Source organism: Patagioenas fasciata, chromosome 11, assembly GCF_037038585.1.
Source record: "Patagioenas fasciata isolate bPatFas1 chromosome 11, bPatFas1.hap1, whole genome shotgun sequence".
Classification (NCBI taxonomy): Eukaryota; Metazoa; Chordata; class Aves; order Columbiformes; family Columbidae; genus Patagioenas; species Patagioenas fasciata.
Genome location: NC_092530.1, coordinates 7,398,682 through 7,468,623, shown reverse-complemented (window position 1 = coordinate 7,468,623; position 69,942 = coordinate 7,398,682). Strand labels below are relative to the sequence as shown.

The 69,942-nt window shown below is 52.0% G+C and overlaps 2 protein-coding genes across 10 annotated transcripts; one reads left to right on the top strand and one right to left on the bottom strand.

The window, feature by feature from the left end:
- The first annotated feature begins 3,690 nt into the window (after window positions 1–3,690).
- On the top strand, window positions 3,691–9,798 carry LOC136106543 (tumor necrosis factor ligand superfamily member 10-like). Of its 2 annotated transcripts, none has more exons than XM_071813380.1 (5): window positions 3,691–3,977; window positions 7,435–7,581; window positions 7,891–7,927; window positions 8,372–8,501; window positions 8,772–9,798. In XM_071813380.1, exons 1-5 carry the CDS (start codon window positions 3,750–3,752, stop codon window positions 9,109–9,111), a joined length of 882 nt encoding a protein of 293 aa, XP_071669481.1. In that variant the 5' UTR covers window positions 3,691–3,749; the 3' UTR covers window positions 9,112–9,798. The 2 variants fall into 2 exon arrangements, with proteins under 2 accessions (XP_071669481.1, XP_065702978.1); XM_065846906.2 differs by having other exon boundaries at window positions 3,692–3,977; window positions 8,394–8,501.
- An 8,896-nt stretch (window positions 9,799–18,694) lies between these two features.
- LOC136106327 (H(+)/Cl(-) exchange transporter 5) lies at window positions 18,695–69,033 on the bottom strand. 8 transcript variants are annotated; one of them, XM_065846626.2, is made up of 14 exons: window positions 68,944–69,033; window positions 68,023–68,099; window positions 49,317–49,466; window positions 34,128–34,279; window positions 31,784–31,883; window positions 30,612–30,796; window positions 29,270–29,392; window positions 28,712–28,918; window positions 27,531–27,611; window positions 26,114–26,656; window positions 24,841–25,027; window positions 22,788–23,186; window positions 20,711–20,927; window positions 18,695–19,932 (listed from the first exon to the last, which is right to left on the bottom strand). In XM_065846626.2, the coding sequence occupies exons 2-14, from the start codon at window positions 68,024–68,026 to the stop codon at window positions 19,842–19,844; spliced, it is 2,439 nt and encodes an 812-aa protein (XP_065702698.1). In that variant the 5' UTR covers window positions 68,027–68,099; window positions 68,944–69,033; the 3' UTR covers window positions 18,695–19,841. The 8 variants fall into 8 exon arrangements, with proteins under 8 accessions (XP_065702698.1, XP_065702700.1, XP_065702699.1 ...); XM_065846628.2 differs by having other exon boundaries at window positions 68,047–68,099; XM_065846627.2 differs by having other exon boundaries at window positions 68,023–68,096.
- Window positions 69,034–69,942: the final 909 nt, after the last annotated feature.

Genomic DNA, 69,942 nt, shown 5'->3' with positions numbered 1-69,942 from the left:
CTCACACAAAAGCACTTCACCTGGGCCAACAGCTACTTGTCAGGGCAGGGATGGCGCCCACACCAGGGCTGAGCCGCACAGCTCCTGCCTCTGGCGGGCTCTGGGCACCAGGTCATGCACTGAGCAGGCAGAGAACAGAAGAAACAGCTCGTGGGCTTGGCAGATGCTTTTGACAGGAAGATCCCCTTGTCTCAGGAGCATCCTGATGGACAGACACAGCACGGAGGTGGAAGGGGCAGCATTTTCCCCACGCAGGTCTCTGCAATACAAGTCACCAGGAGTTCAGCAGCCCCTTCCCACAGAAAGAGCAAAGGACAGCAAAGGGTGGTGGAAACGAGAGTGGGCACCAATGAGCAGCCCAAGCTGAAAGGTTTTGGCTGGGAGAGTTGGTAATAAATCAGTCCTCAGCATCCCACTCTACATCTCTTGTCTGCATCGGGTCCCACCTCCTTTGCCTTGCTCCTGCAGCTTTTGTTCTGGTCAGGTCAGGTCAACAGGACGTGGGAAACAGGGGGAACCATAGCCCCCAAACAGCATCAGTGCTGCCTTTCTGCTAAAAGAGTAAGAGGAAAAATACTTTGCTGCCCAGCAGATGCCAAGGCAACTGCCAGCATCGTCCAGAGCATTCCCCAAATCCTCCCCTTCGCACACCACAGCCCACTGGAGACACTCGTGCAGTGAGTAAGTGATTAGATCAGTGATCTAAAGACACTTATATGGAGCTTGCATTATTCAAGGCTGAGCAAAGTCTTTTATAAAAGCAATAAAAGCAGATAAGGTGACTAGTTACCCACTTTCGGATGTTTGGGAGGTGGTGATAGCTGGGTCACACGCCCTGCTGCGTGCTGGGCAGAGCAGCAGCCTGGAGGAGCCCAACACATCCGGCTGGTGCTGCAGGGACTGCTGCACATTTGTGCATGCCTAAGGATAACACTGGGCTTGGGGGTACCACAGTGCTGAGATTCGGTGTCCCCAAATTCACCTCTTGGCAAAGAAAGTAAGGATGGAGGGAGGCTGGTGGAAGAGACCCACTCAAAACTGCTCCTGTGCTCCGGTTAATGCCAAGGCTGCAGTGAGAGGTCCAGAGAGTGAGGATGGGGAGGAATGACACGTGCACAGTCCTGGCTGGACAACTTCTCCTGTGCAAAAGCCACCTTCGAGCCCCAGGTCCCCTATCTGGATGCTCAGCAGCCCTGTGCCAGGGTGCAGCACCTTTGTGATGGGTGTGAGCTGCTGCAAAGACAACACCCGCTGCCAGGAATGGCCACCAGCACAGGCTGGGGACACCCCCAGGCCACCAAGAGTTGCTGATGTCACAACCTGCGTGAGCCTTTGCCGTGCTCTGCCTCACCAGCTCACTCAACAGGGCCACCCACTCACCTCCCCACGCCCAAGGGATGGCTGCGTTTGGGGACCTGTTCTCAGCCCCGAACATCTTCTGACAAGGGTCATCTCCTCCACCTCCTGGGGAGGGAACCCCAAACAGCCTCACGCTGCCTCATCATCATCCTCACGACCCACAGGAGAGTGGGTGCTTCCTTGGTCTCCAAAGGGGGCAAAGAGTCTGGCAGCACTACATGGACAACAACACCGTCTGCAAGGGGGGACAAGAACATGTAAGCAGAAAAGTAGGACTGGAAAGATGCTTGAGAAGCTTTTCAAGCTCCTGCCTTGGCAGCTAAGGAAAAGGACAATTTCTGTCCTCCAGCCGAGTCCGAGGCAATTAGGGACCTGAGAGCGAGTTGCTGCTTCCCTCCCTGCCAGCTCCGCAAATAATAACGAGACAAGAAAGCGGACCTGCTCTTTCCCTTTTAATTAGGTGGTACCTGTGAAGAGCTGCCTTCTCCTGCATCCCCTCTGTCTGCTGGGGGTCTCATGCGAAACTGGTCTGCATGAAGCAAGGGGGAGGCAAGCGCATTCAGTGGAAGAGACACAGCCATTCCTGGCAGGCAGGATTTGAAGTGGGAAAAGTTCCTTTTTTAAAGGAAAAAAAATGCCCTTCATTGTGTGATAGCGCTGGAGAAGCTGCTAGTGAGCCACCTCCTCCTCCTTCCATCTCTCCCCACTCCCCAGGTGGGGAAGCAGCCCTTGGATGACACACGATCTGCAAGACCCAGTCCAGAAAGTCCAGGCTTATGGGTCAAATCCTGAACCAATGTTATGATTGAAATATCAGAGACAGTTTTAAACCCCTCAAGGATCAAAGCTCAGCCTGGCAGGGCTTGGCTTCACAGCTCTCAGCGAAGGAGAGCAGCACTACCTGAGGAGCCCTGTAGCATGCAGAGGTGTCAGGCCTGGTTGACTCAGAGCAGCTCTGGCTTCACGGCCATGTCTCTGTGGCATGTCCCTGTGAATAACTGCTGTGGCACTGGTTGGTGTCCCAGCCCAGGGACAGCTGCAGGGTGCGAAGTCCTGGGAACAGGGTGGGGACATGGCTGCTACCTCCACCTTGACTCTCACCTGAGTCCAAATATCCCGCTCACAGTCAGGTCCTTATTTCACCATAAATCCTGAACTGTCCCTGTCACATGGCCCAAGGTTACCAGAGCTGTCTGAGGGTTTGTGCTGAGGTCAGCCCACGTTTCCCACACCCATCCTTACCAAAAAGGGAGTGTTTCTGGGAAGATCAAAGTGCCTCATCAAGATCTCACTTTCATTTCACAGGTAGAAGCACTAAAAGCCACAGACTCACCTGACCACAGACTGGCTATTGCAGTTGTCAGGTAACAGTCATTTTTCCAGACTTTCTGTTTGCTTTCCACACAACTCAACTTTTCTGTTTCAAAGTGAGTGGGAACTCTACCCACCTGCAGGACAGAGCGCTGGGGTCAGTGACCAAACACCAGTGTGCTCGGAGAACCTGCCCAGGGTGGGCTCTCGCTGTGGGCAGAGTGGGCAGGTTCCATCCCCTCGGGCAAGGTCTCTGGGAGATGCTCAAGAGCAAGTGACCCCCTTTCTGCAAACCTTCACCTGTTTGACCTTCTTGGGGTGGCCAGCTGAGCCCTGGCCAGACCAGCTGGTCCAGTGTCCCATAGGGACATGGCCCATCACCTAAACCCCTGTCACATCGTGTCCCCCCCAACCCTGAGACATTCTGTTCTCAGCCCAGGCAGCACAGGGTGTTTCTTGCTGCCTGGAGCTGGGTGTCCTCAGCTCTGTGGGGCCACCCCACCAGCGCTCACACTGCCCTGTGGGTCACACAGGAGGTTCCTGAGGACACGCAGCCCCTGTCCCCACAGTCCCACTGCCTGTCCCGTGCCACTGATGGGGCATCTACAGCTGTAGCCTGTCCCCAGCACCACGCTGCGTCCTCAAGCCGGTGTCCCCCCTCAGTCCCCATGTACCACTTCAGTCCCTGTGTCCACCCTCGGTCCCCATGTCCACCCTCGGTCCCCATGTCCCCCCTTGGTCCCCATGTCCACCCTCTGGCCCTGTGTCCCGCTTCGGTCCCTGTGTCCCACTTCGGTCCCTGTGTCATGCTTGGTCCCCATGTCCACGCTCGGTCCCTGTGTCACCCCTCAGTCCCCGTGTCCCGCTTCGGTCCCCATGTCCGCCCTCCGTCTTCGTGTCCCCCCTCCGTCCCCACGTCCCCGCTTTGTCGCCGTGTCCCCCCTCGCCACCCCCGCGGCGGGAGGTGGCGAGGCAGCCCCCGCCCCTCGCCCCGCCCCTCGCCCCCCCGCTCCCCGCCCGTCTCTCCCGCCGCCGCGGCCGCTCGGAGCGCGGGGCAGCGCAGCGGGGCGGGCCGGGCCATGGCCCCGCACCAGCCCAGCGCCGGGCAGTACCTGCGCTCTGACAGCGGCGGCTCGGAGCTCCGAATGCTGCCGGACGGCCCCGACCCCGTTCCCGCCCGCGGCGAGGCGCGGGGCCGGCGGCGGTGCGGGCCGTTGTGGGGCAGCGTGGCCGTCATGGCCATCCTCGCCCTGCAGATCGCTTCCACCACCGGCCTCTTCGTCTACTTCACCATGGCCATCTCCAAGGTGAGCCCGCCGGCGGGGACTTTGTCCTGAGCCCCCCGCGCACCTTCCCCCTCCCTCCGAGCCGTTCCGGTGCGGGCGGGGCCCCGGGAGGGCCGGGACCGGCGCGGGGGCTGCGCCCCCAGGAGCCCTGACGGCTGCGGTGGGCTCTGCCCGCTCCGCCCTCGGCCGCTCTGCTGGCGGGGACGGCAGCTGCCCCGCCGCGGATCCAGATGTGGAGGTGGGGGGGTACTGCCCCAGACCCGCCCAGAGCCGCGAGTCCAGATGTGGGGTGGGGGGTGGACACTGCCCCCGACTCCCCCGGGAGCCGCGGATCCAGATGTGGAGTGGGGGTGGACACTGCCCCCAGCTCCGCCCAGAGCCACCGATCCAGATGTGGAGAGAAGGAGCCTTTGTCCTGGGCTCTGTCTAGAGCTGAGGGTCTGCTCTGGGCTGGGGGGCCCTGCCCTGGGGTCCCATCAGAGACTGCAGCTTCAGATGGGGATGGGGGGACAGCCCTGAGCTCCACATCCCATTTGCCCCTTGTTCCTGCTTCATCCACCCCCAGCTTCCCACCCACCCACCGCTGAATCCTCCTCACCCCCTTTGTGAGAGGCCTTGCTGGGAAACTCCCCCCACACCAGCAGCTCTTGGGCGCTTGCTCCAGCTGAATCACACCAAACAACTCTGCTGGGATCCAGCCATTCCCACCTACCCACAGCATTCCCAAACTCAGACATGACAGACCCCCCACCAGCAGCTGATTCAGGCCCACAGCAATTCCTGAGCAGTGGGAGGGCCAGGGAGGGGAAAACGCTAAACTGGAGAGATCTTTGGTGTGGGGAGAAAGAAATGCAGGACTTCCAAGCAGCTTCTCTGAAGGTCCCAGCAGAAACAGGACCCCACAGCACCAAGCATTGCACAAAACCACAATGGGGTTGGGGGAGAGATGGGAAAGACCTGCCCATGGATGCAGGAGGGGCAGCCTGCCTGGTGCCCAGCGGAGCATCCTTTGGAGCAGACCACTGCCCTCACTTTGGGCTTTGTTTCCATCCTCGGATGCCATGTGGCACCCGCTGGAGGGATTTACATGAAAGGCATTGGAGAGAGGAGGGGAATGCGAGTAAACAGAGCCACGGGGAAGGGCTGAAGGGAGGAGAAAGCCACTTGACCTCTTTGGACTAATTTCATAGGGCTGTCACTGAATCCCTGCAGGGGATCTGTGCTGGGATAGGTAGTCGCAGCTCAGCATCTCTGGGGACACTGAATCACTCAGCACAGCCAGCCTGCCCTCGCCCCCTCGCACGAGGTACTGCCACTGCCTCCACTTTATAAAACCTTCCCACTTTTTCCCTAATTTAAACACCCCACCCAACACAAGGTCCCTGGGAGGGGAGACAGGGGAGACAGGCAGAGGGGTTACCCACGGAGAGCAAGGTGCTGGTGGCACATGCAGCCTATCGCAGCAGCTTTAATCAAGGCAATTAGCGTGATCCGTCGGTGCCAGGACCCAGAGTGACACAAGGCACATCACTGCAGTCCCCATGCTGCTGCTGGGAATGCACCACCACCTTACTGGGAGTGGTCAGATGAGGGCTGATCCTAGTTATTAGTATACGAGCACGTGCCATAATTAATGCACCTGAGAGCGCAGGGGAGCTGCACACAGTGGTCACACCCAGGCACGTGCTTGCTTTGTGGAGCTTCCCATGAACAGCCTCGCACCACTCAGGGCTTTACTGCCTGGGTGGGCACCGAAGTCTTTGCAAGGTCTTTGCACACAAGTCTTTGCACACAAATCTTTGCAAGGTCTTTGCACGCAGGTCTTTGCACGCAGGTCTTTGCAAGACTGCAGCCCGGCCAGCCTGGAGAAAACGGTACTAGGGCTGCACTCGCCTTTCTCCAGCCATCCAGCTGTGCGATCCACCACATCAGTCCCTCCGAGCTTGCCCCTGTGGCCCTTCTGGAGCCACGGTGCTTCTGGCAGGTCCAGCCAGCCCATGCTAGGACAGGCTGCTGACCAAATAGTGGAAAAAAAACCCACACCAGCCCTTTTTATCTGACCTCACACCATCTTTCTGTTTATACGAGAGTCTGTATTGATCCCAAACACAAACACATCCTGGTACTAGACAGAGAGTAACCAAAACAGCGACTGAAGGACATGGGCGGGCAGGAGTCTGGACACCTTCCTGTGGAACCTCAGCTGGGTGTTCCTGCTCCATGGGGGGATTGCACTGGATGAGCTTTCCAGGTCCCTTCCAACCCCTGACATTCTGGGACTCTGTGATTCTGGTGTGGGCTCAGAGCAAGCAGGGACGTGGGCAAGCGCAGGGTACTGGAGGTAGCCAAGCCCCAGGTGATGATGTGGCCAAGCCTGAGGACTCCTGGGTTCTGTCCTGGGATCTGGGAATGACTCAAGTGATAGAGGTAGGATGGTCAAGGTGCTGGTGTTCATTCCCAGCACCTGACACACTGATTTTGGGGCAGCCATCCCATCTGTGCCTCAGTGTCCCCACACCCTAGACAGCAGCACTGTGTGGTGAGACCCTATAGCCAGCCGTGCCTGTCCTGCACTGCGACGTCACGGCCCAGGTCAGCCCGGGACAGCATGGGAAGGGGCAGCTCAGCACGCAGCAGCCCGTGTCACGTGGAGGGAAGGCTTCCCAGCCCAAACCACAAGCCAGCACAGGCTAGAAAGCGTCTGAGATGTGCCTGGGCTGACGCAGCACGGCGAGTGCTCGGGGTCCCATCTCCACCCAGCACGGCTCGGCAGCTGGAAGGGCAGAGCTGCGTGAGAGCTTGTTTTGCAAGCCTGGTTGAGCTCAGCAGCGGGAGAGCACGAAGAGCATGGACCCAGCTGCCTGGGCACGTCCAGCCCGCAGCTGCAGCTCCGCATGGAGCCAAGCAGGGCACTGCTTCCCTGGGAGCCGTGAACGTCTTCAAAGCTAAGGCTGGGTTTTACTGCTCCAGAAGCCTCAGGGCAGGAGGGGAAGAGGTGAAGGAGGTGGAGAATGGGAAATTTGGGTTCCTTTCGTTTACCCAGTTCTCTGCAGCTTGTGATAGTCCCTGAGTCTCGCCTCCTCCTCACACTTGGCACTGGAACTCAGTGAAAGGTGCTGTCATGTTTCCCAAAGAGCTGGGATGAGCGAGACTCACTTCTGCCAGGAGTCATGAGAGGACAAGGTGAGATTTAACCTGTCCAATTCACAAAACCAGACCTGTGACAGAACTGGGGATCCACCCAGCCTCCTGCCACCTAACTCCACTCCAGCACTGGAGACACAGTCAGTGCTTATGTCCCTCTCTCACCACCAGCTCTGGGATCAGGGCAGCTCGGGGTTGTTCTCTACCCTGTGGTGTGGCCGTGAGTGTCCTGATGCCGCTGTGAGCACCCACCGAGCATCCCTGCTGCTCCCCGCAGCCGAGCCCTGCGCACCAGCCCGGGCTGACGCGGGGTGTCCGGGTGTTTCTGTTGCAGCTCAAAGCCCAGGTGCCGGGCAGCGCGGAGGAGCTGCGGTGTCTGCAGGTCATCAACCAGCAGCAGGAGGGCTCCAGCCTGGAGGAGCTGGTCACCAACCAGCCCTGTCTCAAGCTGGCCAACACCATCAAAGCCTATGTGGCCACGGTGAGCCCGGATCCGCTGGCTTTGGGGACTGGGGGAGGATGGGACAGCTGAGGGGAGAGCTCCTGTCTGCCTCCCTGCCTCAGTTTCCCCATCCACCTCACTGGTGTGAGGGTCAGAGGGCAATTGCAGCAGTGGTTTAAGAAGGGGGTGGTGGAGGGGGTTGCTCACCAGGCCCTCTGCAGTGGGGAGCTGGCAGAACCCAGAGCGTGAGAGACAAAGTTGTGAAGGCTTGGAAAAGAGGAGCTGGGGTGCAGGGAACACCCATTTCACCTTTAACCGTGGGGCTGTTTCTCTTCTCTGGCGGTCCAGGTGACGGAGAACGTTGTCCGCAGGAGCGCCGTGAAGGGTGAGTCCCGGCCCGGCACCGGGGGAGCAGCCGCGGTGCCGCGAAGCATTGACGGCCTCTTTGCCAGGGCCACGGTCCACGTGTGCCCGGCCCGGCGTGCGGCTGGGGATGCCAAAGGCTGGGGGCTCCGGTGCTCCTGGGGCAAACTCCGCCAGGGGCAGGGGTGGGGACAGCGAGGACGGTCCCACTGGGCGGGCGAAGGGCATCTGTCCCCAGGGAGTGGGTTGGAGGGACAGCTGTGTGTGTGAAGTCCGGGGAACCAGGGCCACGGGGGACAGCGCAGAACAGCTGGATAATGATTGACTAGACATTTCCATCCCCAAACAGCCTCCCTCGTCAATGGGTCAGTGGGGCATTTCCCTGTCCCGCTTGCTCTGCTTGCTCGATAAGGACGCATTCTGCTGACACGGGGCTGGGCGTCCCCGTGCTCTCTGTCCCCTACAGCTGTGTGTCGCTTTCCTCGCAGAGGCCCGGCAGAGCTACTTCAACACCTCAGAGGGGCAGGTTCCTCCCAAAACAGCGAGCAAGCCCTCGGCACATCTCACCCTCCGCCCACAGAGCCTGGCCCAGGATGGTGAGCTGGGGAGTCCGCTGGGCACTGGTGGGTTTCTGAGATGGGAACGGGGGAAAGATCTCACCCAAAAGGCAGGGGACCAGGATGGGAGGATACATGTGGTGGGAGATGGGGAGATGTTTCTTCTGTCCAGTCCAAGACCACCTTTTCTACCCCTCCAAGCTGGATGACTGTGGGAGAGAGTTGGAGCCACCCCTTCCCTTTCTCCTGACCCTAGTGGGTGCTCCCCAGCACATCTCGCTCCCCTGGGTGACCCTTTCTTCTCCGCAGGAAACTCCAAACGCTTTGGGAACCTCTCGCAGTCCTGCCGCCACGCCATCGCCCTCTGGGAAGACAGCACCATCCACTCGCACCTGCAGAACATCACCTACCGGGATGGGCGGCTGCGGGTCAACCAGGCGGGCAAGTACTACGTCTACTCCCAGATCTACTTCCGCTACCCCAGCGACGGGGCCAGCGCCCGGGTCTCCGTCCCCCAGCTCGTGCAGTGCATCAACTGGAAGACCTCCTACAGCCAGCCCATCCTCCTGCTCAAAGGGGTCGGCACCAAGTGCTGGGCACCCGAGGCGAACTATGGGCTCCACGCTCTCTACCAGGGAGGACTGTTTGAGCTGAAGGCCGGCGATGAGCTCTTTGTCTCCGTCTCCTCCTTGGCCATTGACTACAACGATGCAGCAGCCAGCTACTTCGGGGCCTTTCGACTTGACCTGTGACAGCTGCTTCTGTCTCCCACCCTCCCGCTGCTCATGCCCGTCAGCTCTCCGGTGTGGCCTTGGGGCAGCAGATATTGGAACAGGACAACAGCCAAATGGCCAGAGACTACCTGGTGCACGGTCCTTCCCTGCGTGCGTCGTCCCTTATGGTGAGGGATGAGCCAGAGGAGGGCATGGGGGCTGCCCACAGGGCCCCACTGTACAGCTGGGAGGAAGCCCAGGAGCCAGGAAGGGCTCACGGGAGACACGCACAAGTTGGGGACATCCCGGCCCTGATGGCACATCGCCTCCCTGGCTCCTGTCTGAGTGCAGTGGCGAGCGCACGGCTGGCACCCCCGGGACACAGCTCCAGGGCAGAGCCCGCGGTACGAGGCAGGTCCAGTGTCAGCTTCTGGAAAGGAGTGAAGGAGTTTCAGTTTGGGCTGATTAGAAACCTGGAGCGATGCCAGCAGTCACTTTGAGGTGAGGGCAACAGCAGGATTGCGAAGCTGGAGCGATCACCAGCGCAAGCGACCGCACCCGGGCACGTGGCAGTGAGGAGCATCGTGCCTGAGCCAAACTGCACAGGACCATCCTGCCCAGGAGCTTCTTGTCACACCTCTCCATTGCTTCTGACCAAGCATCTCTTTGGGGCTTTTGGTCCTCTCAGCCCTGTTGGGCCAGCACAGGCCCCCTCCTCGCTCACATCTTTAGCAATCGCTAACCTGCAGGATTCCAACTTGTGGGTGAGCCCGCCCTGGTGGTAGCAGCACAGGACCCAGGAGGGACAAGACCAAGGCCTCAGTGTTAAAGGCCATCTCAGATGCAAAAGGTGGCTTCAAGCAGGGCAGAGCGTGCTCCAGCTGACTCAGCCTATGGACACTGGGCTCGATGCAGCCCCCTTTTGTAATTACCTGCATACTCTCTGTATCATATTAAGACTGTTGGTGCGTACGGATGGGACAGCAGCACAGGCTCCCGCGAGGGATGCCCGCACGACAAGGCGGGGGCTCTCTGTGCTGGTTTAAATAAACCCTGTACTCCAGCACTTGGTCTTGCACCTCTTTGCATCAGGAACCCCAAGCAACGCGCCCTGGGCCCCTGAGCAGCTGCAGTGCGGCACGAAGCAGACATTCCAAGGTCTGTGCCAGTGCCCACCCTCAGCTGGCACACTGCAGCACCCATGGGTGCTGGGCAGCCCCACTGGCTGCAGCTCGGCCTCGTCTGCCGCCTCTTTCCCTGTCCCTGCCCCAGCCCAGAGACCGGCTGCAAGGGGGCAGAGCACAGGGGCAGCTTCTCCCCGGCTCCTCTCAGCCTCCTCCTGGGCTTCCAACCTGGCTGAGCAGAGCCCTGCCGTGCCAGCCCGGGGATGCCGGGATACCGGCAGCGGAGCAGCCCGGGTGCGGTGCCAGAGCTGCAGGGTGCTGAGGTGACCCAGGGGAATGGGTTCGTGCAGTTCCCAGGGGCTCTGGCCCCGAGAGCTGCAGACAGAGCCCAGCTAAGGCTGCAGGCAATAACCCAGGTCCTGCCTCATCTTGTACCTGGAGAACCTCAGGCTCCACCGCTGCCTCTGCCCCACAGATGCCTGTGGCTTTTCCCAGGGAGGCGCTCCTGCCCCGCGGCGCCTTTGACTCCCCTGGGACCAGGGGTGTTCTAGCACAGCCCTTCCAGGACCCTACTCCTCTTCCTCCCCTGCTCCTGGCAGCTCTTGCTGGCTGTGTCTCCCCAGGGGGATCCTGGTGCTGCTTTTCTTCTCTCCACTTCGGGGTTGCCAGCTCGAGGCACAGACAAACCCCGGGGTGCCAAGATGGGCTTGTGGCCAGGCAGGGGCTGTTCCCTGCTCCCACTGTCCATCCCACAGCTTTCCAGGCCTGAGCCCCCTCTCTTTGGCTGGGGCTGGGAGCCGGTGCCAGGCTGAGCTGAATGGTTCCAACGTCCCCCCACCCACAGACATGGGACATGGCCACTCACCAGCCTCCAGCTCCTGCTTCGGCAAAGCCCCAAAAAGCCCCACCAGGGGCACGGTGTGGGCCCCCCTCACCCCTTGCACAAGCGCCTGGAGCAGCCCCAAGTGCACGGGCAGCTTTCCCAGCTCATCCAAACCCTCCCAGCTGGAGAGCACCGAGCAGCCTCCCAACGTCTGCAACGGGGTAAGGCGGCTGCTCCTGCCCCTGCCTGAGCCTTGTGCTCAGCCCTGAGCCGAAATCGGTGCTCTTGCCCAACAAAACACAACCTGAAAGTGCTCGGCACAGCTGGGGCCCTGGAGCTATTGCTGAGCAAAGAGCCCCAGACACCGCAGGCTTTGCTGCACAAACCCCTCCCTTCCACAACCACCTTCCAAACGGTCCCTTTTTCTTCCACCTCTGGTTCCTGCTCCTGCTTTCTCAGTCACCTTGGTGACCAACAACAGGATTCAGCCTCCCAGGGCTCTTAAAATCCTTAATGGCCTGAAAACACCCCCAGGGGGGCACTGAGTTCATCCTGGCTCCCACACCCCTGTCTCTGAGCTGCCCTTGGCAGCAGCTGTGGGAGCTCAGGGTTCCATCAGGGAGCCCAAGGCTGCAGGAAACAGAGCAGGTGCTTCAAAGCTTTTATTTGAGATTGAATTTAAAGCGGCCCCCAGCTCAGTGGTGCAGGTAGGACGGTGCTGTTCAGCGAGCAGGAGCTGTCAGCACTGCAGGTGAAGCAGCCCCTCCTGGGACAGCCAGGCCCAGCGCCAACGGGCTACGGGTCGCTCCGCTTCCCTGGAAAGGAGAGGACTTGTGGGCGGATGTTTCTGGAGAAGAATTTCGGAGCATCAGGCCAAATGGCAGCCTCACCGAGTCTGGAAAGAGCCGAGCAACACTGGGCAACAACAGAAGGGACAGAGTGCGGTGACAAGAGCTGGCGGGGTGGGCTGGAGGCCGGTCTGGCCTGGGAGGGGGTTTGCAAGGTCCCAGCTCTGCAGCTTTTCCAGGTTTCTGGCTGTGGGTGCAGTGGGGAGAGGGACTTGTGGGCACCCCCAGCACAGACACCGCTTCGGGCACAGGCTGCTCCGGGGAGGCACCGCATCCCGGCTCCGCATCTCCCCACTGTGACATCTCCCCTTCCAGAGCAACCTCACCCTTCCCAGCCCCGGCCTGAGCTCACAGGAGGCTTAACACACACAAAAATGAGGGGTTGAGAAAAGCAAAACAATCCTGGGAATTCGATGCGCATTTGACACGCACCAAACTGGAAGACAGTTTTCAGTTTCCCAAACTACTTTGATATTCAACAAGAAGCAGAAAGCACTGTTGGAGCCAAAAGCGCATCACCCCCATGCAGGCAGGCACAGAACCGCCTGCTCGGGCACGTCCCACCCCGGCCCTGCAGATGCGCTCTGGGTGCTCTGGGTCCGTTCCCACTGATGCTCCCAGCACCTGGCGGGGCTGCCTCGCTGCTTCTTGTGTGAAAACAGGTCCTGGCTCCTCTGAGTTTCATGTTAAAGGAAAGTCCTGAAGACTGGATGAGATCAACCCAATGGGCACATGCACAACGTCCTCAGAAACCGAGCGTTTTCATTTTAGGGAGGGAGTGGAAAAAGCACCTGGCTCGTGCCCTTCTCCAAGCTGAGAGCTCATTGACACAACATTATGCAAAGATATATTTTTTTAATCAGAAACACCCACAGAACAGCACAGAGGCACGAAGAGGATGAGCAGCCTTTAATCAAGGGGGTTCAAAGTCACAAGTGTAACCCACTACCCCTCACCACCTTTGGTTTTCTAGAGCTGCTGTGGATGCAGAAAGCAGATGGAGTTGGGCAAGAACTAAGAGCACAGGCTGGCACTACTCAATTTCTTCACCAGAAGACCTGGTCGCTCATGAAGCCTCCGTGCCTCAGTTTCCCCACTTGTACAAGATGTCAATATGCATTGGTCTTTGTAAAAGGCTCCAAGACCTGTGGGTAGGAGCACAGTGAAGGATCCCACAGCTCAGCCCCACACGTCAGGGTGGCTTTCTGGTAGCAAAGACCTCGAGCCACTCGCCGTCATGGATTTTAAACCAAGAAGTCTGTGTGTGCGTGTGTGCTCAGCCTCGGTGGAACAGGCTCCGGGCATCGCCCCTGCCAGGTGACACCTCAGAAACCTCCCCTGCCCTTTCCTGCTGCTTTGAAAAAGACCGAGGGGGTGGAGGGGGATGACTGCAGCTCTAATAACATTTTCAGCGTGATCTTAGTTCTCATGGCTTCGTCGTGTTGAGTTGATCCGGACACATCCAGCTTCCTTGTAGTGGCTGCCAAAGGACCCGTCTTATCTCCGCCGCAGCAAAGCTCTGCTTTCAACTCAGCCCAGACCAACCCGCCGGCCAGCCAAGGGCGTTCACAGCTTTAACCGTGCTGCCCTTTGTCTCAACATAAATTCTGGGGCTGGAATACCTTTTTGTTTTCCTTCCCCTCCCCCCAATTCTGTTGTTATTAACCAGTTCATTGCTACATCCAAGTTGTTTGTTCCCTTCCAAACAAGATCTTGTTTTACTTTCAAGTCCCAAGCCCAGAACAAGCTTGCAGCGGGAAGGAGGAAATCCACGCTGAAAAACACATCAACGCCCCAGGAAACCATTTCTTGGGACATTGTAAATAAAGCGTACAAAAGAAAGCAAGCCCGGGGTTGTGACCCCGCTGTCACGCGCACACAGACGCAGACCTGCTGGCACTCACAGCTCTGCCCTGATGCACATCTGCCCTGGGGGCACCCCGGGACATCTCATAAGCCCCACTCTCCCCCATGCAGGAATTCAGCCTGAAAGAGAAGAAAACAAAACAGCAAATCTCTTTCTTTCATCGAGAAAGATTCAAATAGTAGGAGGCGGGATGTTCCTTAAACCAGTGGTAAAACGTTAGTGCTTTTGACGCGGGGTGAGCAGAGGGAACCCCACGCTCATCCATTCGGTCCATGCCCGATGCCCCAGAGCTGAGCACCGTCCCGTCCCAACAGATGGGATGAGGGATGGGTTCACTCTGAACGCCACACGCGCCCTGATCAACAGATGGGACCAGGTGTGAGTTAACTCTGCACGGCAATGAGAAGTGAATGACAGACAATCACTACAGGGGTCCGATTATGAATTCACTAAAAGCACACGGTGGTACACAAATTACAGCAATCAGTGACTCGGTGTAAGTGTGTTATAGTACCACAGAACTTATCAATACATTGACAGCAAAAGCCCTTCTGAAAACAGTGGATTGGCAACAATTAGTAACTGTAACGCAAAACTTAACAAGACTTTAGCAGCAGAACTTGCAATGATATTACTTCATTTGTTTAAGAAAAAGGAAGAGAGAGAGAGAAGAGGAAAACTAAGATATCAGAAAGAGACAGAGAGGGAGAGTAAGATGTCCCCACTCCTCAGGCCCATCGGTCCCGCGACGGCCTCTGGAGGGGGGGACGCGTTGAAGATTTACACACCACCAACCTCTATCATACATGAGGTTGTTTCATAACCCAGTTCATTCACATGCGAGATAGGAGAGGGCGGTTCGTCTCCTCCCTCTGCTCGCTCTTCATGCTCATTAGGAAGACTCTTCTGGAAATGGGTCTGGGGTCTTCAAACTAGGGGAAAGTTCCCGGTATTGACCAGGAGTGAGTTGTCTTGCCCGTCAGGGGTGGCTGTTGGTTCGTGGTTTCTTCTGGTAGTTGGTTGTCCGACAGATGGTTCATCTCTATCATCCCAATTAGGCCATGAGACCTTTTGCAGCAACACTGTTGTTGCCCTTATCTTACAAGGTGTCTGCCTCCATGGCCATAAAACTTTGGGAAATTTAAGATGAGGTGTCATCTATCTTTTACTCCCAAAGTAACAAAAAACAGACGTTTAAGGCATAACAAGGTCCCTTGCTCTGCTAAGGATGGGGGGTGCACTTCAACGTTGTCACAAGTGCCCACAGCGCCTTCCCCAAAGGGCGGACCCGTGCTGGAGTTGATTCCTCTTCCCTTCCAGTGATTTGCCTTTTACTGCTCAGAGCTTGGATTCTGAGCAACAGATGTCAGGGCTGCTGAAGAGGCGAAGCTGATGCTGGCGGCTCAGTCATTCCCCCTTTTCCACTCCCAGACACATCATCGCTGGCACCGACAGCTCCCCGGTACTGGAGAAAACAGCTGAGCCAGCTTGACCCAGACTCAAGGATCCCGTGCATGAAGGACACGCGGTTTTCCCCTTAATTTCTCCAAGCTGGAGATAACAGGAAAAAATTATTCCACTTATCTACTGCCTGCAGCACGGGGGAGGCAGGAGGAGCCCGGCCCATCGCTCATCCCTGCCCATCCCTGGGCATCCAAAGCTGCCAGAGCAATTTGTGACCCCCCCAGAGCCCAGCCCTCATGGACACCCCTGTATCTGCTGCCTTAGTCCAAGGTGGCATCAGGCTCCTTTATCCACTGCATCTTATCAAGGCAAAGCTCAGGGAGCCTCTCTGCAGACAGGCAGAGAAGAGGAGCTGAGCAGCAGCCCTGTTGCTTCCATAATAAACTCCCACCTGCATTTTGTGTCCCATTCAAACCCAGCACTGCCCCAACTCACATCCCTCCCATATAAAAGCAGAGCAGCGGGAACAGCTCTCCCCAAAAGGGTCCCCAATAACGTACTTCATAGCCCCTGCCGGGTCTCTTCCTTTTCTGGGTGAGGATAGAGGACAGTGCCCTGTGGCCACCTCCTTGTCCAGAGCATCACCCCTGGAGTGAGAATGTTTTAACAACAGATGGGGAAGGGATTTATAGGAGCATCAACCGCAGCTTCACCTCTGGTTGTTCAACCCAGTGCTGCTTGCTTAGCTGAGGTCGCAGGCTTGGTGTTATTTATGAAGCGTATGGATTGTTTCCAGCTCTGACATGTACCGTCAGTTCCCTGAAAAGAAACCCCAGGGCTCCTCCTGGAGTCACTCGGAAGGTAAAGCAATGGAAACGCAAGAGCGGGGAGGCAAAACCCTTCACAGCAACTCAAACTGCCCGGGGGAAGGGGAACCCCTTTCCCAGCCCGTGCCCTCGATTGTGGCGAATGGAGAAAATGCTTGAGTGGGAATTATAGGAATTCCATAAAAGCAGACAGCGAGCAGTCAGGAGCTTTTATAACCCACATCTCACTGGGAAAAGGAAGACATCAGTCCCAGTATAGAGCTATAGATACATCTATAGCCACATAATGCCCTGGTGAGCCTCACGTTCTGGGCACAGCACATCACTGCTGTAGCTAATGAAATAACAATCGAGTAATATTACTGCAAGCTTCCCTACACAGAGAACTACAGCTTAGAAACAGGTCTGGAGCTGAAATCAGTATTTTCTTTACGCAGACACCACTTACGTTGGTTAACGGTGTCAGCGTGTTTTCGCAGACAAGGGCAGCTACGAAGTCATGCTCCAAGCTCCTATTTCCACCTTGCCCACGTGTACCAGCCCCCCAGCTGTTAAAGTGTGCAGCCCCAGCGACAGGAAAATTATATTTCCACATTAAAAAGCAGCAAGAGTGGAGAGACCTGCTCGAGGAGGAGTGGAGCATCTCCTGTGTGAGGAGAGGTGAGGGAGCTGGGGCTCTGGAGCTGGAGAAGAGGAGACTGAGGGGGGACTCATTCATGGGGATCAATATGGAAAGGGGGAGTGTCAGGAGGATGGAGCCAGGCTCTTCTCGGTGACAACCAGTGATAGGACAAGGGGCAATGGGTGCAAACTGGAACACAGGAGGTTCCACTTAAATTTGAGAAGAAACTTGTTTGGGGTGAGGGTGGCAGAGCCTGGCCCAGGCTGCCCAGGGAGGTTGTGGAGTCTCCTTCTGTGCAGACATTCAAACCCGCCTGGACACCTTCCTGTGGAACCTCAGCTGGGTGTTCCTGCTCCATGGGGGGACTGCACTGGATGAGCTTTCCAGGTCCCTTCCAACCCCTGACACTCTCGGGTTCTGTGAGCAAGAGGCAAAGAAAAGTCTTGTACCATTGCAACATTTCTTTTACTCACCCATCACATGTGGTTTGGCATTGCAGGTACTCAAAGTCCCGCACACTGAGGACCGAGCCTCTCTAAAGCCCAGCTCTGCCAGGCTTTCCCACAAAGCCAGTGTGTGCGTTTTCCCCTGTTCTCACCTTTCTGCGCAGGATTTTCTCAGGCCAGCCTCCCGAGGACAACTCTCCCATGCAAAAACAAGCCGGGTGCCAGGCAGGCTGCTGTAGAACTGGAGCTTGTCCGCTGGCACAACCCCTGTGCCGGGCAGCTGCTTCCTGCCCCGAGCTCCCCAGTGTTCCCATGGCCAAACAGCTGTGGTCCTGCTCCACAAACGCACTCCCTGCCCCTGCCACTTCCCACAGAGCATCCGGGATCACTCACCAGCCAGCTGCGATGCTCCAGCCACCTCATGGGCTCCCTTTCGGCACCTCTTGCCCTTGCACCAGGCTACCTCAGCCTTCTCAGAAGAGCGAGAGGACGTGCTCTCATGTACTGCAGATCTAACTGAAACAGGGACCAGATTTTCAAGCTAGAGCGCTTCTGCATATTTGTAAGATAAGCAGAGAAGAGAAGCTTTGTTTTTCTGGTGTCCCAAGCTCACCGCAGGGAAGAGAAGCTGCATGCACAGGACGGGCATCCCCAGACTCTTCCAGCGCAGACCTTGCTTGAAGGGAGCTCAGGGAAAAGAACAGAGGCAGCTTCTTCCCCGGACTCAGACCCAGACCCGCAGAGCGTCCATCTGGTGAGAGGGGGACAACCCTCAGCAAGGAGGACAATGGAGCATTTGAAGGCAAAGCGGCTGGTGCCACCAGGCTGGCAGCCACGGCTGAGGCAGAACGTGAAGCACTTCAAGTTGTGAGCAACTTACAGGCACACTGCGGTACGGTTCAACTCGGCAACCACCTCCCGTCGTACAAAACCACCACAAAGTCAAGGCTTTTATTTTTTAAGCAGAAGGTATCTGATCCATCCGTAACATCTTGGCTTGATTCAGTTTGAAGCTACACAAGAATTCAAGACATCATCATCTCACCGCCAGGTTAAAGCAGTGGCAGCAGGTCGTTGCTGTCGGATGGCTTTGGAAAAGAAATAAGCTGGGTTCTGCTCCAAGTAGAGACGAGGAATTTGTTTCTATTTGAGACAGTTTAAGACTGAGCAAACTTGCAGCCAACTCTAGGCAGGAGTCCCCACTCCCCCCAGAACAGGTTTATCACAGACAACCCACCACCTCTTGCCACCGAACCTCAGCTGGTCTGCGGCGCCCGGGCAGGGACAACAGGAGCATTACCGTGGCCAAGGCTGCACAAAGTGTGACACCTGCTCCACAGCCAGAGGTTTGTCCGTCAGGAAGCAAAGTCGGAGCCACCACTGTAATTCTTGGCCATTACTCAACAGCTCAGCTGCCTTCCGCAGCCTTGGTGGTGAGCCAGAGGAAGAGCTGCTGCCACCGCTGAGCCTCAGCCATGGACAGCAAAATGCTGCCCACCACGGAATGAAACCACGATGACCACCACCACCCTCCAAAAGCATTCATATACCTCAAAACTCCAGTAAACGGTCACAACTTTATTCACAGGAAAATAATTGGGTAAGATCTGGGAAAGGGACTTGAGGAGCACAGACGTGGAACGAGTTATGTGGCCAACGGTGGTCAGGAAGGGGTTTTATTGCATAGTTGTTGGTAAAAGGAGAGACACCGGACAGAAAGCGGCGGTGCTGTCAGTCCTAGAGCCAGGATCTGGCCTGGGCTGGGAGCAGCACTCGCAGCCGTGTAAACGTCCCGGGCACAGGGCTCTCCGGGAGGACACCTAAGACACTGCTGAGTGAGGAAGAGGTCACTTGTGCAACATCTAACACGATCGGAACTCACCGGGAAGTGCAGTAAAGGTGGGGCAGTAACTCAGGACTTTGCGATTACGTACTTGAGGGAAATCAAGGAGAAATCTTTAGGCATAGATCTAAAAAAAGGGATCACGATGAGAATGTAACTGTTAACTCCTCCTGCCTCCTCCTCGGGGTTCTCCTGGCAAGGCCGCGTCAGAGTAATTAAATACATTCACAGAAGATTAATCAAAATAAGCTTCTTCCCAATCAGATGCTGGGCCCGGTTTTAAGATCTGGTCTGTTGGGGGGTTGGTTTTGTGGACTTTTTTCATTCTTTCAGCAAAACATCCTCAGCTGGCCAAATTTCTTTCCCTCTCCCCTACTTCAACTTTACAGGATTCTTATTTTTACCAAGTGGCCCATTGGGAATACACCACCCCTGAGTTACGATCGTATCTTTCTGCCACCACCTGAACGCTGTGTGCAAAATCATCCTTCTCCTTCAAAACGCCTGAAGGTACAGACCTTGTCTTTTCCTCCCCGTGTTAATAGCAAGAGTCCAAATAAAATAAGAAGAGGAGATACAGTTCTATAGCATTTTGCTTTTACTCCTTCATGGAATCTTTCCAATGCAACTTCACAAAAGCAATGTAAATAAAGTCTTTTCTTTTTTTCTTCTAAAAAGAAGATAATGTTCCACAGATTATGTAGTGCAATTGGTTATCTGGTAGAAAAAGACTATCTTCTTCAGCTCCATGGAAGGAAACGCTGAAAACAGTTCCATGGTCTCAATAAAAATAGGAAAGTATATCCAGTATTATCTATAAAGTTTCTTTTGTGTTGAACACACAACACCTATTAGTCTGCCTTTAATTGAAGAGTATAGAGTCTGGGTCCTGGTTAGCCAGCTGTGCAATGTGCTTTAATACATCCTTTTTAGTAATGATCCCAAGCAGCTTCCTGAAAAATGGAAACACATTTTCAGTGCCTCGCCACCCACAGAAGGCGATCCCTGCTCTCACACGGCTTCCCGCAGGGCAAGTTTGATCCAACTGCCTTTTTGGATCACACCACTGATGCTCCACGCAAAGCTCACAAGCCCCAAGAGAAACTCTTATCAGTATTTTACACTAAAAAAATAAGGAGGTTATAATAATTCTCAATATTTGATTTTTGGTTAACACCCACCCTTTCTGAAAAGATCAACCTGAGTGTTTAGTGCTACTTTCTAAGTCCTCTAACTCTCAGTAGCGATGCTTTCAAAACGGTGCTGCAAGGCACACCAGGAAAGAGGCAGAACATTGCTGGGAGCGCTGCCGAGCGGCGCTGGAACCAGCAGCTGGTCCCAGAGCAGCACGGAGGGAACAGCGAGTCAGTCCTACCGGTGCTGCTCCAGAGGACCGGTGGCTTGGTTTCTATCTCTGCCCCTCATTCCTTCCCACCTCACCAAACACACTGCTCCTGATCAACGCCAAAGCGAATTCAGGTAGTTCCAGGAGACACATGGCCAGATGGAAGGGGAGGCCGTGAGCCCTTTCCATCCACCCATCACCCTATGGAGCTACGGGCTTCACGTTGCTGCTACAAGTGGGAGAGGCTCAGGGGTTTCACAATTGCTTTTTTGCAGATAGCAACTGCTCTGGCTGATGCTCAGAGCTCCCCACATCAGAGGCCTTTGCTCACTGGAAGGAGGTTGTGGCTCAGGCCCACAGGCAACCCCAGGACCCAGAGCTCTTACCCGTTGTGAGTAACCAGGCACTGGCGCAACCCCAGCTTGCGGAATATATCCACAACGATCTCCATGGGCGTTTGGTCTGTCACGGTGAAAGGACTGAGGTCCAGGATGCTCCTGAGTTTCAGCATAGAGGGGGAGCTTGGAGGCAGCGGAGGAGAGTGGTCAGTGAAATAAATAATTGAAGTGCTCACAATCCCATCCTGCTTCTTCCGGGCATTTTCTGGAAGAAGAAGTATTTGATTAAATATCATCCCTCCTTTCCTTTTCCAAAGTGAAGAGCAACCCCTTTCCTCCCTCTTAAAGGTCCATTCCTCCTTTCACCTGCACTGCTTCTCAAGGCAACCGATGACCCAAGGCAGGTGTGATATGTTTCCATCCTATCTTGTAATAACTACAGCGTAACCTCTGCGGTCTCCAATGTTTCATCCCAGGGCTGAGCTCAGTGCAAGCTCTGCCTAACGCCAAGGCTGCCATGCATCTCAGCATTTTGCTCTGCTCATGTAAATGCAAGCTCTGGAGATCTTTAACTTCCCGGTTTTAAGAGGAGGTAGATAGAATGCCTCATACTCTTCTCAGCCATCGATTTTGGTGGCATGCAGAGGAGATAAAGAAGCAGTTTTAAGCACTTACTGGCACAGGCTCCGTGCCCATGATTAGGATCAAGAATAGAAAACAAGTTAAGTACTTGCCATCTCTCAGATATTTACACGAGTGCATGACAGCCCACTCCTGCCCCACAGGCAATGTGGGTATCTGCCCCACTGCAGCTTCGAGTTGGTATTTACATTCCATGGCTCGCTGGGAAGGGGCTGGCCTGGCAGCCCAAGCACCGGGCTGAGTATTCGGAGCTGGCTACCAAGAGGTAAATCCCATTCTGTGGCACATAGCAGTGCAGCACTGTGCGTATCTGGGGGAAAAGATTGCTCTTAACAAGCCCCTGGAGATTCAGAATGACACAAATGCAATAATTTGTGGTCACACCACAAAGCAGCCTTACAGAGGAAAGGCAACACGCATAATATGACAGTACCCTTTTTTCTGTATTTCAATCTGTATTGTCATAAACATTTAGCCCAGATACTTATCTGAGCAATACTCATGTGCTCTAAAAGACTATTGTACGTCCTAACAGTGACACTGAAAATTCTACCTTAAAAGAGAGAATGAACACATGAGGCTGATTCATAGCTGCAGGCAACTTAATAATAAAGACTAATCCAGCTGTGTCGTGGCACCAAGCTCGCTCAGGACCGTGCTGTCACATCACCCCTACAGAACATCTGCAAGCTTGAGCTAAGACAGTGTGTTCAACCACATGCTGGAGAACACATCACAGAGCTCGCGTGTGTGCAATCCTCCAGGATCATGCTGCTCCCTCCATCACTTTCTGCTTTTGTCCAAGGGGGTCCTGGGGACAGCAGGGTGACCATGAGCCAGCACTGGGCCCTTGTGGCCAGGAAGGCCAATGGTACCTGGGGTGGGTTAGAAGGGGGTGGTCAGTAGGTCAGAGAGGTTCTCCTGCCCCTCTGCTCTGCCCTGGGGAGACCACACCTGGAATATTGTGTCCAGTTGTGGCCCCTCAGCTCCAGAAGGACAGGGAACTGCTGGAGAGAGTCCAGCGCAGCCACCAAGATGCTGAAGGGAGTGGAGCATCTCCTGTGTGAGGAGAGGTGAGGGAACTGGGGCTCTGGAGCTGGAGAAGAGGAGACTGAGGGGGGACTCATTCCTGGGGATCAATATGGAAAGGGGCAGTGTCAGGAGGATGGAGCCAGGCTCTTCTGGGTGACACCCAGTGACAGGACAAGGGGCAATGGGTGCAAACTGGAACACAGGAGGTTCCACTTAAATATGAGGAGAAACTTGTTTGGGGTGAGGGTGTCAGAGCCTGGCCCAGGCTGCCCAGGGAGGTTGTGGAGTCTCCTTCTCTGCAGACATTCAAACCCGCCTGGACCCCTTCCTGTGGAACCTCAGCTGGGTGTTCCTGCTCCATGGGGGGATTGCACTGGATGAGCTTTCCAGGTCCCTTCCAACCCCTGACACTCTGGGATTCTGTGATTCTCTGCAGTATCTTGCCTCTTACCAATTGAAATGATGAGGTCTCTCCTGAGGACGAACCCAACCAGCCTTTGGGACTCCCGTGACACCACCACCGGGTAGCCACTGTACGTGGTTTCGTTGATGATGCTCTCAACATCTTCTACAGTCATGCTGTCCTGAGTGATGACAGTCAGAGGAGGATCGTTCCTCCGTGGCCTCATTACGTCCATCGCAAGTGTCTTGTGTGAGAACTCTTCCTTGGCTTCCAAGAAAGGGTACCCGTTGAGGCGAATATGCGCGTCGTAAATGCCTTCCCGCCCAATGGCGTCAGCCACCCACTTGCTGGTCATGGCTGCTGCCATCAGAGGAACGATGTACTCCAGTCCCCCTGTGAGCTCAAACATAATGACCACTAGTGACACGGTCATTCGGGTCACCCCACCTGCAAACAGAACACAGGAAGACAGACGACATGAAGAGGCAATTTTGGGGCTTTCTGGGGTGCACTGATGTTTGGAGGTTTGCTACAGCTGTCCTCTGCCAACACACCTGGAGAAGGTCTTGTGTCAACAAGGGGTTGTACTCTTGGACTCCTACATTGTGTTCAGCATCGCAGTGCAAGCCAAACACAAGCAGAACAGTACTGAAACCATATGTCCCCTCCAGAATATCATCCCATGGGCTGGTTTATAAGGGTTTGCTACACATTTTTGATGGGGCTTGCCCTGAACTCTGAAGACACCTTAAAAGACGGCTCATTTATCTCCTGTTACTCAGCTAACTGCAAAATAGTCTGGCCACGCCACAGAAGGGCCCCAAACGCATCTCCATAGGCAGATTCATGGCACACGACCTATGACAGGCCGTACACAAGAGGCAAGTGTCACCCTGACACCCTTTGGTTGCTCTCATTAACTCCCCTAACAGCAAGGGCTTCAGACAACTGACCTTTCGAGTTTGCTGGCTTTCAGCCAGACATTTTTGACTTCTATACTACTACTAGTGTTGAAAACCTACAACAGCGTAGGTTGAGTTGAGGCATTTCAAGAGAAAACACTTGAGCCTTCTAAGCTATTGACCTAATTTTTTCATAACAGCATTTTTTCTTGGTGTGTTTTATGCTTTTGAGATTCAAGTCTCAAAGCTACTCTCAAATATTTTACAGGAGTTTTACTCCATCTCCTAAAGGGGCACATACCCTTCAGTACTCTCCAATGGTAAAGAGAACAGTTAATGAAGCAGAATCATATTTCTTCTTCATCAATTACAGGCAAACAAGAAGGTGTGACCCCTTTAGAAAGACCAAAGCTGGGTTTTGGTAGCATGCTTTTACTGTTCCTGAAATGGGAGCTTCTCCTGATACAGTAAAATAGGTCCTTAAGAGTTAAACACGTTATTCCATGGAGGAGATGACTGGGAGTTGCAGTGAAAGTGAAGTTCAGTCACGTGCACTGAGTTTCTCAAATTCAGCCAAGCGGAATCAGTGTCACCAAAAAGCAGAGCTGTGTCATGAGATTTAAGGTCAGAACAGGCAGGAAAATAAATTAAAACCTCACAGGAAAATCTAAAGTCCCTGGCCAGTCTCACTTTTTCTAGCTGCTGATTCAGGAGGCTCCCCACTGAAACCCATCATGTCTGACGATAGGCTGGTGCTGGCAAAAGAACGCAAACAGGATGAGAAACACAGTGCACGTTCTACTACGTTTCCTGTTCTTGAGATGAGGCCAGATTCTACAGACTGTGAGAACAACAGCAGCATTGCACTACCACCCTTCTTGTTCTGGCAGGACAAGGGGTGATGGTTTCAACCTAAAGGAGGAGAGATTCAGGCTGGACATGAGGAGGAATTGTTGCCCTGAGGGTGGTGAGAGCCTGGCCCAGGTACCCAGAGAGGTGGTGGATGAACCATCCCTGGAGACATCCCAGGCCAGGCTGGACGGGGCTCTGAGCAACCTGAGCTGGTGAAGATGTCCTTGCTCATGGCAGGGGTGGCACTGGATGAGTTTTGAAGGTCCCTTCAGCCCAAACTATTCTATGGTTCTACAATTCACATGACTGACCAAGACCCAAACCGCTTCGAAAGCCACCTTGCTTACCCAGGCACGCCGCAGCCCCCACCATTGCGTAGAGGCCAGGAGTGATGCAGTCGGCTCCCTGGCTGCACCAGCCGCTGAAGATGGCCCAGTCGTGGTGGTAATAGGCCAGCTGCTCCACGGCTACTCCCAGCAACCTGCCCGCAATGGCCCCCACGGCCATGCTGGGGATGAAGAGACCCGAGGGCACCTGTGAGAACACACATCAGTAAAACTGCCATTCCTCAGGCACTTCAAAGATAGCGATGGAATTTCAAAACAGGGTCAAGTTAGAGGTTATGGTAAATTTTAAACTGGCAAGGCTGCCTTGCTCTGTCATGTCTGCCCTTCCTGTACCCTCATGCTCTACAGTCTCTGCAAGGAGTTTGAATTTACTCCTTTTTAAGCAGGAGAAACAGCCCCACAAAAGGCTTTTTCAAAAGCTGCTTTCCCAAGAGAATATAACACCGCTAACATTTCCCCCATGCCTTTCTAACCACACAAGCAGGTGTTTATTGCAGACACAGGATTTCCCCACTCCGCTGCCTTCATGTACTTCTTCCGTGGCAGAAATTCAAATTCCACCAGGAAAGCGAGGGCACCTGCAAATAGCACCCACAGCACGAGTGACACCCAGCAGAGCCGCTGGCAGCAAGGTTCACCTCTGCACTTCAGCTGTTCCAGCACTCCCAAAGCTCCTGGTCTTTTAAGTCAGAGAATTTCCCCCCATTCCCTTTACACTTTCGTCATACGGCTTTCTCATTCTCACAGACCGGCTGATTGCCCTTCAACGTCCAAAGCTCTGCGGTGGGGTCACCTTTCTGGACAGAGCACTGGAGGACTGGGGGTCAGGAGATGCCCAGCTCTGCTGAACCCCACCGCAGGAAAGCTCAGAGCTAGGTCGGACATCCACAGCTCAGGAGCTGCTGCCAAACAAGTTCAGAACCATCTGATCAAGGAATAGCTGTGATAAGTAATTAAGATATTGATTGCTTTGCAATTAACTATTGAATGTATATCAAAAAAGGCTTAAGGCAGGACAATTTAGAAGCATTCTGTGTTTGGCAAATGGGACGTGAAGCCCTGAGACAACAGCTTGAGTGACTGCATCTGGTGCTCACGCTCCAGATAAAAGGCTTCTACTGTCCTCAAAATCATTGCAGCCTGTCACCTCAATCCCTTCTTAACAGAGCTTGGGGAGGAAAACATGTCTGTTTATGGAGCAAATAAAACTCTGAGACCTGGGGTTCCTGCAGAGGATGAGAAGAACATGTGTTCCTTTACAGGCAATTCTCACCTTCATGCCAAAGGTGAAGATCGTGATGAAGACTTTCATTATAAGGGCCAAAGCCAGCTGCCACATGGCTGTGTAAACTCCTGGGCCAGCAGCTCGGTCTGGCAGGTCATCCCCTTTGGTGCTGTTGAAATCGTTCACGTACTCGCAGAGCTTGGAAGAGTCCAAAATCCCACAGTCGTTGAAGAGCTCAGAAATCAGCTCGCTGGTGCTCATTCTGGTGTACTCGTTGGGGAAGGCCAGAATGGCCGTGATCGCAGTCACGACAAACACCTCCAGCACGGGGTATTTACCCAGCTTCGTCGTCTTGCGCCGCCTGCACCAGGCGATGTTGCTGCGAATGAAGAAAGCTCCCCAAAGCCCACCGAATATTCCCAAAAGGATGAACGGCACAAGCTCCAGAAGATGCCATGGCATGTGAAACTCCACGTAGAAGAGAACCAGGCGACTGTTCCCAAAAGGGTTGATGGAGCGCAGGGTAAACGCGGCGACCAGAGCAGCAAAGAAGGAGCGCCACAGCGTCTTGAGAGGAAAGTAGTAACTGACCTGAAGAGCGAAAACAAAGCGGATTCAGTTAATTCAACGTTTGTCACTACACCGATCGCTGCCTAGTAACAAAATCAGCACAGCATGAAGGAAAAGCGAAGGCTGAGATGGATGTGCACTGGCTATGTAACTCTCCTCTCCAGCTGAGCATCCCAGGCTTTATTCGGAGCTCTTGTTCCATGCATATTGCAATGGCCAGGATGGGTCCTGGCCTGCAGCTTCCAATGCAGCAAGTGCCCTCTGTGATCCCTCAACTGGAAGTGATTTAACTTGGATAATAAAAGCTGTTCCAAATCAGCTATGAGCCGAATCTGGAGAACTATCTGCCTTGCATGCTCTGCAACGTCTAGAAGCGCCGAATAACAGTGCTCGCCATAGCTGCCACCACCACTATTGCTCAGCTGAGCAAAACCATCCCACTGCTCCTCTGAGCTAAGCCCTGAAGCAAGCAGCAGTGATGCATTTCACGTCTGGATCAAAAGAACAAGGATTAGAAGTTCCTTGGGACAAAAAGGGGTTTGAGAACCAGGTAAGTTGTTGTCAGGAGACAGTGGACACGTGGAAAATGTGAGAGAGGCTGTGGCTGTGAACAGTCAGCGTTGCTGAGCACACGCAGATCAGGGGAACCCAACAGGTTTATTGCAAAGCTACAGAGAGACATCATCCAAAATAAATTCTCCAGCATTTGTAAGAATTACCTGAAACCTCAATAAGCTTTTAGGTTGCTTGGCCTTGTAAATACACCACCAATCAGTATTCAACAGGGTCTCAATTCCACACCCAAGCAGCTACGAGTGGCCTGTATTTTTAAACCAGCAGGGTCAGTTCTTGCAATAAAATGGCTCGCCTAGAGCTAATACAAAATGCTGGTTACCTCTTCCAGACTAAAGAGGACTCCTCCGATGGGTGCACCAAAAGCTACAGACACACCAGCAGCTGCAGCTGCTGACAAAACCTAAAAGAGAAACCAAAGACAATTAGATGTTTTCAGCCCCATCAAATTTCCCCCTTCGTCTTAAGTTTGCACAATGATCTCCAGTGTAACTAGAGGTGCTGTGGGACCACCCAAAACCCTGCCAGCCCACTGGGTGGATTCTGTTGGGTTTGGTTTAGCAGAAGGTAAGTTGGCCAACGTGATACTACACATCTCACATTAACTATTCTCCAGTGAGCTGTCCACAGAAAAGCCTTGCAGCACTGTGAGGAAACACTCGTGTCACGTTCAATGTCACATGGTTCTTACACCTCACCCATCGCTGTGTACCTGAAAGCAAAGCCCAGCATTCTATTCCTATGGTCACATCCAGGTCCCTCAAACAGAATCCCAGAATGTCAGGGGTTGGAAGGGCCCTGGAAAGCTCATCCAGTGCAATCCCCCCATGGAGCAGGAACACCCAGCTGAGGTTCCACAGGAAGGGGTCCAGGCGGGTTTGAATGTCTGCACAGAAGGAGATTCCACAACCTCCCTGGGCAGCCTGGGCCAGGCTCTGACACCCTCACCCCAAACAAGTTTCTCCTCATATTTAAGTGGAACCTCCTGTGTTCCAGTTTGCACCCATTACCCCTTGTCCTGTCACTGGTTGTCACCAAGAAGAGCCTGGCTCCATCCTCCTGACACTGCCCCTTTTCATATTGATTCCCATGAATGAGTCCCCCCTCAGTCTCCTCTTCTCCAGCTCCAGAGCCCCAGCTCCCTCAGCCTTTCCTCACACAGGAGATGCTCCACTCCTTTCAGCATCTTGGTGGCTGCGCTGGACTCTCTCCAGCAGTCCCAATACAGTCTATGGAGTTACATGGCAAGCACAAATAAGTGTTGCAGAACTGGCTCTGCAGTAGGTTCATGCCAGTGAACTCTCCCATCACAAACAGGATGCTGACCTGCACTGGGGAGATGCTGCGGTGTCACTTCCTAACAGAGATGGCTTTTTCTCCAACTAGGCCTTGTGCTGAGGCACACCAGGAACAGGCCAAAACCAAACAATTTACAGTCAGTGCAAAGCACCAGACCCCCCGGTCTCCCCACACCCGCCTGACAACATCAGCCTCTCTCCGTACCTCTCTGCGCTTCGCTTCGTTCTTCCTGTATTTGGTGAAGAGATGACACAAGATGTTTCCACAGCAGCAGGCGACGTGCACCAGGGGCCCCTCTTTGCCCAGGCTCAGCCCAGACGACACCGCCAACACTAAGGTGATGGTTTTGATGATCAGCGTCCACTTGCCCAGGTAGCCTCTAATGATGAAACCACTTAAGATAGTTTTGATCTGGAAGTCAAGCACACAAAGCTCTACAGGCTTTCATTCAAGCCCTGGGCAGAGCTCCTGTTTTACTAGGCTCTCCCAATCCATATTCCCCTACAGCTTCCAGAGACCCTCCCCAGCTACCAAAAGGAACACAGAGTCAGCAAACGCCAAATCATTTTAGTTTTTAAAGAGACTGCATGGAGACTCAAGCACTTAAGACATTTTTCCAGCAATAGTTTTGAAAAAACTCCACGTATTAAGCCACCATCTAAAGTGTAATAAATCATTATTGCATAACAGGCATGTGTAATCTTTGGATGGTGGATGCCTACCCCACATTAAAAAACCCAACCCGCGTTTGTTCTCACTCACCTCTGGGATCCCTGAGCCACAGGCATAAGGAGCAAACCCCTTCACAAGTAACACAGCGAGAAGGGAGAATAACAAGGCCCAGGTAACGTACATGAAGTAGTTGAGAATATACGCAAAAGCCCCCTGAAAAGCAGAGAAAGTGACCCAAATTAGATGATTTCAACTGAGATCACAGCAAACCTACACACTGAAACAAGCACACAAGTAGCAGGTAATCTCACATAAATTAGCAGCCAAAAACAAAGAGAACTCCAGGAAGTCTGAGGTTTCAAGGACAAGTTACATTTGCTGGGTTATGGGGATATAAACCAACTATAACTCCAAAGACCATTTCATAAAATAGCAAACAAGGTACACAAGTACTGTGGTAACTGTTGTCCTGCTCCAGTGGGCTGCTCCATCCAGAGATGCCAGAAACGCAAGACTTGAGCTCATCTAACATCCCTCCAAATGGTTTGAGTGCAAATTATCCTCCAAGCAGCAAGTCTCAGACACATGATGTCCTGGTTTTGTTAAAAACAAGTTTCTCTTTTAGTGAATTTGCCTGTCAGCTAAAGCTTCATATCAGCTGCATTTTCCTGGAGAACCAGACACATGTTTTGGTAAACACAGCAATGGAATGCGAGGTTATTGATAAGGATTGATGTGCATCCCGTGAGAGGGGCAACGAGAAACAGGTGACCAGAAACTGACCAACTGTGTATAACATCCCATTCATGTGAATACTTCACATAAAAGTGGGAGATCACGAGGATCTCGTCCCTTTTCCTTATGGCCGACATTAGGAGAGGACCTTGCGAGTCGTCCCTGCAAATTGAGGCCCAGCAACAGACTGAATCCAGCTCCGGTTGCTGCAGAGTCCAGTCCAGGACTTCGGGTGCCGGCTCTGCAGTTGCTGGGACTTTCCAGATTGGTTTTGTATATTTTACATTATTTTCTCTATTTTATCAGTAGCATTAGTAAAACATTTTTAATTTTTCCAACTCTCTTCTCTCTGTCCTTCTTTCCCTCCCGATTGCCTGTGCTGAGCAGGAAAGGGGGAGAGGGGGTTAACAATACATCTGCCAGGGTTTTATTGTCACCCCGCAATCAAAACCTCGACACGTGACTAAAATATTGCACTTGCAAATGTGTCAGTGCTTTGTTCCCCTCCTGAGGACTCCACGTAAGTAACTCATGTGAGTTTGTTCACACCCTTGGAAGACCCCAGTGGGGAATGTTAAGCCCCTGAACTACCTAGAGCTTGCACTTGGAGCATATACATCCAGATCGCTAGCAAAGGATGACACAGGCTGGGGAAATGGGGTGTTTGGCAGCAAAACCAGATGTAGGCACACGTCACCTCTCCATGGCCAAGGATGAGCTCGGACCAGCTCATCCACTCAGGACACTTGTCTCTGTCCATAAAGGTTGTGTTGGATTTCCAGCAGCAGTGCTCGTGGTTGAACCAGAAGCCTGCCAAGCACACGCCTTCCTTCAAATCCGTCATCCAGTGCGCGGAAATGTCGATCAGCCCCGCCAAGGAACCTGGGTGAAAGAAAAATATCAGTAGAAAAAGAACACTTAATAGCGGCCTTACGCACTCAAATACCCAAAGGTTACAGCCTGCCCGACTGATTTTTGACTCGTCTACCAACAAACACAGCAGTACTGATATTTTTGCCTACAATTAACTTTGATTCTATAGAGAGCTAAGTGGGAAGATTTTCTTAAGTATATATATCAAAAAGAGTAGGTCGGGAAACAAAGCATTCCTAAACCTATTTCAAATGCTGGCCACAGCAAACCGTGTTCAAATCCACCCTATGTCACTAGAAATTAATTCTTCTCAATTACACTTATTAAATATAGCGGAGCGAGCAGTCTGAGAGGCAGGGAGGGACGGACTGCGTTTCTGGAGGACACAGACAAGACGCCACTGGAATCCAGGAGTCACACTAACAATATTAAGACAGGAACAACCTTGAATTCGGAGAAGCAGCAAGTGCTACTACAAGCTCCAGAGGTAGCAATAAACATTCAGCAAATCTTCCAGTTAATGAAAAACCGGTTAGCAGCTCTCCTATGTAAATATTAACAGAAACCTCCATTTCATTCCTCGTGATGAATGCTTGGTTGCTTTCTATCGGGACGATCTGTATCCAGCTGATTTATTTCTGCCGCAGTGGGTTCAAAGTTTGCTTCTCAAGTCATTTAAAAGGCCTCAGCCAGTCGACCTCTGAAAGAAGCCTGAATTCCCTAAGGACACCTCTCACTTTTGGTATCAGGACATCTTTCAGTCTCTGTTATGTATCTGGCCGTTTACATCAACGCAGCCTCAAAGCATGTAGAAGTAATCCCCTGCACATTGCTAAGCAGCAGCATAGCAGTGGCTGCAGCCTCTCGCACAGCACTTGCTCCAGGGCCAAAATCTCCTGTTCCAGGGCCAAAATCTCCTGCTCCAGCAATCTGCTGGGGTTTGTGGCAGCAACCGGCGTGGATGTTGCAGCACAGAACCAGGATATCTGCTCTTACCTGCCAGCAACCCAATGAGGAGCATCAACAACCAGCCAGAAAAGGCATCGCTCACGCTGTGTATCAGTGCCCACGTGGACTCTTTACTTCTACTGGTGATCTAGGAAAGCGTTTTTCAAAAAGAAAGAACCATTGGTTAAAACGCTGATCTGCTTTGCTGTAAATGTTTTCAAAACTACATGGTGTTATTGTGTGTGGAAGATAGGCTCTAGCATTCAGAACAGCAGCTATCGTGACATATTCTGCTTTGAAGGGTGAGAGAAAAGGTATCAGGCAATGGCTGCTCTTCAGGTTGGTACAGTGAACACAGCTCTGGTGAGGAGATGTACAACAACGGATCAAGGATTCTTTTAGCTGGGGAAAATGGAAGAATATATTCTCCTCCCAGGTGTCTTCGGCAGAAAAACAAGACAAAATTCATTCCTTTATCTTTTAAAGCCATTACTTGTTAGTAATGTTCACTTTGTGTTTAAAAATAGCAACACAGTGATGCTGGTGTTTAAGAGGAGGTTCTGTTCTTCTAAATTTGGAAGGTTGATTCTGTAACTGATAAACTATCAAACCCCTTTCTGCAGTGGCTGCACCAGCCATGGGGTGAACGACATCTGCCCAGTAACATCGCTCAGGGAGCCGCAATGTCATCACAGGTGTTGGTATCCCACAACTTCCAAGTTTTATCCCGGCTTCCTGTCATCACACAGCTATCATTTGGTGCTTTAGTCAAATGGAACCGTCTTCACAGGAGCATCATGTTGTGCAATCCGAATAGCCTGATTACTGTTGAGATCCCACATTTTGGCAGTTTTGCCACAAGCGAAGCCGAACACTGAAGAAACCGTTTGAGCACTTTACCCCCGGCAATTTATCAATACTGCAGGGGGGTATCACACCCACCAACTGTGAGAGCAAACAGAGGCTGTCACCAGCACTTCAGTCTCAACAGCTGGAATAGAAACCAGACCTTGCTTTGAGCAGATTTGATGGTCACAGGTTTAATACCGACACAGAGGGCGGTCGGGCTGGGAACTGGGCTGTACTGGTGGCACTGGGCAGTGGGATTCAGGCTCAGCCTGTCAGTCCCACTGCTCGTGACAGGCGGACAAAAGGGTGACAGAACAGCTCTTGTGTGCCTGCGCCTCTCCCAAAGCAAACATTCCAGTGCGCCACTATTATTCCCAGATAAAGAGGCACATTGATGCCAGCAGCGAGTACTCACTAAATGAGGAATAAATAAAGTAAGAATCATTTCTGCCTGAATGAGCCTCATTTGTTTGTTTTCTTTTCCTCTGGATTTTTATCTTTCAAATGCCACACTGATCATGAGCAGAACGGGCACAGAATCAAAGTGGTGCCAAAACTATTTCCTTTCCATTTATTTTCATTGGACCAACCCTACACCTCTTTGAGCAGCTGCAACTTCTGCCTCGACCTGATTTCAATTTCTTTCAATACAGACAGAAGCTGATAGCATATAGATCTGCACTGATGGGAATCACCTTTGTATACGTGCACCTGTGCCTGAGGACGTGTGTGATAAACCTTTTGGTTTTGTACTCTTAATCCATAGATGGGGACAGCTTTTTGGGCAGTAAATAATGGGGGCACGGAGCCCCGTAATTGGGCCTGTACTTGCTCAAGTCTGGGCATTATGCTGTAGCGTATTTACTCACACACTGAGCAGGGAGCACGTTCGGTGTGTGCGTTGTCATTAAGACAAAGGTTGCTTTGTGAGGCTCAGGAAAAAAAATACAATTAAAGAATATATTCGCAAGCAAATAAGTGAGTTGAGTTTGGTCATCACTATACAAGAGTTCTGCCAGCAAGGGTTTTGCATGAATCAGGAATAGAAAGAGCATCACTCCCAAGTGCAACTGCATGAGCCAAAAAACAGTCTGCTTCTTTATCAATAAACAGGATTGCGGGTGCTTAAATTCTTCCACTATAAACCATACAAGAGCAATGTAATTCCTCCAAATAACACATTCACCTTCCATGAGTAGGAGTGGAGCTTCTGCTATGCTTCAGAGTCAAGCAAGTTTAATGTGGCATAAGAAAAAGTGCCCTTAAGGATTTAAGATGCGCATCAGATATCTAGTGAAGCTTTTTAAATAAATAAAAGCCCTCAGAAGAGAAATAGCAATTGATAAACTACAACATGTTTAGTGTTCCTCTTCCTCAAACGAATGCTGCAGAGAGGCTCTTGGTTCCCACACTGAGGGCGACTCCTCTGTCCCACGTTATCTCCAGAAAGCGCCTCACGAGTCCAGTGATCAGAACTGAGATCAGCTCTAGTGAGTTTCTTATCCTGCCCTCAGTGTCAGCGAGCAGCAGTAAGAAATGTTACCTCTCTGTGCCTGTCCCGGTCCCTGGACTTCTCTCGCACCCAATCTATCGTGTTAAAATCTTCGTAAGTGCCCACACCAGGAAGAGGTTCCTCCAGGAAATCCATTATGGTGCTTGTGCCGTTCATCCCTCCTCCATTATACGAGGAAAATCCTGGGGGGAAAAAAACAAAGTGTTTCTTAGTTCTCCTCCTTTTTAGGAAAAAACACATCACCAAAACACTAACTTCAGAAATTTCAGTGGAAGCAAACTGCTAACGAGCTGTTTGGTGAGCTAAATACACCGAGCAAGCCTCCCAGGGATGACCTGGGCAGCTCCAGCAGTTCAGGTAGAGACTGGGTCAATTGTGGAAATGACTGTTCAGGAACCAAAGTAAATCAACACTAGGTATTCATTCTTCCCTTGCCATGATGATATTCTGCTCTATGAGGAAAGCAGAGGAAAGAGGAGAAGGTGAATGAATATTTGAGACCCCCAGCAGATGAAAAGAAGTCCCAGGTTGAACTAGTGAAGATAAGCAGGAGGACAGGAGGTAGGGGAAGCAGAGCATCCAACCCCCATTGCTGCTGAGGGGCAAGGAGAGCCTGAGCAGTGGGAAGTGGTAGCAAATGGCGGCTTGAGGAGACACGAAATTGGGGCTTGGAGCCGCCCTTCAGGTGAAACAAACTCAGCCAAACCACCGGCCTTCTGTCCAACCTGCTCCAGCCCATGGAAAATGACCACAGAATCGGGAAATACCAGGTTGGAAGGGACTTCAGGGATCACCTGCTCCAAGCTTTCTTGGCAAAGCAGCCTAGACAGGGTGGCCCAGCACCCTGTCCAGCTGAATCTTAAAAGTGTCCAATGCTGGGGAATCCACCACTTCTCTGGGGAGATTATTGCCTGGTGAGACCACAGCTAGAATATTGTGTCCAGTTGTGGCCCCTCAGCTCCAGAAGGACAGGGAACTGCTGGAGAGAGTCCAGCGCAGCCACCAAGATGCTGAAGGGAGTGGAGCATCTCCCGTGTGAGGAAAGGCTGAGGGAGCTGGGGCTCTGGAGCTGGAGAAGAGGAGACTGAGGGGGGACTCATTCCTGGGGATCAATATGGAAAGAGGGAGTGTCAGGAGGATGGAGCCAGGTTCTTCTTGGTGACAACCAGTGACAGGACAAGGGGCAATGGGTGCAAACTGGAACACAGGAGGTTCCACTTAAATCTGAGAAGAAACTTGTTCCTGGTGAGGGTGTCAGAGCCTGGCCCAGGCTGCCCCGGGAGGTTGTGGAGTCTCCTTCTCTGCAGACATTCAAACCCGCCTGGACACCTTCCTGTGGAACCTCAGCTGGGTGTTCCTGCTCCATGGGGGGATTGCACTGGATGAGCTTTCCAGGGCCCTTCAACCCCTGACATTCTGGGATTATTCCAATGGCTGATTGTTCTCATTGTGAAAAATTTCCCTCGTGTCCAATTGGAATTTCCCTGGAGTAACTTGTACCCATTACCCCATATCTTTTCCTTGTGACTCCTCGTACAAAGGGAATTTCCATTGTCTCTGCAGCCACCCTTTAAATATTGGACCATGGTGATGAGCTCTCCCCTAAGCCACCTTCTCTCCAGGCTGAACAAGCCAAGTTGTTTCAGCCTTTCCACATGCTGCATTTTCCTAGTCCTTGGATCCTCTCTGTGGCCCTTCTCCTGCCTGTCCACATCTGTTTTGCACAGCAGGGACTAAAACTGAACACAAGCAGCCCAGGTGCGGCCTGATAAGTGCTGAGTAGAGTGGGATAATGACTGCTTGCTCAATGCGGATGTATGCTCCCCAAATTTTAGTCACAAGACAGTCTCTCCAGGTTTAAGAGCACAGGCCAAGGATGTGGGGCAGGGTAAGACAAGGGCCTAGAGAAAACTATTCATGTACAGTGTGATGAGGGGTGGCCAGGTCTAAAGACAACGTACAAGCCATGCTCCCAATCGAAGGCTCTGAAGTCTCAGTCCCCCCAGCTCCACCATTCTCCGGCAAGAAAATAAAACCATTAATCATATAATCATTGAATGATTTGGCTCGGAAGGGACCTTTAAAGATCGTTTAGCCCCATGCCCCTAGTCCTGGACTCCAGTGTTAAAAAATGGGTCAGACAGATGGATTAATGTTGTCTCCACATCCCCAAGCATTTGGTTTACAGGCAGCTCCCAGCCAGGCTGCTGTTTGGTCCTTCCCTTGCACCCGAGTGCATCCTACCTGCCCTGAGAAATACATTTAAATCCTTTCCAGCTGGAAAACATTCATTCATCTATCCCTGCTTTTGTTTGCTCCTAGAACAAAATATTGAGCATCTTCGATCACAAAAGAACCTTTTAAACCCCCATAAATGCAACACTTGTTCCTTTAAAAACATGTTTCTTAAAGCCCCTTGCAAGCAGTTTGAAGGAGGTGTTGAAACACATCGAGGGGAAAAACAAACCAAAGGTCTTTTAAACCTTATCCAAAGAAATCGAGCAGTTTTCTTGACAGACTAATTGACATGGAACAAGTTCTTCTGTGCAATCCAGCCCAAGTCTCATTCCTTTGCTTGTGCAAGCACTAAGGCCCCTGCTCTGAGTCAACAGCAACAGAATCCGCAGTAATTACTCTATACAGTTTTCTTTCTACACCACCAAATGCTCAAAGGGCAAAAATTGCCTGGGTTACTTCAAGAAACATCGTTAAATTTCAGCAGAGGTGAAAGGTGTCTTGCAGTCTATTACCTACTACGCAAAAGCATCATCAGAAAATATAAGTGGTGCTGCCTTCCACAGGGAACACTGGTTCTGAACCTCCCTTAAGACTTTAATGCTTGTCTCACTGCGATGTCTGATACCCACCAAGCTCCGCGGGCGCCTTTGGCAGGCTCGCTCACCGCTATTTGGCTTTGATGGCCCTACAAGAAGCCAGCAGCGACCTCCCAGCCTATCTGCTGTGCACAGCCTTGCTGTTTAAGAAATGAAGGAGGGAAGGACACAACTGATCACCCCTCGTTTTGCACCTCCAGCCTGCTCCTACCTTCGGCACCCAAGAGGACGGCACACCCGCGAGACACAGCCCTCGCGCTCCGCACGCGGACGGCGCAGGGAAGCGAGCTGTGCGACAACCTGCGAAGCAGCAGGGAGTTGCATGGATGAACCCCTTAAAATCCCAGCTCTGAAGAGCTTTTAAAACAGTCTTGTACAACATACATTGCTGGTCGGAAAAGGAGGAGAGCAAGGTGCTGCCAGGCAGCTAATGTGCGTGTTGAGCAATCTCAGTGTGTCTTCGCCAGCAGCAAAACAAAGGGAAACTAAGTACAAAAATAATTCTAGAAGGTGGCAAGAGACTGAAGTCCTCGGTAGCCCATTTCTTACCCGAGCTGGGAACCCAGCCTTAGATAACCGCCAGTCATTCACTTGGCAACGTATCCCGTCTGCTCCGCAGAGCACGCGTGAGTTCACACGTCCCGAGTAACGCACACGAGGAGAACACGCACCGTGCACGTTCCTCCCGCAGCAACGCGCTGCTGCTAAGAGCTCCCACGGGGGACACACGGGGACACGAGCGGGGTTTTTCAGACCTGGGCAGAAGAGTAAATCTAATCATGGTTTGGTAAAACAGGAAGCGTTTGGAGTCATTCAGAAGGAGGGGAGAAGAAGAAAGGAGGGGAGAAGAAGAAAGGAGGGGAGAAGAAGAAAGGAGGGGAGAAGAAGAAAGGAGGGGAGAAGAAGAAAGGAGGGGAGAAGAAGAAAGGAGGGGAGAAGAAGAAAGGAGGGGAGAAGAAGAAAGGAGGGGAGAAGAAGAAAGGAGGGGAGAAGAAGAAAGGAGGGGAGAAGAAGAAAGGAGGGGAGAAGAAGAAAGGAGGGGAGAAGAAGAAAGGAGGGGAGAAGAAGAAAGGAGGGGAGAAGAAGAAAGGAGGGGAGAAGAAGAAAGGAGGGGAGAAGAAGAAAGGAGGGGAGAAGAAGAAAGGAGGGGAGAAGAAGAAAGGAGGGGAGAAGAAGAAAGGAGGGGAGAAGAAGAAAGGAGGGGAGAAGAAGAAAGGAGGGGAGAAGAAGAAAGGAGGGGAGAAGAAGAAAGGAGGGGAGAAGAAGAAAGGAGGGGAGAAGAAGAAAGGAGGGGAGAAGAAGAAAGGAGGGGAGAAGAAGAAAGGAGGGGAGAAGAAGAAAGGAGGGGAGAAGAAGAAAGGAGGGGAGAAGAAGAAAGGAGGGGAGAAGAAGAAAGGAGGGGAGAAGAAGAAAGGAGGGGAGAAGAAGAAAGGAGGGGAGAAGAAGAAAGGAGGGGAGAAGAAGAAAGGAGGGGAGAAGAAGAAAGGAGGGGAGAAGAAGAAAGGAGGGGAGAAGAAGAAAGGAGGGGAGAAGAAGAAAGGAACAAAACCAAAAACCCAGCCAAAATTGCAAGGTAGTGGGGAAGAGGAGTATTAAGAGTCCCATATAAAAGGATAATATTTAGTATTTCCTTTAGCTTATTTAAGTTGTAGATACCACCAGATGGGGAGAAATAAGGAATTCAAACAATCACTCTCGACCCCATCACCTAAAAGCAGCAGAGGAGAAGAGAGACCTATGATACTTCTCAAGCCCACTTCCCAGATTGGCACAGCTGCCTCTTAACAGAAAAACCTGCAGAAAAACAAGATGAGTCATGGAGCACAAGTGAAAACTGCCACAAAATCACCCACTTTCAAAAGGCTCCTTGCTTCATGTGGGACAAAAAAAGGTTAACTAACGTCAACCCAGGTGGCGAAGTGCAGACTGCAAACCCCACCTGCCCAACTTGCGCTGCACAGAGAACGGGGCACACGTGCCGAGGGCCTCGAGGAATTACCCTGTTTTTAACCAACATTTTTGCACTTAGGAGGCCAGCAGCAACGTTTTTCAGAGACTTCCCCACCCAAATATCCTCACTGAAAATGCCAAGCGCCGTTCTACAAATCTGACGGACCAAAACCTTCTTGAACAAATTATCCTCATAGCAGGCAACCAGGTTCAACTGAGATACTCGTGACTGCTGCTCACCTGTATAAAGCCATCTGGATGAGCGCTGCCCCACAGCCTCTCAAGGTAACGAACCAAACCCCCTCTGAAGCAGAAAAAACCCCACAGAGCCCGACGTGGCCTGACAGGGCATGACAGGGTCAGAAAAGTCCCGAAAGAGCTTGAAAGGGCTCGAAAGAGCCCGACAGAGCCAGACAGATCGAGACAAAGCCCGTGACAGCCTGACAAGGCCCAACAGGGTCCAACAGTGTTTGACAGGATCTGACAGAGACCAAAAGAGCCTGACAGAGCTGTACAGATCCTGACAGAGGGCCCGACAGAGCCTGACAATGCCCAAAAGGGCCTGACAGAGCCCAACACATCCTGACAGAGTTTAACAGGGCCCGACAGAGCCCAACAAGACCCAACAGTACCCAATAGAGCATTTGATATAGGGGACAAGACGAGGCATCGGCCCAGCCAACCACAACTCAGACAAGTCTCATCTACAGTCCTGAGCTGCGGATTTTCACAGTAAATACCATGGATGTGGAGACGGTGGCTGCAGCAGGACAACCGAACCTGGGGGTAAGTCAGGGTCTGATCCGGCACGTCGGTTTGATGGCAGCACCAGGTTGCAAGCACGTCACAGTGGGTTTTCAACAGCGTCAATGCTTTTCTGGGCAAGTTGAAATATAAATTTAGGGGGGGTTTATAGTATTAAGGAAAGCCAGCAACCACCCAGGCATTCATTCTCATTGTCTGTTCAGTTTTATTTTGGTACACCTACTTTAATCTGTCCTAAAAATAAAAGGTTGTCCTTAAAAAAAGGAAAAAAAAAATACTAATAAAGCAGTGTTAAACTTAGTTAACTGAGACTACTTTGAGAAGTATTTTCTGCAAGAAGATGAGATCAGGGTCATTCCTTGCTCACTCTTCCGGAATAACTGCCCAGCCCAGCGACTTTGAGCTGGGAGAGAGTTCCCAGGACAGCCAAGAGAATCACAGAATCCCAGAGTGTCAGGGGTTGAAGGGACCTGGAAAGCTCATCCAGTGCAATCCCCCCATGGAGCAGGAACACCCAGCTGAGGTTCCACAGGAAGGTGTCCAGGCGGGTTTGAATGTCTGCAGAGAAGGAGACTCCACAACCTCCCTGGGCAGCCTGGGCCAGGCCCTTACAACCTCACCCCGAACAAGTTTCTTCTCAGATTTAAGGGGAACCTCCTGTGTTCCAGTTTGCACCCATTGCCCCTTGTCCTGTCACTGGGTGTCACCGAGTAGAGCCTGGCTCCATCCTCCTGACACTGCCCCTTTCCATATTGATCCCCATGAATGAGTCCCCCCTCAGTCTCCTCTTCTCCAGCTCCAGAGCCCCAGCTCCCTCAGCCTTTCCTCACACGGGAGATGCTCCACTCCCTTCAGCATCTTGGTGGCTGCGCTGGACTCTCCTGCGCTGGACTCTCTCCAGCAGTTCCCTGTCCTTCTGGAACTGAGGGGCCACAACTGGACACAATATTCCAGGTGTGGTCTCCCCAGGGCAGAGCAGAGGGGCAGGAGAACCTCTCTGACCTACTGACCACCCCCTTCTAACCCACCCCAGGTACCATTGGCTTCCTGGCCACAAGGGCCCAGTGCTGGCTCATGGTCACCCTGCTGCCACAAAGCAACACAGACAAGACCCTGAGGGCACAAATCACAGCACAGCCTCGCAGGTCATCGCACCCAGTACCAAACGTCCCCCCAGGACCGGCCTGTGCAATCCCATCCACGCCACGACTGGCAGCCCCGTGGGGGATCTCGCTGTCCACAAAGCCAAGTGCAGGAGGGACGGTCTGATCTGCACGCTCAGGACCAGACAAGTACAGTTTGGGGATGGATCCTGCTCTCCAGATGCTGACCCCATTCAGCCCAGCTTGACGTGCGCCTAAAAAAATCAGAACCTCAAAGTCTCTAGACATACAAGGCAGTTTCGCAGCCACGTAAGCAGGTAAGCTATCCGTTCAAGAACATGTCCTTATATTTTTTCAAGGAGTAATACCGAACTATAAAATGGCTGACAGACATAAATATTTATCAAGATCATACTTCCTGCCTCAGCTTATTGCAAATCAAGGATGCTAGGATACCCAGGTAGGAATAAAGGAAGAAATGAAGTAACACCTTTCAAAATACAATCAAGATGATTATACAGGTCTGCCCAGTTCCTAATGTATAGATCTCTAAATCAGTATTTAATGCCTAGAACCAGCAAGTCAAATGTTAAGAGAAGTACAGTTCATTTTTTAAACACAGATTTGCTTGCATTTTGATCACCTCCCTAAGACGGGTTAATGCTCCACTTTAGAGGGACTACCTGGCTTAAAAAAGAAAGGCAGAGCCTGTTAAAGTTACAGGCGTGTGTCACACAGACCCACGGGGCTTTGTTAATTGTCCTGCCCGCACAGCCAGATGCCAGCAGCACCTGGGAGCGCTCTGCCTCCGCACTGCTCCCCGCACCGCTCCCCGCACTGCTCCCCTCGCTCTGGCAAATCTGGAAGAAGAAGGGGTTTTGCAGACAAAAAAGGAGACCGGCAGTAAACAAGCAACCATTACACAGCAGAAATCACACCGACCACCCCGGCTGCACCCCCTGCCCAACGCACCGCCCCGTCGCCCCAGCGGGAACAGGCACTTTGCTGCTCCGCAGCCTCCGCAACGCGGCCCCACGCGTTCCCCTGGGCTCCCGTCCCCTCTTCCTCCCTGGCAGGGCTCTCCTCACCCTCGCTCAGCCACGGGAGCACCTTCGGGAGCCCATCGGTGCCATGGCCGCTGGGTCCGGGGACACCGGGCGCTCCGCTCGCAGCAGCACTTGCTGCAGCCTCTTCCTCCAGGCTCGGGCAGCAGCGCTGGGCCCTCCCCGCACGCCTGGTGCAGCGTCACCGTCACATGAGCCGGCCCTTGCACCTCGCTGGAAGGGGTAGGATCTGAGCAGCACAGGGAGAGGTTCACGCTTGCGGGCAGGCGAGGGCAGAGGACACCGGCAACATCCAGGGATCAGAGCTTCCGATGTGCCCAGAAGGGAGGCTGCACCCCCAAGCTGTGAGCGGAGCTGCTCGGGCAGCACTCAGGATGTTTTATCCGGCAGAATAAGGACTAAAATCTGCGCATTCACTGAGCTGCACAGACGCGGTGCTGCAGAGACGGAACGGCCTGCGCAGGGCCTTTAAGATGGAGAGCAGCTCGTTGCTAAGGCTGTTTGCTCCGAGTCAGGCAGGCTGCAGCTGTGCACTCACACCTCATCTCCTTCACCCCAAAGATTTGGCAAACCCGGCACTCAAGCCCCTGACGCCCAGGCTTGCTGTGGGAGGACACCCCAGACACCCAGTTACCCACATCAGATTGATGCTCCCAGCACATCAGCCTGGGACAGACCCCGCTCTGCACCCGCACGTTTTCAATGATCTGGACAAGCCAAGCTTCAGCACAGGAAAACACACATTTATTAATGGAGTTCCCTGACACTGGTGGGTCATAGAATGATGGAATCATTTTGGTTGGAAGAGAGACCCTCAAGATCATTGAGTCCAACCGTAATCTAACTCCAGCACCAAGTCATGTCCCTAAGAACCTCGTCTCTGTGTCTGTTCAACCCTCCAGGGCTGGTGACTCCAGCACTGCCCTGGGCAGCCTGTTCCAATGCCCCACAACCCTTTGGGGAAGAAATTGTTCCCAATATCCAACCTCAACCTCCCCTGGCACAACTTGAGGCCGTTTCCTCTGCTCCTGGCGCTTGTTCCTGGGGAGCAGAGCCCGACCCCCCTGGCTCCAAGCTCCTTTCAGGCAGTTCAGAGATCAGAAGCTCTCCCCTCAGCTCCTGTTCTCCAGCTGAACCCCCCAGGTCCCTCAGCCGCTCCCATCACACTTGTGCTCCAGCCCCTCAACAGCTCCGTTCCCTTCTCTCAACTCGCTCCAGCACTTCAAGGCCTTTCTTGGTTTGGGGGGCCCAAAACTGCCCCCAGGATTTGAGGTACAGCCTCACCAGTGCCGGGGAACAGGGTCACTCACAGACGGGCTGAAAAGACCTCTTCTTCTCCCACCTGGCTGACATTTTGCTTGCTGAAGAGCTACTTTCAGCGCTCTCTGCTCACTGTTTCTCCAGGAGGCTGGCAGGCACTGAACCTTTATTTGGCCGTCTCTGCAGATGCAATATTCCACTCCGCTCTCCCCAGCCCCCCCGGGAGCACTCTTTATCTTGCCATTCAATGTATCCAAGAGCTCAAAGGGGCTGGTGATTAAGTTTGTCTGGCTCCAATTTGTTAGCGATAGCTTGTCATTTCAACATCGTGTGGCAAGCCTGAAACACTACACCCCAGCAAATGTTGACTTTGCTTTCACCTGATACGCTGCTCTGACAACCCCGGGCTTCAGTCTGGAGGTCAAGGAGGAAGGCGGTGAAGACTAAAGCCAGAGGAGATATCTCCCGGCCCAGGGATCATCTCAGAGCTTGGCTGAGATCTAATGGGTGGGTCAGTTAGTCCAACCTGCCAGAGATGCAGCAGTTGAGTGAAAAACCTGGCTAGCACAACAAAGAAAGGTATTTAATCCTTCCAAACAAAAATCCATATGAAATTAAGCTTCGCTAACCCCGCTGCATTTTTGAGTGCTATTTGTTGCTATTGCGATTCTCAATTCTTGTCCTTAAAGCTCAAAAAGACAAAAAAACTTCTTAAATCCTACAGCAAAAAGGAGCCATTCCAGCCACTGAAACATTTTTAAGCTTTCCTCTGAAATAAGTGGGGAACACGGTCCTGTCTTTGCTCCCTATGATTTAAAGCACATCCAGAGACCACCACGATACCCAGGCATGACACCTTGTTCTTCCCAAGCCCAGCATCTGCCTCTGCGATGAGCAAAGGGCCGCTAAAGAAAAGCACAAAATAAGCCAGCATTGCTGCCTAACTTAGACCCTCAGCCAGAACTGCTCTAAACTACTCAGAGGACACCATTTGTATTTTAATACTTTTGGAAAGGGATGTTAAGGAACTAGAAACCAGTACAACCTACAAACCACTTGACAGAAGCAACCCCTCATCTAGGAGATAATACTCAGTGAGGCAGCTGTTCCAACAGCTTTTGCTAAAGGAATCAGGTCTTGTAAATACTGTATTTCTTAAATTAAAAGAAGGACTGCAAATATAATCTGACTTGGGTATCCATTAAGCTTTTGACAAAATTTTCTTTAGAAGGTCTGAAGCAAATTAGGCTCTTGGAAAGCAGCAGGGAAAGTTTTCTCACCGAGAAGCAACTGGCTGAAGACTCAGGATGTTAAAAGGCAGAAATTCCTGTGTTTTTGAAACAGGAGGAAGGCAACACTGGAATCCCATTCATTTCTGCTTGCACCTGGTGTATTTGTAAGTGGTCTGGAAAAGTGGTGGCTACACTTATTGTAACTTGTGCGGGGTAACCAGCATCTCTTTGCTGGCTTGGAAGGACTACAGCTGGATTACAGGAGAGCGGGAGAAACCCAGTGCCAGCACAGCAGGGGATAGGGGGAGGGGAAGAGACAACTGCAAACAATGTCCTGCTCCAAGTCAGCACGTCTGACTTCAAAATTCAAGCGTCTGCGGGCAACGCTCTGCAAGTCATTGCTCAATACTTGAGAACAGACGATAAGGAAAAGGCTTTTCTTTAAATCCCTTAGACTAAGAAATAGGAAAGATTTACAGCTGCACAAATGCACCTTGAACGTCCTGTGTAGTTCTGGTCACCTTCACTGTGGCACAGAAAGGAGGTGATGCCAGTAAGATGAAACAGCTCCTGGGAAGCGTGGCTGTATCGTTAAAAAGGCAGCACCACCTCACCCACCCTCTGAGATTAAAATCTGTGCTCCGACAACCATTTTGAAAAAGCACTGTTAAGATGCACCTGCTGCCTGGTGTAAACCATTACCTTACTATCCAGAAAGACTAGAAAAGTATCACGGGATTTTATTAAAACATTAAGTTTGATTCCCAAGCACAACTTAGCAACACAGGAAGGAAAAAAAATTACCAAGGAAAGTCTTATCTGTTGCCTTTTATTGACAAAATGCAAAGTCCAAACCAGAGAAGATAAGAGAGAATGTGCTGCTCATAGTAAGTTTTCAATACTGCAAACAGCACAGTCCTTTTCCAATTGTTTTGAATGAAAGAAGCATGAAGTGCTTGGAATATTGGCACTTTGGCTCAAGCTCTTAAAGAGCTCCAGCCTTTGGGAAGCAGGTGCATTCGCGCAAATACCAGTTAGGATCAAAGTTTCATGGTCAGTCTAGATCCGTCTTGAAGATGTTTTTCAACAGCAGGATCCTGTGGCTCCAGCCAGCAGGGGAGGCTGCTGGGTCCCATCGGGGACCTGACCTGGTACAAAAGCCCTGTCACCGCTAGCCAAGGGCTCATATGGAAAGCATGGAGGAGCGCTGGCTGCCAGACAGACTCCAGATTTACAAATCTACCAAGCAGCAGGTGACCCTTCCTCCTCCTGTCGACAAAACAAGACCCATAAGTTCCAATTGTGGCTGTTTTTTCAACAGGAGATGCCAGAACTCTTGCAGGAGAGTTCACACCTGGAATATTGTGTCCAGTTGTGGCCCCTCAGTTCCAGAAGGACAGGGAACTGCTCCAGAGAGTCCAGCGCAGCCACCAAGATGCTGAAGGGAGTGGAGCATCTCCCGTGTGAGGAAAGGCTGAGGGAGCTGGGGCTCTGGAGCTGGAGAAGAGGAGACTGAGGGGGGACTCATTCCTGGGGATCAATATGGAAAGGGGCAGTGTCAGGAGGATGGAGCCAGGCTCTTCTGGGTGACAACCAATGACAGGACAAGGGGCAATGGGTGCAAACTGGGACACAAGAGGTTCCTCTTAAATTTGAGAAGAAACTTGTTGGGGGTGAGGGTGGCAGAGCCTGGTCCAGGCTGCCCAGGGAGGTTGTGGAGTCTCCTTCTGTGCAGACATTCAAACCCGCCTGGACACCTTCCTGTGGAACCTCAGCTGGGTGTTCCTGCTCCATGGGGGATTGCACTGGATGAGCTTTCCAGGTCCCTTCAACCCCTGACATTCTGGGATTCTGTGACAGTCTTGGAGAAGGTGGCAAGGGAGGGCTGGGTTCTGGTTCCAAAAGGCATCACTAACTCACCCCCATCTGACAACGCACCAGGCAGCAAAAGCAGCAGGTCCCAGCCAGAGGTTTGCAGCAAACTCCACCACAGGAGAACCTCAGTTCTCACCTCCCAGCTCCAGCTCTACCACCGCATTCTCAGTCGGGCACCAAAACATTTGCCAGCAAACCTTTCCTGAAGTCAACAGAGGAAATTTGGAGAGGGAACTGAAACTGGTATCTCAGCAAGCAACTCCTTCTCCTTTTACTCTTCCTCTTTTACTTCGGCGTCAATCTCCCCACGGAGTTAAGCATCCTGTCACATGCCACAGAGAGAGCCCCTTTCAGGGGACCCGCTCCTCTCTGCCACCGGGCTTAGGGCACCCCTGAAGAGCTGCCCGTGTGCCAGCGGGGCAGACCCCTGCTTCTTTCACAGAAGTAACCACAGGTCTTCAAACACCCTGAGCGGAGATGGGAAAATCTATTTAACCAAGGAGAGGAACAACTGAGCGCTGCTTCAAGTCAGCAGCAAAACTAAACTCAGCTCAACACACCCACCGCTGCTTCTGCCCTGCCTAGAATAATAATTTCCTTATAAGAAGTCAAAGAATTAAGCTCATTCTCTCTAAACATTAAACATGAGCACACATTTAACATGATACCCCAGCGTCAACAGAAAAAGCAGTTCTCACCAGCAGGAAAGGCAGCATGAATTCACAATTCAATGACCAACATGCATAACATGATTATTTCCATAAACCTGATCCTGCACATACTAGTAATTAATAGATCTTCAGAAGTAAATTTGGTCAGGAGGCATTATTTCAGGCGGACTCCCAGAGGTGCCCGGTTCTACCAGTCACTTGCACAGCAGGCGGGCTGGAGCGAGCACACTGCCCGGCACCCACACTGCAACACCCCGACGTGCCCAACACCGCCTTTAGCCCAAGACACAACACCCTGGGATATAAGCCTTGCACAGGCCCCCTTTGCGCATGGAGAGAGGTTTTTTTAACCACAAACCAATGCTTATCACTCAGAGTTAATGCAACCACTACAAAACCACAGTGATCCTTCCTTCGCTTGAGCCTGAAAGGGGCGAGAGGGACCAGACCAAGCAGCAAACAACTGCGTGCTCCTCAGAGCATCTCTGTCAGCAGAACAGCTGGGAGTTTCATCTCCTAACAGGTGATATTTGAGGAAGTTTGTCTTCATTTGCAGTACCCTGAGACAGAGACCACATGGTTGAGAAGCAAAACAGAAGGATTTATTTTGAATTTTTGCCCTACAGTAAATGGGTGGGGGAAAGAAGAGGACAAGAAGGTTTATGGGAAGTCATTGAGACTTGCAGTCTGCTGTCCAAAATTAAGTATTTTTGCTTTTAAACTAACTTATGATAATTCACAGAAGACAAAAAGCAGGCAGATCTTGCTTGTCTAGTGCCAAAGCCCAGCAAAACCATCTCTTCCCCATTGATTTGACAACCTCAGGCTCAGAGCAGATGAAGAAGCAACACACCCCCCTGGACAGCAAATCGGTGGCAGGGGAAGCCCAGCATCTCAGGCTGTGTGCAAGCTCAGCACCAAACCCCTCTGTGCCATTACATGTCAAGGTACTGTACACAACAGACAACCTTTAAATTTACAGCTAAGGAAGAAGGGGAGGGGAGAGTCTCTGCTCGCATCCCAAGCGCCCAGGAATTGGTCCACACTGTCATCCCTGCCCATCCCGCTCACCACACCTCCCTCATGGCACACCCAGCTCTGCCCTCCAGCAGCTATTTCTGAAAACTGCAGACAGGACTATCCAGAAACCCCAAAAGCAAAGTGGTGACAGTGGATATGTAACCACGCAGATGGCTAAGAGAGCAGTTCTCCTCTCTGATAGGTTACTGGGAGCACACAGCCCAAGATGACACCAAGCTGGGAGGAGCGGGTGACACTGGAAGCTGTGCTGCCATCCAGAGACCTGGACAGGCTGGAGAGTTGGGCAGGGAAAAATTTAATGAAATAGAACAAGGGCAAGTGTAGAGTCTTGAATCTGGACAGGAACAACCCCAGGTTCCAGTGTAAGTTGGGGAATGACCTGTTAGAGAGCAGCGTAGGGGAAAGGGACCTGGGGGTCCTGGGGACAGCAGGGTGACCATGAGCCAGCACTGGGCCCTTGTGGCCAGGAAGGCCAATGGTACCTGGGGTGGGTTAGAAGGGGGTGGTCAGTAGGTCAGAGAGGTTCTCCTGCCCCTCTGCTCTGCCCTGGGGAGACCACACCTGGAATCTTGTGTCCAGTTGTGGCCCCTCAGTTCCAGAAGGACAGGGAACTGCTGGAGAGAGTCCAGCGCAGCCACCAAGATGCTGAAGGGAGTGGAGCATCTCCCGTGTGAGGAAAGGCTGAGGGAGCTGGGGCTCTGGAGCTGGACAAGAGGAGACTGAGGGGGGACTCATTCATGGGGATCAATATGGAAAGGGGCAGTGTCAGGAGGACGGAGCCAGGCTCTTCTGGGTGACAACCAGTGACAGGACACGGGGTAATGGGTACAAACTGGAACACAGGAGGTTTCACTTAAATATGAGAAGAAACTTGTTCGGGGTGAGGGTGTCAGAGCCTGGCCCAGGCTGCCCAGGGAGGTTGTGGAGTCTCCTTCTCTGCAGACATTCAAACCCGCCTGGACCCCTTCCTGTGGAACCTCAGCTGGGTGTTCCTGCTCCATGGGGGGACTGCACTGGATGAGCTTTACAGGTCCCTTCCAACCCCTCACGTTCTGGGATTCTGTGATAGGGCAGCTCAGCTGCTGGAGACAGACGAGCGGTGCCTCCCCCCAGCAGCCACTCTCATACTTATTGTAATTGCCACTGACTATAAGGAGATTTTCTACTTTACACCGAACAGGCGTCTCGCACCAGCCTCCATTACAAGGCAATGCTGGGAGACATACGTGGCACATGTTCAGCTGTCCTGCAAAAGTCTATTCAGGGATGTGATGCTGCGGCAAATCCTGCAAACTATTCACGTTGGTGCCATGAAACACAAGACCCGTCCCAGGCAGAGGCAGTGGGATCCATACAGAAAATATAAACATGAAATCCTGCCAAAAGCCGCTATGAGAAGCAGAAAGCAGATGTGTGGGTGTTACCTCCCATCTCCCTATCGAGCGGCGGGTCATCGTCTGCCAGGGAGAAGTCCAGAGATGCTCCTGCTATTTCCAGCATATCTTCATCACTGGTGCTGCTCTGGAAACTCCCCCGTCGATAGCCTTTCTGATCCATGGCCAGAGCTTCCAAACCTGGGGGCAAAGGGAACAGTTTTTAGAGCACAATCATGAAGACTCATCTGCTGAGCCAGCTGGACTGATGCCCACTTGACACCTTGTCCTGAAGACCAGGAGGCCATGCTGCTCTTCCCACGTGAAGGAGAAACGCAGCAATATCACCTGAAGATTGGGCTAGAACAGGACAAAACTGGATGTTCGCAATTCCAAGCAAGGCTCTTGCACTAGATTCCATATTACCGCGTGCCAGAAACGAACATCAAGTCCCAGCGTGGCATCTGAACTCAACTGGAAAGGCAAACAAACAGCAGCAATAGGGTGCTCCAGTTCTTAAAAGAAAACAGGTTTAGTGAACATTGCATGGCCAAGCCAAGCCCCATGGAGGGAAATCCCTCCATAATAAGGATCGTACACACACATCCTCTCAGCCCAGTGACAGCCAGCAAAGGGCTCAAACTGGATTTTGAATAACCATGAAACAGGCTTAATGAAGGTTATGAGACCAACAAACTGCAAAAAATTGAAACAAGCCTCGTCTCAGCTGCCTGTATCTCAGGGGCCCTGTCCCGTGTCACCCACCGCCACAGCTTGTGCTCCAGGGATTTGACTGCCATCTCTCACCCAAGAGCAGCCCCAATGCCTCAGATGATGTTTTTCTTTATAGAAAACCAATTCTATTTCTAAGTTCCTAGTCTAAAAAGCATCTCAAGACATCTCCTTTTCCTCCTTTACGTTTCCCACAATGCCTGTGAAATCATTTCCATCTGCTGATCACTACCAGACAGAGCAAGGAGAAATCCACCCTAACAACAGGTAAAAAATGACTCAGGTCAACACCACGTTAGACAAGGCAAGTGACATCTGCTGATGTGTTTCTAAAATAATCTCCACAGGTTTGCAATGACTTTGTTTTTCACCATTCCACCTCCGGCAGTGTGGTTGTATTTATCGCTGGAGAACTGTGCAAAGCCCATCATGGAGGAAGGATCCTCCCAGCAGAAACGCAGCTGCGATGCTCTCCAGATGTGCCCAGCTCACCTCGAGAAGCTGCCAGGGCCAGCCCAGGACACAAGACCCATGGGCTCCCCTCCTATTTTCTTAAATGGCAGCAAAACTATAAAAGCCCAAGCTGTGAAAACATAATAATAAACTAAACTGGAAAACAAACAGGTCTCAGTCTCAAAAATAGCTCTTGCAACCTGTAAGTGGGAATCTTTTCATCTTAATGAGAAGACAGGCCATGTTAGCTTTTCTCTTGCAAACACTCATATTTTTCAAGAGAATTATAGAGGAACTAAATATGCAGCTCAGCCTTATTTCAGGAAGGGAAAATGCCCTCTGCAGAAAGCACTTCCTATTGCAAAAAAAAAAAAAACAGCCAGCACACCATAAAAAATAAAAAGCATTGGACAAAGCGACGCATTGGGCCCTTTGCTGAGCCCTATTCTGTGGGACACGATGCTACTTCACTTTGAAGCTCTGTATACTCATTGAACTGGTGCAGAACACGCCAGCAAAGAGAGGGCACGCCAGCAAAGAGAGGGCACGCCAGCAAAGAGAGGGCACGCCAGCAAAGAGAGGGCACGCCAGCAAAGAGAGGGCACGCCAGCAAAGAGCACTGGCCGAGGGGAACTGGGTGTTCAGGAAGGCGCGTGGGCCACGGTCCCTCCGGCAGCGAGCATGGACAACCAACAGCAGGGAAAACTAAGGGATTCAAAGCTATTATTGGCCAGCTAACAATAATTAAACATCACGAAAGCGCTGTGGCGCACCCTCGGTGAGCTGTTTCCAGAGAGCACAGCACACACCAGCTCCCAGCCCAGGAGGCAGGAATGGTGGAGAACTAAGGAAACCCTGTGTTCGTGTGTTGCAGGGCTTGTCTGCAGCACAACGCAGTGTCATAGGTATTTTCCAATAAGATTCTGTGTGCGTGTACATCTATATGGGAGGAGAGGTTTAAAATATATCTCTATGTGCATATTTGCTTTGCACAAAAGGCGTAAAAAGCCCGGCCAGCAGCTGAGTCCCTCAGCAGAGGGAAGGCACAACAGCCCCAGCACGGGCAGCTGGGAGCCTCCGTTTGAAAACTGGGGTAATGGCACCTCCTGCTCCCTCTAACCCATCCCCAAGTTTGTCCTCATTTACACCTTAAAAAACCAAAATCAAGCCAACAAGCACAGCACCTTGCAGCCACAGCAGAGCCTGGTAACACCCAATGCTACAAAGCACAAAAAGGACACAGAAGATGATAAATCAGTGTTTGCTTCTCTCCCAATCGCTAAAGCAGTCCCTGCAGATACAGGTTTAAGTCACTTTTTCTTACAAGAACGCTCCCTCTATAGGCCTTTCACCACAATCCTTCATCAGGCACGGCTGCTTCTGTCCTACCAGGTCATGGCTCTCTGGGATGTCCCCAGCAGCCGTACGTACCAAAGGGCTCACGGTGCCACCAGCGTGTATGTGCGCGAGAATCCATCGTCCCCCAGCTGCTCCCATTCGCCTGCTCCGCCGCCCTGGTTTCACACATCGCAGTCAAGCAAAGGGAAGCAAACAAAGCAAAACCCGATGGGGTCGGCCCCACGCCGCCTGGAAGTGACTCAGATGACACAAGCAGGAAGCCGGAGCACCCTGCGGCCACCCCGCCGAGCCACCCAGCCCCGGCCGCCGCTGCCATCCAGCGTCAGGCCCGCGGGCGCTTCTCCGTCCGCACCAGACATCACGGGCTCTTCTCTCCATTCCGTGCTTCAACACCTCCAGCTTCATCCCCAGTAAACCTGCTCCCCAGCCTCGCTTGCAGCCAGAGGAGCAGGACCAGCTGTGGCACTGGCACCGCCACACTTGCCATCACCAAACCGAGCAACACAGGGCTTGGAGCCGCCCTTCCAGCACACAGGTCCAACAACTCCCCAGTCAGCGCGTGGTAAAAGTTCCCACAGCGTTTTTTCCACGCCGTCAGACGGGAGGTTTGGCTGCGGCTCTGCTGACACCACAAAGCCGTCACACCAGAGCACAGCTTAAAAAAGGAGCCGGGAGTAATTCCGACCAGGCGCCTTCACAAGTTGTTGCTGTGGTGGAAGGATTGAGCTTGCCAGCCCGCGGCTATTTATTTCATGTGAAAAATCAAAGCCCAGATCACAAGACTGGTGAGGGGCTGGAGCACAAGTCTTATGAGAAGCAGCTGAGGGACCTGGGGGGTTCAGCTGGAGAACAGGAGCTGAGGGGAGACCTTCTGATCTCTGAACTGCCTGAAAGGACAGTGGTGGGCTACGAAGATGATGAGGGGCCTAGAGCACCTTTCTTATAAGGAAAGACTGAGAGAGTTGGGTCTGTTCAGCCTGGAGAAGGCTGAGAGGGGATCTCATCAATGCTTATAAATGTCTCAAGGGTGAGTGTCAAGCGGATGGACCAGACTCCTGTCAGCGGTGCCCAATGATAGGACAAGGGGCAATGGGCACAGACTGAAACACAGGAGGTTCCATCTGAATATGAAGAGAAACTTCATCTTAAAAGTGCCAGAGCCTGGCCCAGGCTGCCCAGAGACGTTGTGGAGTCTCCTTCTCCACAGACATTCAAAACCACCTGGACACCTTCCTGTGTGATCTGCTCTGGTGACCCTGCGCTAGCAGGTGGGTTGGACTGGGTGATCTCCAGAGGTCCCTTCAACCCCAACCAGTCTGTGAAGTGACAAAACAAGAGGAAACGGCCTCAAGTTGTGCCAGGGGAGGTTGAGGTTGGATCTGGGGAACAGTTTCTTCCCCAAAGGGCTGTGGGGCATTGGAACAGGCTGCCCAGGGCAGTGCTGGAGTCACCATCCCTGGAAGGGTTGGACAGATGGAGATGAGGATCTCAGGGACATGGGGCAGTGCCAGGGGTGGGTTATGGGTGGACTTGATGATCTTGAGAGTCTCTTCCAACCTAAATCATCCATTTTTTAGAGATCAGAAAATCAGAGCTTTGACAGTTCAGGGCACTTTTTACTGATCCCTACAGCATCTCGTCACAGGGGCAGGCACACCCTGCCCACAATCACCAGATCCAAATACGGAAAAATATAGAGTAAACTAATTGTAACTCGAAAAAAATATTTAAATATTTTATATATTTTTTAAATTTAGCTGTTTTGTCAATGTACCAGGCTTGGAGCCAGCCGAGCAAGGCCTTACTGCAACACTATCACTCCAGAGGCTCACCTTACCTAAATAAAAGGTTTCTCTTTCAAGTAAAGGAGTCTGATATGCAGACTTGAAGTGAACTGCAAATGGCACTGAGCGAAGCAGAAAACATCTGACACAAACAAACCCTCAAACAATTGTGATTTCTTAACTGCTTAAAAAAAACTCAGAGCAGAGTGTTTACAAGGGTGGAGGCAGCATTCACAGAACAGCTCCAGGGTTTTCAGCCCTCATGCGAAAACAAATCAGGGTTCAGATACCGGTGGATCCCTTGAAAGCATTTTGCAGCTTTACAAAAGAGATGATGCTATTTTTCCAAGTCAATCCTTCCTCTAACTCCTTGTGCTGTCTGACATGCCTACAAGCAGACAGAACTGCACCAGCAGGTGAGCTGACAACGGAGGGGATTTCTCACACCATCCCTGAGCTCCATTTGGGTGCAGTATGTGACATGCAAGTATTCTCAGGAAAAAATGCAATATTCTAAAGCATGTTGTTATTAGCAATGGCTTAGTTTCATAAACAGCAAACAAATCACTCAGTGGCCCAAATAAAATTATAAATGTGTCTTTTGCCATTGCATTTTAAGTGTATGGGCATAAAAGCACTTTTAACCTATATTCCCTTCTTGCTGCCCGCCTGCCTGTTTCTCCTCTGAAAAGCAGACAACTGCTCCAGCATCAGCCACATCAAGAAAAGGGACCTGAGGGTCCTGGGGACAGCAGGGTGAGCATGAGCCAGCACTGGGCCCTTGTGGCCAGGAAGGCCAATGGTACCTGGGGTGGGTTAGAAGGGGGTGGTCAGTAGGGCAGAGAGGTTCTCCTGCCCCTCTGCTCTGCCCTGGGGAGACCACACCTGGAATATTGTGTCCAGTTGTGGTCCCTCAGTTCCAGAAGGACAGGGAACTGCTGGAGAGAGTCCAGCGCAGCCACCAAGATGCTGAAGGGAGTGGAGCATCTCCCGTGTGAGGAAAGGCTGAGGGAGCTGGGGCTCTGGAGCTGGAGAAGAGGAGACTGAGGGGGGACTCATTCCTGGGGAATATGGAAAGGGGCAGTGTCAGGAGGATGGAGCCAGGCTCTTCTGGGTGACAACCAGTGACAGGACAAGGGGCAATGGGTGCAAACTGGAACACAGGAGGTTCCACTTAAATCTGACAAGAAACTTCTTCATGGTGAGGGTGTCAGAGCCTGGCCCAGGCTGCCCAGGGAGGCTGTGGAGTCTCCTTCTCTGCAGACATTCAAACCCGCCTGGACACCTTCCTGTGGAACCTCAGCTGGGTGTTCCTGCTCCATGGGGGGATTGCACTGGATGAGCTTTCCAGGTCCCTTCCAACCCCTCACATTCTGTGATCATCCATTTCCCTCCACAGGAGATGACAGGTCCCTCCTGGGGCTCCCAAGGGGGGTCCAGGGCTCCCCCAGCCCAGCACAGGACCAGGAAACTGAATTTGTTCCCATGGGGCTGGAGCTGGTGGCACAAATCATCCTACAGCTCCAGGGAACATCTCGGCCTCAGCGGCTGCTTGAGCAAAGGCAAACAAACACAGGGCGAGCTGCTGGCACCAGGCAAGGGCTGGACAGCCACCCTGGTCTGGAACAATAGGTGGTTGTCGAGAAACTGGGAAATCCACCAACACAAGCTGAACACAGAGACTTGAATTGTTTTAGGGCTTGTTTGGTGTTCTTTTGTTCTTTAACACGTACTCACATGGCCTCCAGGAGCTGATATTCCATGCACAGGCCTGATCTCCTTCCAGCAGGGGAACACGCGCTGTCACGTTTCGCCAGGTAACGCCAGAAAGCAGCGTACAAACCTGTGATGCTTCAGTGTTTTCTGGCACTGGGGCCGGTACAGCATGTTATCGGATTCTCTGCCATCCCGGGATGCTTCTGGACCAACACTACAAACGATGGCCTTAAGTCCCCATTAGCGTCACCTCTTCTGGAATAATTCATCATTCCCTGCAGCTTATAACACTAAGCCCAGTACAGTGCAAAACTCAAGCGGAGGTAAACCTCAGACACAGCTGATTTCATCCTCAGCTCATGAGAAACTACACTTGGTTTCTGAATAAAACCTTGTTTCTAGGGTCGTTGTTAATCAAATGGCATATACTTGCCAGAAGAACACATCTCCAGAAGAAAGAGGTAGCACCTTGCTACCCCATCGTCTACACTGATTTGCAACTAGTTTGCCCCAACAGTACCTAGAAGGTCTATTCTTTGGTAAAGGCCTTGTACGACATTCTAACCTGGTATTGGTGAGCAAAGTTTTGGCAGTCACCGTATGCATAAACACTGTGCATGCTGCTCCTAATCCCTGAGTACATGCACATTTAAATCAAACAGGAATGTGCTTTTCAAATGCTTTTGGGGGGGCGGGGGGGGAAGGAAACAAGACAAAGTGGGATGGGAATGATGGAAACATCTGGCTTTCCAACGGGAGAATAAAGGTCAAGGATACGCACGATGCCCAGGCTGGTTAATGCCAATACAGAAACCGAGCCAGCCCAGCTGCTCACGGCTCTGGCACCCTCAACATGAAGAAGTTTCTTCCCAGATTTAAGAGGAACCTCCTGTGTTCCAGTTTGCACCCATTGCCCCTTGTCCTGTCACTGGATATCACCGAGAAGAGCCTGGCTCCATCCTCCTGACACTGCCCCTTTCCATATTGATCCCCATGAATGAGGTCCCAGTACTGACCATTGAGGGACTCCAAACAGCTCCTACTTCAGCGCCAAAAGTGTTTTGATCCAATCACCTCCTAACTCACAGGGGTTGGAAGGGCCCTGGAAAGCTCATCCAGTGCAATCCCCCCATGGAGCAGGAACACCCAGCTGAGGTTCCACAGGAAGGTGTCCAGGCGGGTTTGAATGTCTGCAGAGAAGGAGACTCCACAACCTCCCTGGGCAGCCTGGGCCAGGCTCTGCCACCCTCACCCCAAACAAGTTTCTTCTCAGATTTAAATGAAACCTCCTGTGTTCCAGTTTGCACCCATTGCCCCTTGTCCTGTCATTGGTTGTCACCCAGAAGAGCCTGGCTCCATCCTCCCGACACTGCCCCTTTCCATATTGATCCCCAGGAATGAGTCCCCCCTCAGTCTCCTCTCCTCCAGCTCCAGAGCCCCAGCTCCCTCAGCCTTTCCTCACACGGGAGATGCTCCACTCCCTTCAGCATCTTGGTGGCTGCGCTGGACTCTCTCCAGCAGTTCCCTGTCCTTCTGGAACTGAGGGGCCACAACTGGACACAATATTCCAGGTGTGGTCTCCAGATGCAGCCAAAGGTCCTGCTGGCCCCGATCAAGACCAGCATCAGTCCTCCCAAAGCCAAAAGAAATGTTGTTTAGCGCAAAGTCAGGACAGTTGTCACCAGTAAATCCCAACCCATTATTAGAAATATATTTCCTTCAGTTATTTCCTCTGCATCAATTGGCTTCTCCAGGGAAGCTCATTCTCCCTCCCCCTTCCCAGACATGCTCCAGTTCTTTGCGATATTAATCACCTTGCGTATAGTTTTAAGGAATCGTGTCAAAGCAAGCCAACTAACATTTAACAGTCAGCAAACAAGACTGTTGACAACATTACTGGATTTACCACTGGCAAATCAGGTACTGTTTCAACTGGGGGAAAATTCACATTGAAGACTTCTTACAGCGACAGGGAAAGCTCTTGCAGAGAGAGGAGTCCCCAGTAAGTCCCTGCGCACACATCGGGGAAGCGAATGCACCAACACTGGGCACTGACCTGTACACAGTATTTATGTTTCCTACAAATTCCACGGGGAAACAGGTTTCTAAGCAGCCGCTGGTGAGACACTGTTTGCTCCCCAACCCACACAGATGCTTTCTTACCTTCAGGGCCTTCCCTGTCATTTGAAGGGGAATTTAAATGGGAATTCAGAAGCAGAAGCAGTTCTACAATTGCTTGCAGGCTGAAAGCAGGTTATGTTTCCAACAGATAGCATCTTTTCAGTACGCTACACCACCTTCTAAAAGCCAAACAGCAGTTCTTCCTGATAATTACTGATACGCAACCACAGCTCTCAAACCACCCCTCAAGCAGTAAACTCCCATTTAAATGTTTTTGTTGAAACTGCTGGTTTTTTGGTTGACATTGCCATTGTTTTCTACAGTTGACTATACCTACGAGCTGGGTCCACACGCTTTATTGGAAGCAAACAGCTGCATTGGAGGCAGGGCAGGACAGAAGAGCTGGTGCACCGGTGTGCTGGAGACGCTGAGCAAAGCTGCAGACACCCAAGGATGAGCAGCCAAACCGACCCCCACGTCCGTCTGTACAGCCATGCTGCTCTTCTCGGAAGGTTTGCTTTTTTTCCCAGTTTCAATGCAACACCCATCTGTGACACGTCAAGTTTAGAGACACAGAGTACATCTTGGATTTCCCAATGCCCGCTCCCGTTTCCAAAGTTATGTGCTGCTTATACCTCCTCCCAGGATAAACACCTCTGTTCCAGTGCACACAGACCTGCCCCACACAAGCCAGTGGGGTTCAGAAGAGGACTCACAATATCCACACTTGATATCCACGTTACCAACCACCACTTTGATTTGCATCCCTCTTGCGACACTGACTGCGGGCCCCAGACAGCTTGCAGGTCCAGGCTCACTCAACAGGTTTGATTTCACAGAATCGCAGAATCCCAGAATGTCAGGGGTTGAAGGGCCCTGTAAAGCTCATCCAGTGCAATCCCCCCATGGAGCAGGAACACCCAGCTGAGGTTCCACAGGAAGGGGTCCAGGCGGGTTTGAATGTCTGCAGAGAAGGAGACTCCACAACCTCCCTGGGCAGCCTGGGCCAGGCTCTGCCACCCTCACCCCAAACAAGTTTCTTCTCATCTTTCAGTGGAACCTCCTGTGTTCCAGTTTGCACCCATTGCCCCTTGTCCTGTCACTGGGTGTCACCCAGAAGAGCCTGGCTCCATCCTCCTGACACTCCCCCTTTCCATATTGATCCCCATGAATGAGTCCCCCCTCAGTCTCCTCTTCTCCAGCTCCAGAGCCCCAGCTCCCTCAGCCTTTCCTCACACGGGAGATGCTCCACTCCCTTCAGCATCTTGGTGGCTGCGCTGGACTCTCTCCAGCAGTTCCCTGTCCTTCTGGAACTGAGGGGCCACAACTGGACACAATATTCCAGGTGTGGTCTCCCCAGGGCAGAGTAGAGGGGCAGGAGAACCTCTCTGACCTACTGACCACCCCCTTCTAACCCACTCCAGGTACCATTGGCCTTCCTGGCCACAAGGGCCCAGTGCTGGCTCATGGTCACCCTGCTGTCCCCAGGACTCCCAGGTCCCTTTCCCCTACACTGCTCTCCAACAGGTCATTCCCCAACTTACATCTGGGCAGGAACCCCAGGTTCCAGTATAAGACTCTACACTTTCCCTTGTTCTATTTCATTAGATCTCTCCCCGCCCAGCTCTCCAGCCTGTCCAGGTCTCTGGGTGGCAGCACAGCTTCCAGTGTCAGCCACTCTCCGCAGTTTGGTGTCATCCTCTTGTACTATATTACCCCTACTGTAGCTTTGCTCCAGTGTTGCTCAATGTCCAGGTCAAAGCAGCCTGACCAGCATGTTTACTGGGATCACGGACAGTTCAGTGCTTCTCTTCAGAAATCCTTGCTTTTTTTAAGGTGCTTCACCATACAGAAACGCAGTAAGCGCCAAGACGCAAATCACACCGCCTTGTTTTTGCTGGGTTGTTTTTTTTCCTCTTCAACCTTTTGTAATTTCTATTTTAACTTTCAGGTTTTTTTATAGTTAAAAATCACTGAAAGAATATTTTAATTGTTTAATACCAATGAATTGTACCAATTTAATTGCAATGATTATTTTTATATGTAATATAAAAGTCACACTAATATGTTCAAGTGGTCTGTGGAAGCATGCGATAATTCAGAATAAAGTATACTTGAAATCTCTCCTGATCTAGGGCCTGACTTTACATGGACAGTCAGGGTTTAAAGCCTCTGTGTGAGCTGCCCGTAGAAGCAACACTTTCCCAATTCAGAGCTTACTTGACTACAGGAACAGGCATCCTTAAGCGCACGCTTCATTGTGTTTGAAGGCAATGTAGTGAGACATGACCGTACAACGTGGAACTGCTGAATGCACCCAGGAACTTATTTTGCAGTTCTAAGCACACTTATTAATAAGAACTGCGTGTTTGCTGTTCTTTTTTTAAATTTTCAGTTGAAAAGCCAAAATCTCAGCTCTGCCACTCCTCCCTGGTTGTCCTGGTTTTGTTAAAAACAAGTTTCTCTTTTAGTGAATTTGCCTGTCAGCTAAAGCTTCATATCAGCTGCATTTTCCTGGAGAACCAGACACATGTTTTGGTAAACACAGCAATGGAATGCGAGGTTATTGATAAGGATGGGTACAGCTCTGGTGAGAGGGGCAACGAGAGACAGGTGACCAGGAAACTGACCAACTGAGTATAACATCCCATTCATGTGAATACTTCATATAAAAGTGGGAGATCACGAGGATCTCGCCCCTTTTCCTTACGGCAACATTAGGAGAGGACCTTGTGAGTCGTCCCTGCGAACTGAGACCAGTGACAGACTGAATCCAGCTCCGGTTGGCTGCAGAGTCCAGTCCAGGACTTCGGGTGCCGGCTCTGCAGTTGCTGGGACTTTCAAGATTGGTTTTGTCTATTTTGTATTATTTTCTGTATTTTATCAGTAGCATTAGTAAAACATTTTTAGTTTTTCCAACTCCCTCCTCTCTGTCCTTCTTTCCCTCCCGATCTCCTGTGCTGAGTGGGAAGGGGGGAGAGGGGGTTAACAATACATCTGCCAGGGTTTTATTGTCACCCTGCAATCAAAACCCTCGACACTGGTCCTGAAGCAAAACCACCACACAAGCCCCCAGCAGCCGAGAGCTTCTTCACAAACACCTCGAGCTCCCTTCCATGTTTTGACAAAAAGCAGCCTAACCTGAAAATGCCAAAGACCCAATTTACAGGCAGTTTGTGACTGTGACACACAACAGAGAGCTACAGGGGTTTTGCTACTGGCTTTTGAGCTTTCTGTATTTTCCAGACTAAAATCAGTTCTTTACAGCTGTTTCCATGCTGACACACAACCAGCAGCTTCTCTGCTGTTACCACCGTCTTTGGAAATCCAGGATGGTGACACTTGCTCTATGTAGGAGTATCAGCTGAGCTAGAGCCTTGTTTTCAAAACATACCCGTGTAGCTGGTCATCGATGACTCCCAGGTGCCTCCAGGGCATCCTCAGGTTAGCGAATCTTCAACAACAAACAGATGTCACTCCACTCATCCAGCCTTCCCAACACAGATGGGAAGAGGCCAGTTAACACAGGAACCCAGAGTAGAATAGCACAGCATATCTGCCCCAAAATCAAGTGGAAAAATGACTCGGATGCCAGATGAGAAGATCTTAATGCAGAAAAGTCTTCAAGGCAGCATGAAAATCAATAGTACTGGCCAAATATTGGTTTTATACCATAGAATCATTTAGGGTGGAAGAGACCGTCAAGATCAAGTCCAACCATTAACCCATCTCTGGCACTACTCCATGTTCTGAGAACCTCATCTCCATCTGTCCAGCTCTCCAGGGATGGTGACTCCAGCACTGCCCTGGGCAGCCTGTTCCAATGCCCCACAGCCCTTTGGGGAAGAAATTGTTCCCCAGATCCAACCTCAACCTCCCCTGGCGCAACTTGAGGCCGTTTCCTCTGCTCCTGGCGCTTGTTCCTGGGGAGCAGAGCCTGACCCCCCTGGCTCCAAGCTCCTTTCAGGCAGTTCAGAGATCAGAAGGTCTCCCCTCAGCTCCTGTTCTCCAGCTGAACCCCCAGGTCCCTCAGCCGCTCCCATCACACTTGTGCTCCAGCCCCTCACCAGCTCCGGTCCCTTCTCTCCACTCGCTCCAAACACTGTTTTTCCCCTTTCTGGTAGGGAAGCACACAGAGTAAACGCTCTGCCCTCTAAACCCAGACACACTTCAAGACTCAGCAATGTTTCTTAACCGTGATTCCTAACACTGCAATGAGCAGATCCCAAGAACTAGTCTAGCAAGAGGCTTATGTTGCCCCCTCCATTCCCAAAAATCTATCACTGCATGGTGTGCTCCACAGCCATATCCACCCACGGTTTGCAGCAACACCCGCAGACACCCGGCACCCACACGGGTCCCTGTACCACAACCGCGGCCGACGGTTCCAAACCCCACGCGGAACAACTCACCCGATCACAGCGTTTTTAAACACTGCGCCTTTCCTGTTTACCCCCACAGGGCAAACAAGAAAACTAGTCAATTCATTCAAGGTATAGATAATACTCCCTGACTAAAATAAGTTAATGCAGCCATAGAACTCGTGCTTTGGAAACTCATTTCCACTTTTCAGATTAAAATGTAAGTCCTCGTAGTAACACATACTACTCATGCACTGTAACCACTGGCTGGGGGGTCTTCACCTTCCAACTACACAATTTACAACCACCTCATTCTTTCCATATCTGTTGCATTATGTTATTTTACCGGAATTCAAAACGGATGAGAATTTGCTGTTACAGAGCTGAAGTCCTTCAGATCTAACGGAGAAAGCTCATGCCCAACACTGTGTCAGACAAAAAAAAGCCAAATAACTACTGATAAAATATCATCTCACCAAGCACCACCATTTTTTCATACTATTGTTAAGTGCCAGGCACTGTATTCCAGCAGAATATCTGCTATTTTTTGGTTGGTTCTGTGAGGTTTCGCAGCAGACCCTGAAATTCAAACAGCACAATGTGGCATGGGGTTAAGACTTTGGGGAGACTGCAGCTCTGCTTCCTGCTTGACAGCACAGAAAACACCCAGATTACTGAAACTTAGGCTACAATGAGCTTACAAGGGGATTTTCTGAGCCACAAAGAGAATGTAAAGCACCCAGTGAGAAAAGCCTCCCTGTTGTGACAGTAAGAGGGTTATGGGGGGAGAACCAGAGCCCTGGTGAGAGCCGCTGCTGAGCTTCCCCAGGGAGATGGAACTAACGATCCAAATCGATTCTGCCAAATCCCAGTGAGAATGACATGCACCAAATGCTGGGAAGGGCCAGACCCCGAGGACTGTGCACACAAGCTACCCTTTCGACACCTGCCGCTCCATGGAATCCATCTGAACCGCTCAGCGCACATAACACAGATGATTTTATACGTTTTTGTCAAAGCGTGGATTTCATTCTGCTGGCAGACTGCCTGGTTGTTCAATACATGCTCTCTCCTTGTACAGTCGCTAGGTGTTTTAAAAAATAGAGTTCCTGAAAAGGGGACAGATAAAAATGGCATTTTTAAAGTACTGAATGGCAGCCCAACAGGTCTGAAATTCACACACACAGAGTGTCAGGGGTTGGAAGGGACCTGGAAAGCTCATCCAGTGCAATCCCCCCATGGAGCAGGAACACCCAGCTGAGGTTCCACAGGAAGGTGTCCAGGCGGGTTTGAATGTCTGCAGAGAAGGAGACTCCACAACCTCCCTGGGCAGCCTGGGCCAGGCTCTGACACCCTCACCATGAAGAAGTTTCTTCTCATCTTTAAGTGGAACCTCCTGTGTTCCAGTTTGTACGCATTGCCCCTTGTCCTGTCACTGGTTGTCACCAAGAAGAGCCTGGCTCCATCCTCCTGACACTGCCCCTTTCCATATTGATCCCCAGGAATGAGTCCTCCCTCAGTCTCCTCTTCTCCAGCTCCAGAGCCCCAGCTCCCTCAGCCTTTCCTCACACGGGAGATGCTCCACTCCCTTCAGCATCTTGGTGGCTGCGCTGGACTCTCTCCAGCAGTTCCCTGTCCTTCTGGAACTGAGGGGCCACAACTGGACACAATACAACTCCTCGCGTTGAAGCAGAACAAGCTGGCACACACAGCAGCGCTCACTGACCGCAATACTGAAGCGGCTCTCAGGACTCATTGAATTTCTACAGATGGTTCAGCCTCCTACAAAACCAGGACGCACGTTCCACGGTTCACCTTCCGAAAACAGAAGCTGCAGCGTTTCAGCGTCCAAACGCTCTGCAGCTGCCCACAGCACCAGTGTCCTCAAAATACAAAGAGGTTTCCGTATCCCCACTGGGAAAAGGGAAATTTGTAAAGCAGTTCCTGCCACTGAAATAAGCAGCCTGTCCCGCTAATTAATTTCCAGGTAGGTCCTCCAGAAGCAGCTTTGTGAGGCAATTCTTGGTGGTGGCGGGTTGGTCTCATCCACAGCAGGCAGCAGAGTCCCCATGGGTTTCAGACCCTCTGTTAATGGACACCTCCCATGCTGTTCATTATAAAGTGTTCTGGAAAATGGAACTGCACGTACATTTCATGAGGAATTGTTCAATTTATAGTCATGCAGCACTTAAGAGATCATAAGCACCACACAAATACACAAAGGATTTTCCCTTTGTGGATTATGGTTCTTACAGTCTCAAAGAAGAGCTGAAATGAACAGCCCCTGAGTACAGCAGTATTTCTTTTATTTATAAGTTTTTAAAAAGTGATACTGTAGCAGCTGTCACTAAAACAGAAAAAACACAAGTTAATTTTACATACCCTATGTAGGTCTCACTTCAGTACTTAATTTCTTGAGAATTTTCTGCTTAAAGCAAACACCCATTAAGATGCAAAAGGACTATTAGGATGAAAATCAGGGATGTGATGAAAAATCTCCTGCTCCCTAAAAAGCCACCGGTTGCCTCTCTCTGACCAAAGCGCTCGTCTGGGTATTCTCATCTCTACTAACTCTATTACTAAAGCACGCATGCAGCATCCCTTCTTAGGGATAAAATGCACAAACATCCACGACACAGACAAACCCAAAGCTGGGTCAGCTGAAGGTCCAGCAAATTGCCTGCTCTGTCCTGGAGACACCCCGGTTCTGCCCTACAGCACAGCCATGTCTTCTCCAGATAGCAACAGGGTGCTGCAACAGCGGCCAACCCTGAAGACAGGCCCGCCCGTTCCTCAGCCTTGAGAAACAAAGGGGTTTTGAGGAAAACTTCAATAGCTTCACCCAAAAGGATGCAGGGATGCACACCTGACATCCCACCCACCATGACACAGCCATGCAGAAAAGGAACAACTGTGAAACCAGCCAGCACCGGGCCCTTGTGGCCAGGAAGGCCAATGGCACCTGGGGTGGGTTAGAAGGGGGTGGTCAGTAGGTCAGAGAGGTTCTCCTGCCCCTCTGCTCTGCCCTGAGGAAACCACACCTGGAATATTGTGTCCAGTTGTGGCCCCTCAGTTCCAGAAGGACAAGGAACTGCTGGAGAGAGTCCAGCGCAGCCACCAAGATGCTGAAGGGAGTGGAGCATCTCCCGTGTGAGGAAAGGCTGAGGGAGCTGGGGCTCTGGAGCTGGAGGAGACTGAGGGGGGACTCATTCCTGGGGATCAATATGGAAAGGGGCAGTGTCAGGAGGATGGAGCCAGGCTCTTCTGGGTGACAACCAGTGACAGGACGAGGGGCAGTGGGTGCAAACTGGAACACAGGAGGTTCCACTTGGATATGAGAAGAAACTTGTTCCCGGTGAGGGTGGCAGAGCCTGGCCCAGGCTGCCCAGGGAGGCTGTGGAGTCTCCTTCTCTGCAGACATTCAAACCCGCCTGGACACCTTCCTGTGGAACCTCAGCTGGGTGTTCCTGCTCCATGGGGGGAATTGCACTGGATGAGCTTTCCAGGTCCCTTCCAACCCCTGACATTCTGGGATTCTGTAAAACATCATCAGCAACAAGCCCTGAAACATCAATCATGGTGTTCTCACACCACTTCAGAGTGTCTAAGCACTGGCCTCAAACCAAAAGCACCACAGAAACAACACCTGCAGCGTGACAGCGATGGGTACGCAGCACCGTGCAAGCCCAAATCACCCGGCTTTGCAGCTTCTCCTCTTAAGCAGATGTGGATGAGCGCAAGGTGACCTTGCCTGCTCCACCTGATGCCATCTGCTCTGCCTTGGGATACTATACAAGCAATATCAAGAGGACAGGTGGGCTTCCACAGGCAAGGGACTCGTTCAGAGAAGGATCTTCCCCAGGCAGACTTCCTTCGGAAACAACTGCACGTGAGGCCATGCTGCGTAATCAAGAGTGAGTTGTTATTCCAGAGGGAATAATTAAACGCATGATGTAAATGCACATCAACATTCAACCCCACACTGTCAAATCCTGCATTTGGGCACTCAGACCTGAATCCAAACTCCCAAACAAACCCGCTGGATGAGTCCAAGACCAGATGATGGCAACGTCAGCTCCTGCCAGCCCTTGCAAGCATGTTTCATAGCATATCACAAATGACTTGTGATGTCCTATGGATGAAATATGTGAGCATGCTCAAAGTGAGGGATTTGGGGGGACAAGTTTGCCTTTCTTCACTAGTGACCAGATCCAGCTGGTGCCACGTTCCACACCAGGGACGGAAGAAGAAAATGAAGATCCATGGTGGAGGGAAAGAAATAGCATGGGTGTTAGGGGAGGAGGAGGTCGGCAAAGGTGGACACAGAGCAAAGGGGCAGGAGCAAGTGAGACCTGAGAGCCCACAGAGCTACAGCAGTACCTTGGTCTGATGGTCTGGATGCCACCACCACACAGACATCCTTGAAAATGCTGTTTCCAGGTAAAAAAGGAACACTTGTGTACATCACCCTGCACTTAAAATCCCCATATCAAATCTAGACAGCGGCACATCCTGGGTGCTGCGGGAGATCTCCAGGCATCTCAGCAGCAGAAAACGCCCTGAGCACGAGGCCACTACTCCACATCAGAGCCACTGTCCGTCCCCCTGTGCCATCGGGCAACCCCGGTTTCTGAAACCTGCCGCTGATAACTCGTGTGACAGTCACGGCCAACAACCTAAGAGCTCGTTCCATGATTCCTCCCACTAAACCAGCTGATCGTGAAGAGCAGCTCTTCATCCGGACAGCAAACCACTCCGCGTTGTAATTGCAGGCTGCAACGGGATAATTGCACAACCAGTTTTTTGCCTTGCCGACACATCTAGAGTTAAACTAATAACGTATCGTTAACAGATGTTTCCCTGAAATAGCCACATTTCTTATTCAATTAGGAGTTTCATGGCTTACAAACCAAACAAAAAAAGCACCAACAAAAAAACCCCACAGAGATCAAATGCAAATCAGACAAAGTAGTGTTGGAGAAGAACTGAAGGAAAGTATTTAGATAAAACTGAAATCTTGCCTCACAGTGTTACCCAGTCCTGAAACACAATGGGGTTGCCAAGAGCACAGGCAGCAGAAAGCAGCAGCACGGCTCTATAGCGAAGGACACGAGAGAAAAGTACATCTGTGTGCACAGCTTCCCAATGACCCCCGACAAAACTTGGCGGGAGGAAAGAGCAACGGGCTTTGATGTTTTAGGGCCCATGGTGATCTTCTAACTTCTGCAGCTTTCTGGTAGCTGAAGATGATGTGTGAGTCTGCGCAGAGACCAAAGGAAATTTGCTATTACGTTTTCAAGCGTGTGTGGCATACGGGAGGGTTAGAAGGTGCAGGGACAACACAGCTCTGTTAAAAATGAACAAACAAACCACACCAGACTTTTGGCTGGGTGCTGCTCCCAAACCATTTCAGCTTCTGGAGTTACTGCAAAACTGCTAGTGACAACGCCACAAAATCTTGGGCAAACCAAAACCAAATCTCGAAAGATATTTTGGTGAAAACAAGTTTAAGGTCATATAGTACATATGTGCACCCATCACTGTGCAGAGGGTGAAAGGCCATTTCAGAAAGCAGCAGCTCAGCAAAGCGCCAGCTCAGGCTGGCAATAAGCTGATTTGGCCGTTGCATCCCAAAGAATTAAAAACAACTTGCAAAAATAAACTCATTCTCAAGTTCTTCCAGGAGCAAGGGGAGTCAGAGGCACAGCAGTCTCTGCCAGCCACACGTCCCCACTGCCTCCCAGGAGCCGGCACTTGCAGTCCCACCCCACAGCCACCCAGAGCAGAACCACCAACACCTGGCAAATTATGAGATGTGCCTTTCACAAACACCTGCCTTGCACAAGCATAGAAAGCTAAATTGTTCCTTTAGTTAGGCCCACAACTTTCAAGCTTAACAAAGGCTTTACAACTTGGACCAATGAAAGCTCACAGCATCCAGAAGCCAGTAACACATGTTGTATTAAAGGATTTCCAAACTCCAGCTGACCTATTTCTCACCCCACCTGTGCCTGGCGGCTCCTTCAGATAGGTATTTTCCTTGAGCACCCAAACAAACGCAGAGGGACAGCAGCTCCAACCACGTGCACTCCAGCAGACAGAAGGGAAAGCAGGTGGCGCGTCCCCCGCAGCCCATCCCCTTGCACACACTGCCTGAGCCCGGTGCTCTGTTCTCAGCACCGGCCTTCACCCACAGGAAGGGTTAATCATGATTACAAGAAGATCATTTACCCATCCAACAAGCAGCGGCAGTACCTTCTCCCAAGGCTCAGCTGCTCCTGCCTTCACTCCGATGCTTCTTGGAGCTGCTGGAAGAGAAAGAGTCACTTGCTCAGGGAGGAAAACACAGCCAGGACACACACACAGCCTTTCCCAGTGCAGAACTGTGGGGGTGTCAGCCCCGTAACTTGGAGCCAGTGGGACCAAAGGCACTTCAGGCACTGGACTCACACCGAGTTTCATGGAGAACATCCCTGCCCAACACAGGGATCTGGGAATTCTCCCATTTCGTGATCCTCTTCAACTTTCTACACCAGCTTTTGCTAAAGCTCCTGCTTCCCACCTCCAGCTGCAACACCGGCCCGCTAGGATGAGGGAAGAGCAAATTAATCTTAGCAGACACAAGCATCAAGGCTCTACGGGAAAAGGAGGCAGGATGGTAGGACACGGGTGTCCCCAGGTTTAGGAATCCATGTTTATATTTTGACTGTGGTTTGCAGGCTGCTTCTTTCTTTGAACCTGAATACGTGACAACACAAGAGCCAATTTTCATTTCCAGGAGCAGATTTTCAATGTTCATATTTAGGAGACTCGGAGAGAAGACAGTTTCCCTGGGGAGTACAAAATCCCAACAGAAGCTCCTCATAAGCTGGCAAGACTCAAGTTTCTTGGGGGAAGAAGGCTGGTGCGGGAGCAGCAGCCAGCCGGACCCACAGGATGCCCAGAGACCGCCGGGGGAGCCGACCCGGCCCATGTCCAGCTGTCCACGGTACCGCTCAGGCCGAGCTCTGGTTCCCCAGCGCGGCGGGAGCTCAGACCCAGGGCGGTCCGGGGCCTTCCCACCCACAGCCCACACTGCCCCACAGCGCTCGGTTCCACGAATCCCCCACTCCCGCCCACACCGCTCGGACTCACAGCTGCCCCGGTCCCTACCTCGGCCGCTCCGGGCCCCGCTCCGCCAGGCCCGGGCCTCACAGCCCCCGCGGCACCTGCGCGACGGCGGCTCCACCCCGACGGGGCGGGGTCACGTCGCCCACGTGACGCTCGCGCTGCCCCGCCCATCCGCGCCGTGCCCGTCCCGCAGGGCCTTGCGCAGGCGCACTGTGCTGCTGATGAAGGAGGCGGCACCTCGCCGCCGCCATCTTGAGTGCGGGCGTCGGGCTCTTAAAGCGATACGCTCCTCGTTCTGCGACGGGTTGCTCAAAGGCAGGCGAAGAGGGTGCGGATGGTCCCTGGGTGAGGCCACCGCGAGGCAACAGCGCGAATGGCACCTCCACCCTACCGCTGTCCCGACCCGGCTGTTCCCCCTCTATCTCTAGCCGACTACCACAGACACACTACACCAGTGACCACCCCATCCCTGCTCTCCCCACCACTGGTCCCCTATTGCTGGTCCACCCCACTGCTGACCCCCCCATCACTGGCTGCCCCAGCAGAGACTGCCCATCACTGACCCCCCCCAACCCCTTCTCACAGGCCGGCCCCATCCCTGATCCCCTGTAGCTGAACCCCACCACTGATCCCCCATCACTGACCCTCCCAGTAGATACTCCCCATTGCTGACCCCCATCACTGACCCCCAAACAGAGATCCTCCCATTGCTGACACTCCCGTCACTGACACTCTATTGCTGACACACTACTGCTGACCCTCCATCACCAACCCCCCATCACTGCCCGCTGTGTCTCCCAGCCAGGCTGGTGCAGCAGGTGCCAAAGGCCTTCTGCCACCACCATGAGCCCCACTGGGACCCCACCCCACACTGAAACCCTCAGGAAAATCCCACCCTGCAGGGTGAGGAGGGCTGGACCCAGCCCAAGCATCTCTTGCTTTTCCCTGAGCTCAGCTCATCCATCACCACCCAGCCCTGGGCTGGGACATCACTGCTGCCAAATCACATAGGGTTGGGGGAGATGTTTTTGACGTGGTCTT

Bases quoted from the DNA above. Each gene is read 5' to 3' on its own strand.
- LOC136106543 (XM_065846906.2), top strand. From the start codon at position 3,750: ATGGCCCCGCACCAGCCCAGCGCCGGGCAGTACCTGCGCTCTGACAGC. The intron at 3,978-7,434 runs GTGAGCCCGCCG...TTTCTGTTGCAG, and splicing joins TCACCATGGCCATCTCCAAG to CTCAAAGCCCAGGTGCCGGG. The intron at 8,502-8,771 runs GTGAGCTGGGGA...TCTTCTCCGCAG, and splicing joins ACAGAGCCTGGCCCAGGATG to GAAACTCCAAACGCTTTGGG.
- LOC136106327 (XM_071813378.1), bottom strand. From the start codon at position 51,927: ATGGATTCTCGCGCACATACACGCTGGTGGCACCGTGAGCCCTTTG. The intron at 30,797-31,783 runs GTAAGAGCAGAT...TCTTTCACCCAG, and splicing joins CCTCATTGGGTTGCTGGCAG to GTTCCTTGGCGGGGCTGATC. The intron at 19,933-20,710 runs GTAAGAGCTCTG...TCCATTTTTCAG, and splicing joins TGCCTGGTTACTCACAACGG to GAAGCTGCTTGGGATCATTA.